We start from the raw sequence: 56,522 nt of genomic DNA, 5'->3' as shown, positions 1-56,522 counted from the left end.
TCTTGTCGTAAATGAGGCCGGAGCCTTAACCTATCGTTCCTCCGACTTTTAACTTTGTGTCTTAGTTTTCGAGTTGCTTAACGAAGTCGCCCTTTTTCCTTGGCTATATCTTGGCCTTCTTAAGTTCTGGTCATTCCAACCAAAGGGAACTCCGAGCTTAGGTTTCTAAAAAATTTCTCTAAGTCCTACAACTCGGATCTTAGAATTGCGGAAGTTGCCATGTTTGGCCTTTAGGTTCCCAAGGCATTGAGGTCGGGCCTTAGCCCTTCAAGTAAGATCGTGCTAGGTTTGTATGTGCCGCTATTTGAGGAGTCTAGTCGGGCTTCCGAACTTGACTCTCCGGATCGTAGGATCATAGAAAAAGTCGGTGCCGTCCCGCAAGGGAGAGCATGAGCCAATAATCGAGTTGTGGCTAGGGTTTCCTAATTTTCATCCTCGGATTTTGCCGAGGTCTCGGTGAGCGGGGTCGGAACCCTTAAAAGATACCTCGGCCCTTCCGGGCCCAATTGGTATGTCTGCGATCACGGTTGTCTTCGTAGCTCGACATTGGAGACTACGTATGGGGGCCGAGTTGGGCCCTAATTTATGAGGACTTGCATAAGTCGTGGAGACTTGACGGGCGGAGCATGCATAATGTTGATGGGAGATCGGTCTTAGGCCGACTCATAGGAGTGGTCCAACTTTGGGCGAAATAAGGCTCCGACTTCGACTGAGATTCCGCTAGCAGTGCGTAGATAAAATCTGACAAGGAGGGCGTCGAGTTAGATGTACCTTTTGCATTCCCAGAATTGTACTCCACATGGCGGAGTGGGTTGTTTCCCTTCCTCGTCAGCTTTCGGAGTCGTTTTTTGACTTGTTAGGGGACTCGGGCTTCTCACGGACCCGATGACGCCCGCCGAAGTCGAGAGGATCTGGGAAGGCTTCATTGATCCGTAGCTCTTTCCGAGGTCAAGGGAGTTTGAGATCCTACGGTCGGACCTCGGGGCGCCTCAACCTTGGTCGAGGGATCTTGCGTCAGGTCGGCGGGTCTGAGGACGCTTTGCTGACCTGCGGTGCATCCCGAGGTCGAGAGAGTTTGGGACTCTACGGTCGACCCTCGGGGCATTCCGACCTTAGCCGAGGGATCGTTCGTCAGGTCGATGGGTCTGGGCACGCTCTATCGACCTGCGACGCTTTCCGAGATCGAGGGAGTTTGGGACTCTACGGTCGACCCTCGGGGCATCCCGACCTTAGTCGAGGAATCGTTCGTCAGGTCGATGGGTCTAGGCATGCTCTATCGACCTGCGATGCTTCCCGAGGTCGAGGGAGTTTGGGACTCTACGGTCGACCCTCGGGGCATCCCGACCTTAGTCGAGGAATCGTTCGTCAGGTCGATGGGTCTGGACACGCTCTATCGACCTGCGACGCTTCCCGAGGTCGAGGGAGTTTGGGACTCTACGGTCGACCCTCGGGGCATCCCGACCTTAGTCGAGGAATCGTTCGTCAGGTCGATGGGTCTGGGCACGCTCTATCGACCTGCGACGCTTCCCGAGGTCGAGGGAGTTTGGGACTCTACGGTCGACCCTCGGGGCATCCCGACCTTAGTCGAGGAATCGTTCGTCAGGTCGATGGGTCTGGGCACGCTCGATCGACCCGCGACGCTTCCCCGAGGTCGAGGGAGTTTGGGACTCTACGGTCGACCCTCGGGGCATCCCGACCTTAGTCGAGGAATCTTGCGTCAAGTCGACGTTTCGTCGTCCTGCGATACTTCCCGAGGTCGAGGGAGTTTGGAGCTCTACGGTCGAGCCTCGAGGCATCCCGATTTTAGTCGAGGAATCTGAGGATCACAGACGACCCAACATTAGAGGAGAATTATAATTATTGAAATAGGCGAATCATTCGCGGAAAAGAGACTGAGTCCATAGTCCTGATTGTCTTGAACCCCTAGGGGTTTCATTGGTAGTACATTCGTAGATTCTCGGAGTTCCAGCTTCGCGGAATCAGAGTCCCCTCTAGGGACTTTAATTTGTATGCTCCGGGTCGCTGTACTCGGGCGATCTGGTACGGCCCTTCCCAATTTGAGGCGAGCTTTCCTTGCTCGGTTGGTTGAGAAGCCTCGGCTCTCCTGAGGACGAGGTCCCCTACTTTGAAGAGCTTGGGCTTGACTCTGGAGTTGTAGTATTGGGCCGTCCTCTGCTGGTATCTCGCCATACGAACCCGGGCGACCTCTCGTGTCTCTTCAACGAGGTCCAAGTTGCTCCTGAGCCGGGAGGAATTGGTGTCGGGGTCGTAATGCTCCACCCTTGAAGAAGGGAGGCCGATCTCGAGCGGGATGACGGTCTCAGTGCCGTATGCTAGGTTGAAGGAGGTCTCTCCCGTGGGTAGTCGGAACGTAGTCCGGTATGCCCAGAGGACGTTGTACAAGTCCTCGACCCACTGTCCTTTGGACCGATCAAGCCTAGCCTTGAGTCCCTGCAAAATAGTACGGTTAGTTACCTCAGTTTCCACGTTTGTCTGGGGATGGGCAACCGAGGTGAAGCGGTGGTCAATGCCGAGCTCAGAGCAAAATTCCCTGAAGTGGACATTGTCGAACTGCCGGCCATTGTCGGATATAAGGATACGGGGTAGTCCGAATCTGCAAATTATGGACTTCCACACGAAGTCCCGCATCTTTTGCTCGGTGATCCGGGCTACAGGTTCGGCTTCGACCCATTTGGTGAAGTAGTCGATGGAGACGACCAGGAACTTTCTTTGTCCGGTGGCCAGGGGAAAAGGCCCCAGAATGTCAATCCCCCATTGGGCGAACGGCCAGGGGGCGATAATGGAGGTCAGCAGGGCTGAAGGTCGGCGCTGGATATTAGCGTTCCGTTGACACCGGTCGCACTTCCGGACGAAATCCGTCGCATCTTTCTGGAGCATGGGCCAATAGTATCCTTGCCGCAGGATCTTATGGGCTAATGCCCGACCCCGCAGGTGATTTCCACAGATTCCTTCATGTACCTCTCGGAGGGCATAGTCCGCCTCAGAGAGGCGGAGGCATCTGAGAAGAGGAGAAGTAAATGATCGACGATAAAGTCTGTTTTCGTACAAGACATACCGGGGAGCTTGGCGCTTGATCCGACGAGCTTCTGCCTCGTCATGGGGTAGGGTTCCGTCCTGAAGGTAGCAGACGAACCCGTCGATCCAGCTCGGTTCAAAGTCGATACACATGGTAGGTTCTGGCTCCTCCGTGCTGGGAGCCTGTAGGTACTCGAGCGTTGTCCGCTTGGGAAGCTCGCTCATGCGGGAGGTTGCCAGCTTGGACAACTGGTCTGCCCTGAGATTCTCCGCTCTGAGAATGTGCTGAATGTCAAAAGAGTTCAGAGTAGACGTGAATTTCTGCACCTTTTGGAGGTACTTCTGTATGGATGGCTCTTTTGCTTCGAAGTCTCCCTGGATCTGGCTTACCACCAGCTGAGAATCACTGAAGGCTCTTAAGTCTTCCACTTTCAGTTCTTTCGCCAGCTTGAGCCCGGCGATGAGAGCCTCGTACTCAGCCTCGTTGTTCGAGGTCGGAAACTCGAGGCGCAAGGCTTGCTCGGCCACCACTCCGTCTGGACTGGTGAGGATGAGTCCGGCCCCGCTACCCCCGAAGTTGAAGACCCGTCCGAGTGCAGGACCCATGGTGGCCTTGGTGCTTCCTCCATGGATATGGACGGCAGCTCGGGGTCGTCCGGCAGGGTACACTTTACGATGAAATCAGCGAGTATTTGAGCTTTGACAGCCGGCCTGGGCCGATATTCAAGGTCAAATTCTCCGAGCTCGACCGCCCATTTGGCGATCCTCCCCGCACGATCCGACCTTTGCAATATTTGCTTCATGGGCTGGTCGGTCAATATAGCTATTGTGTGGGCTTGGAAGTAAGGCCTGAGTCTCCGAGCCGAAATGATAAGAGCGAAGATGGTCTTCTCGAGCTTGGAGTATCGGGTCTCAGCATCCCTGAGGACCCGACTGATGTAGTAAACCGGCTTTTGGAGCTTGTCCTCTTCCCGGACGAGGACTGAGCTCACTGCGACTGGGGAGACGGCCAGGTATAAGTAAAGGACTTCGCCCCTCTATGGCTTGGTGAGTAGCGGGGGAGAGGCCAGAAGGCTCCGGAGCTCCTCAAAGGCTCGTTGGCATTCTTCTGACCACCGGAAGTCCTTCGGCCGTTTAAGGCTCTTAAAGAATGGGAGGCAGCGTTCAGCTGATCGGGAGACAAACCTCCCCAAGGCGGCAACCCGCCCTGTGTGCCGCTGCACCTCCTTGACTGTCTTCGGAGGCACCATTTCTTGCAGTGCTCGGATTTTCTCAGGGTTGGCTTCAATTCCGCGCTGGGTCACTATGAAACCCAGGAACTTGCCCGAGGTGACTCCGAACGCGCAATCCACCGGGTTGAGCTTCATTCGGTATCTCCTGAGCTTGGAGAACGTCTCGTTGAGGTCAGCTACGTGGTGTTCCGCCGCTCGGCTCTTCACCAGCATGTCATCCACGTAAACTTCCATATTTCGGCCGATCTGGTCTTTAAAAATTTGGCTGACCAGTCTCTGATAGGTGGCTCCAGCATTCTTCAGGCCGAAGGACATTACCTTGTAGCAGTAGGTGCCCTTGTCAGTGATGAAGGCTGTCTTCTCCTCGTCCTCTGGCGCCATTCGGATTTGATTGTACCCTAAAAAGGCGTCCATAAAAGTTAGCAGTTGGTGTCCTGAGGTGGAATCGACGAGTTGGTCGATGCTTGGGAGGGGGAAGCTGTCTTTTGGGCAGGCCTTGTTCAGGTCGGTGTAGTCCACGCACATGCGCCACTTCCCGTTGGCCTTCTTTACGAGGACTACGTTGGCGAGCCAGTCCGGGTAGGAGACCTCCCGAATGAAGCCGGCTCCGAGGAGTTTGTCCACCTCCTCGGCTGCAGCTCGTTATCGTTCCGGGGCAGAGCCCCTTTTCTTCTGCTTTACAGGTCTGCTGGTTGGCTTCACCTGGAGTCGATGGACCATGACCTTAGGGTCAATTCCCGGCACATCCGCGGGCGACCAGGCGAAGACGTCAGCGTTGTCCCGCAAGAAGCTGATGAGGTGATCCCTCTCGCGGGCGCCAAGGTCGGAGCCGACCTGCACAGTTAGCTCGGAAAAATTTTCTTGTAGTGGAACTTGAACAAGAAGCTCACCGGGCTCTACTTGCTTCTTCCAAAGGGTGTCCCTCGCATCGAGGGTTTCTATAGGTAGTGAGGGATCCGTTGGCTGAACCGGCACCTCGGTTGGTTGCCTTACTTTGTGGGCCGCCACGTAGCATTGCTTGGCAACCAGCTGATCTCCGCGGGCCTCGCCTACCCCTTGGCCGGTGGGGAACCGCATGAGCAAATGGCGGGTGGAAACCACGGCTCGAAGGGCGTTTAGCCCCGGCCGCCCAAGGATGGCGTTGTAGACCGAGGGCAGACGGACCACAAAGAAGTCCGTCCTCACAGTGCTCTCTCAGGGAGCGAGGCCAACTGTGACAAAGAAGCTGGCCTCACCTTCAACCGGGACCGAATCTCCGGTGAACCCAACCAGGGGGTCATTAATTTTCCGGAGATGTCCTTCCGGCAACCCCATTTTTTGGTAGGCATGATAATACAAAATGTTGGCTGAACTTCCATTGTCAACTAGGACACGCTTTACATCAAACCTATTTACAATCATAGAGATGACCACAGCGTCATCATGAGGGGTCTCGACCCCTTCCAAGTCCTCGTCCGAGAACGAGATGACTTCATCAGCACGCGGGCGCTTTGGGGGTGCTTCCTGGGCGACTGCTCCTGCCGAGGCCCTTCCAATCATATTGATGGTGCCGGCAATAGGCCTGTTGTCGTCCGGATTTTCGGGCGGTACGGGGTTCTCCGCCGGCCTCCTTTCCTCACGTCGGTTCCTCACGAACCGGTTGAGTACTCTCCGACGGATGAGCGCTTCTATCTCGTCCCGGAGCTGGAAGCAATCCTCCGTGTCATGCCCATGGTCTCGATGGAAGCGACAGTATTTCTTGGGATTATGGGGGACTCCCGTGTCTCGCATGGGAGGCGGGGGTCGGAAGAAGTCTCGGCCCTCGATTTCCATCAGGATCTCGGCCCGGGGAGCATTGACAGGTGTGTAGTTCTCGTATCTCCCCGGGTACGTCCGAGGCCGTGGTGGAGACCTCGGTCGAGGAGGGGTCCTCTGCTGAGGTCGTCCCTGCTGCCGGGGCGGGCTCCTCAGTCGGGGGAGATTCTTCTCTCGACGGGGAGATCGGCTCCTTTGTCGGCCGCGTTCCTCGCGGCGTTTCTTCTGCTTCTTTGAGGCGGGCTCAATTGCTCCCCGCCTGGAGGCGACCGCCTCCTCGGCCTTGGCATACTTTCGGGCTCGGGCCAACATTTCAGTGAAGTCGGCCGGGAAGCTCTTCTCGATGGAGAAGAGGAATCGGTAGGAGCGAACCCCAGTCTTCAGAGCCGACATGGCTATCGACTGGTCTAGCTCGCGAACTTCCCACGTGGCGGCGGTAAAGTGGTTCAGATACTCCTTGAGGGATTCCCCCTCCTTCTGTTTGATGTCCAAGAGGGAATCTGACGTCCGTCGTTGATGTCGGCTGGCAGCAAAATTGGTGGCGAACTGCCTGCCGAGTTGCTCAAAGGAGGATACCGTGTTCGGCTTCAGTCCAGAAAACCAAAGCTGAGCGGTCCCTCGGAGGGTTGCTGGGAAGGCCTTGCAGAGTATGGCCTCCGAGGACCCTTGTAGAGCCATAAGGGCTCGATAACTCTCCAAATGGTCGAGGGGGTCGGTCATTCCGCTGTAGGGCTCTACTTGAGGCATTTTGAACCTCGCGGGGACCGGCTCATCCTCAATCTGGCAGGAAAAAGGGGACTTGGTAGTAAATTCGAAGTCTCCCTCCTGCCTCGCCTTCTTGCTGTGGAGCGCTGCAATTTGGCGCTCCAAATGCTCAACTTTCCTGTCGAGCTCCCCCACCCGTGGGATTGTCGCCGTAGTCTGCGCCGGCCCACGGTGGTCTGGGGCTGACTCAGCCTCAGAAGGTTGGGGTCTTCTGTTGAAATCTTCCCCCGGTAGCTCTCTTTGGGGGGAAGTCCGCTCTTCATTGTTGGCTCTGGAGGAGCCATACAAATTCTGGCCTGGGAGAACCGGGCAGTTGGGAAGAAATTCCGGCAGGACCTGGGCCTGCGGGGGAAGCGTTGGTAGGGCCTCCTCGCGCCGCAGGCCTTGAACGGCGGCGGCCAGGGCCTGGACTTGCTGTACCAGGGCATTAAACTGTTCCGGCTGGACCTGAGGAATCGGGTCAGCCGGAGTAAGCGAATTCTGGACGGAATGTCCAGGACTCTGTGGGAGACGCCGGGAGATGTTGGAGGCTCCCTTGCTTCTCAACTTCATGATCGCTACTCGGGCCCTTCCTCTAGCGCCAACTGTTGCTGGAAATTGGACCCGGGGGCAATCTTCGGTCGAGGAGAGGGAGCGGCAGGTCCTCACAGGGGAGCGGCGATCCGTCGGCGAGCGGCGTCCTCCGTCCGGGTGCCTGCAGACAAACCGGTGGCCGGGTTTTCCGGCGCCGGCCCTCCGACGCTCAAGTCAGATGGGGGGGCAAAATGTATAAAGAGAAGAAGAACAGTGTTTGTAGAGTGTGGAATTTTTTTCCCAACCCCCCTCTGAGGAGCAAAGGTCCCCTTTTATAGGAGGGTCGGTTTACCTGTGATGTGATGGGGCGAGGCCATTGTACGGCTCGGCATGTTGCTCAGATCGGCGCACGATCGAGTGAATTATTGCGTTGATGTCGGAGGTGAAGTCGTCGTACGACCCGAGCTGGCACGCAATCGGGCGAATTATTGCATTGGTATCGGGAGTAAGGCCGAGATCGGGAACTTATCATAGCTGATTGGACTCCGCCAGGCTGACTTGCCGTGGAGAGCTGTGAGTCCGTAGATAACAGGAGCCACGCGCATTAATTGTGGAGTAAGCCGGAGATCCGCATTAATTGTGGAGTAAGCCGGAGATCCGCATTAATTGTGGAGTGAACTAGAGGTTTGTAGGGGTCGTGCGCAATAAATGCCGGGGCAGTGGCAGGATATGGCCCTTGGCCGGACCTCGGAGGGGTATGGCCGTGGCAGGTGGCTGACAGGAGTAGACCTTGGGTGTCAGGAATTTTCCGGGTCGGGAGTTCTGAGGTCGGATATGTTGAGGTCGGACGCCGACTTCGGCTATCCAGGGTCGGCGATTGTGCGACTTCTTAGGGGTACTTGCGTCACTGGGGGGAAATCTTATTCCCCCAACACTACTTATTATAATTCAACGAATCCTTGGCTACCTTTGGATGTTGAACAATTGATGTAGATAGCCATGCGATAAACTATGAAATAATTAAAAAGAAGAAAATGAAGTAGACCGTGCCTTGCAGCATGAGAAAGGTTAGTTGACACGTTGAGGCATATGAAAAGATATGTCCATACTGACTACATAGAAGGTACCAATACCTAAATTATTTTTTAAGAAAAGCAGAAGATTGGATCTCTCTTGCAGTCATATGACTCATATCCAAAGCAAATGCGTACCCTGCTTCATTCGCAAGTAATACTGTTGGTTATCTAGAATCAAATCTCTAATTCACTTCATTTATAGCATTGAATCTAGAGCAAGGGAAGAGAAGAAGCATGATTCCATGTATTCTGGGGATGGTGTGCGGGACCTCGATGATCCCCCCATTCTGGAGGTAGGACGAGGTAGGTTTCAAGAACAGCACCGGCTCCTAAATGGAAATCAAACACAAAAACGATCAATCGAATGACGAAAAGGATATATTTTATAAAAAAAAAAGAAAAAGAAAAACGTTATGAAAGAATCCAGGATCTTGGTCCGCCGTGAACATTAGGAACCCCAAAATAGCTTGATTGATTTTAGCTTCAGCAGGTGCAATCAGTATGACGATTGACACTAGTAATCAACACTGAATTGGAACCAGAAATCTGCTTCATTGAAAAAAGAAATTCATCAGCTCTGCTTCAACTGATGATCCATCAGCATATAAATAGTTGACAAAAATTATTAATTTTTCATTGTTAAGAACGCAGGTGTGATTCCTATTGCCGATCTCTAGCAGTTTTTGAAACCCAAGTCACAGAACACATCCCATCAGCAACTTGACTACAAAACAAGCCATCAAAAATTTCTCATAAAACAACAATGTAAATGGTTCGAGCTTTGAATCAAATGAACAGAAAAGCTGCACGTCTGCTTCATTTCCCCATGTCCTGAAAACTGAAACATGCCAAGATATTCCAAACATAGAAGATCCTTGCTACTCAAACAGTAACATTTAAGTTTGCCCTTGGAATAACTAGGATGAGACCTAAACCCTAAATCCCCTGCTGTTCCTTCTTCCTCTGGCCTTCTCAAATTTCCTCCCCTTGGAACGGACATAAGGCTTTGTGTGGCTGTGAGGCACACCAGGAGCCGGACCAAAGTGTTTCACAGCTTCCCGGGCATTCTTCGGACCCCTCAAGAGAACCTGCAAGAACAAGAAGTTTATTTCGAATTAGAAAATACACCCATTTTTCGAAATCATAACAGATGGCCATAACAAACTCATGGTAAACGTTCAACTTCCATAGAACGCTACGCATATATCAATTTGATAGGACAACTGCTGAGAAGATATATGCTTCCATCAGAATTTCACGCCCTGTATTTTTCAGTAGTAGTGCCGATACATAAAATTAAAGAAGCATAACCTCTGTACCAAAAAAAAACATAACCTGCCAAGTATAACCCATTGGAGTACTACCTATCACTCCATATATAGAATTTTCTTCTTATCTTCATTGAAAATTACATAAAATATAATCAAATGTAAAATAAACCATGAAGACACTGCAAGAAGGGGAAACTGTGATATTCCTCTAAGAATATGAACAAAGACATTGTCAACCAACACTTCAACAAAGAAGAATTGGCAGACAAATTTAAATGGTACGTGAGAAGACTCATCAATTAAGATTGTTACAAATACAAATCTATGAAGACAACACACATGGTTTCCTCACATATAAATACACTAAGAGAAAAGGAAAACAATGATCTAAACATCAGCATACTGAGGCACTAGAGGATGTCAAAAAAAAATCAAAATATGACTGCACAAGATGATCTAAATACAAAAAATCAAATTATATATTTTTGCTCAGATACTGCCATGGTATTTATTCCTTGATTTCCATATTCTGGAAGGTTTCTTAATGACCTGGGATCAAGGAAGGCCGAACCAAACCAAACCGAACCGCCCGGTTCGACTCGAACCAAAACGACTCAGTGGGAAACCGGATCGGTTCGTCTATTGGAGTTGGTTTCAATCCTGAACCGGCCAAAACCAGTTTCGAACCGAACGGAACTAGTCAAAAAAGCCCGAACTAGACGAACTGACCAGAACCAGCCGAAACCAATAGGAACCAACTGGATCCATTCGCACAGAGTCGACCCGGTTCTGAACTGAGCCCCTCCCCTTTCATTTGTTTGCTGATTAAAAGATATCATTTCTAAGCCCTCCGACTTTCTCCTTCCCCCCACGGCGAAAATCATACCGATTCGACATGATTAAAAGATCCAAATCTAAATAAAGTGTGCTTCCTCTCCTCTATATCATTCTCTCAATTTTTTTTGCTAAAAAAAATAGCTCAAAATTTGCAAACTAAGAAAAGATTATGCCAAAATTTTCGATTTGGATGATCTATGATGACATAAAAATTTTTATTTTCTAAATTATTTATAATTTTTAAAAATTAAAAATATATTTTTGAATAAAAAAATAAATATATATATATAATAAAATTTAAAAAATTGTAAAATTAGAAGCATATTTAAGGGCATGCAAGCTACTCTCTACCAAAATTTGGTGTCCATTTATTCAAATTTTGATGTGATCATGCATACAGTAGCCTAAACCTAAATTGAAAAAATTTAAAAAATAAGTAGCCTTTGATTATGCCAATGGGCCTAAAAAATATATGTAGCATCCATTGTTGAGTTCTACATAGATCCGAGCTGAAAATAATTTTTCAAAATATTAATATTTAAAAATTATTTTTAAATTTGAAAAACAATTAAAAATATATCAATAATACCGAAAATTATAAAAAATAATTTCTAAAGTAGAAAACATATTTTTCTTAATTTATGATATTTAAAGGTAGTTTTAAATTTAAAAATTATTAAAAAATATATAAATAAATAAATATGAAAAATTAGTATTATATATTAGGTAAATCAGATGTATTTTTTGACATAAAAAAATTATCTTCATCGTTACAAAATTTTGCTATTTTTAAATAATTGATACAGCAACGTACTTGATAAATCTGCCGGAATGAAGCCATAAAGAAAAAAGAAGCAGAATGTGACATTAGTTGGAATCATGGACAAATACTCTCGAGTCGACACCATTGAAAATGCAACCGGTGCAATACAGAGTTAAAAAAGAAGGGTAAGCAGGTTGAAGCAGCGCTTAGCTGGTGGTTATCCCGATATATCTATGTACCGAAAATTTCCACAAAAGATTCGGCAGATGATGAAAAAGCACTTCGCTGATTTTAGAACAGCGAAGAAGAGAATTTTCACGAAGAATACAGAGGTGGACCATCGAACGGAGAGCCACCTTCCTATCACTTTAGGAAGTTAGAAGAGGCGTCCGCTCCAGATGACAAGACAGATTCAGATTACTATGCAAGCGAGCTTGAATGATCAGTGGCAACAAGATGAGATGGCCAGTCATAAAGCTCGATGTGGGCCCTCAGACTAGGAGTCGGGCTCTGATTCTGCGAGCAGCAAGACAGATCCAGAATTCAGAAGAACCTCCTCAGTAAGAGAGGCCGTCAGCAGAAACGATGGCCGTATAGCAGTTTACATCTATGCTGAGGGCTTTTTGCATCTATGCTGAAAAAGGATAAGCAAAATAATAAGAAGGATATATGATGAGCTATTGGATCCTAGTTCTACTTCAACCACATCCTAACGCATGTGGCAGATAATACTACTACGGGTCTACCATTTTCGCCATCCAGATTGTCGGTCCCAGTGTAGATCCTCCAGCCCCGAAGAACATCTACTGTAAGCTTCTTAACAATAATAAAAAATTAGAATAATGAATTGCCTCATACAAGAACAAGTGGCCCACATATGGACTGACGGTGATTGTGATGATTGGATTGATTCTACCAGACGAAGCATTATCAACTTTCTGACATATTATGATACGAAAACTTTCTTCCACAAGTCGATTGATGCTTCTGATCACGTGTACAATGAGATTTTAGATATTGGTATGTATGTTGTACTTTAAATATATATAATTAATTATATTACTTTATATTTTTTTATCTCACACTTGATTTGAGGATATTTTGTTGTTTTTTTGTAACATGCAATATCTCACTAATCATTTTATAATTTGTATAATTTTAAAACAATAAGATGCATCATTTAGGTTAAACCGAGATCATAGAAACATAAAAAAATAACAAATTAGACTTAAAATCATTAAAAAAGTTCAAAATAATTGATTACCGATTAAATCAACTTGAAAAACTCGACAAAAAAAATTGAGCATGCCGGCATAGAACTGGCATGCCAAGCATACCGTGTTCGATACCGTACAGACCTATCTACTGACCGGTACGAATTCTGGTACTGGTTTGTACTGGCACACCCAAGCGTACCGTGTGTTGGTACGGATTCCAATACCGATTCGGCAAACCTTGCCTAGGATTAAGACAATATCATCATGGCTTAAAGCATCATGATAAAATAAAATCATGAACAAATGGCAAGAGTACAAGCCTGAAACTTGAGGTGGCAAATATTGAATATAAAGAACTATTAACATATTATAAGTAGTTTAAGAAATGAGGCAAGCAAATGCTATGTCTACATAACAGTGCAAGACCTTATTCACATCTAAACAAACATTCCAAAATTCAACCTCTGAACAATAGTGATAATTCCAGCTTATAAAGCAAGCATCAAATCTCCAATCTGGATAAATTTAGAAGGTATTATATCATCAAACCTAAGGAAATAAAATTTCAATGAGTGAAAAAGTTGCCTCAGAAAAGAACATAGTCAGATAATCATCAAATAATAACAGCATTAGCATGGTTTATATGAGCATCACTGGGACCAAAAATTGGATCAATCTTTGTATACGAAAAGAAAAAAGAACAAGAAGAAGTTAACATATAAGTTTTGTTGAAACTTGACTAAACAGGACAGAGTTGCTAATCACTCCAAGATCTTAAGATTAATGGAAACTCTTATAATAAAGATATTATATTGTGTGTGTATGTGTCAAAAATAGAGAGTTAAACTAGAACCCTTCTAGTAAAATAGAAGACTCAATCTTATCAGTGCAACATGAATGTTGGAACATAGACACTAAATATCTACATCGAAGCTTGAACCTCAATGTCCAAAACACCTAGAAACCAAAAATAATATATTTTTAAGATTTCCTACTTAGTGCAGTGAACAATACCAATAGCACGACATACTAATTATCAAATCAGTTTGAACTGTTCCAAAAAATTTGAAGCGTGATCAATGATATGGATTATGAACTATATTCCAAAACACTTTTTTTGTTGCAATACATTTTAAATCTACTTGATGTATCAGCAAGAGTTAAATACTTGATGTATCAGCAGGAGACATTCGCAGTTTTTTTAATTTCCCAAGTACTAAAAATAGTCGAGAGCATGATAGACAACATGAACCATCACTTGACAAGGCTTACTATTTATTCTTCAGAACTATAGATCCTTTAATTGGACTTATCAGATAAAAGCTCATCTTTCTCTCTCACCCTCTCTCCCTCCCTCGCTCTCTCCACCTCCTCTCCCAAAAAATAGAAAAAATTCTTCTCATTTAACACTTTGGTTGCATACAAATTATATTAAAAGCAACGATGGGGTTTTGCATAAGTTAAATTTGCCCTTACATGGAACATCACTCAATTCTCATACAAACTTTACAAAATAGCAATGCAAGCATGAGGAACATTGAGATAGGATATTGAGATAATGCAAGTGTGAGGAACATGGAGAGGGATATGGGGATTGTATGGCACAAGGGAGGTGGGAAAAAGTCACTTTATCTTTTCCTTACAGAATAACCTTAATGATAATTATCAAAAACTGAAATTTGACACAGGGTAACATTGATAAACCCAATTTCCCCCTAACTCGTTCCTTCCAATACAGTATAGGTCCAACAAAATGAACAAATAATTAGGACAAAGACTTACCGAGTGGTTGACAGGTCCTGGTTTAATTTCTAAAACTTTCAGACATGCATGCATGCTCATTTGCCTTCTAAAACCGAGATAGTTAAATCATCAATATACCATAACGTTTACACCCAAAATTAAATAGTCATCGGCCAACTATAATAAGCAGATGATAACACTGCATCAACAAAGATCTAATTGCTTGTTTACGTATGACACTCAGAGCGGCAATGTTTAGCCACTTGTTACTCGTACAAGAGACCATATATGGGTAATTTATTTTTGTTATCTGGCCAAGGAGTTTATCAAGGGGGGGAACTACCGGAAACCAACACCCAAAGGAAGTACTGCTGGAAATAACTTCCTCTTTATTGAGAAATGATAGAGGCAGCAAGAAGACTTTATCTATTGACTCTCAACTTCAACCACAATGATTTTTGAACCAGTTTCTGTATTGAATGGGCTCTTTTACCCTTCATCTTAGGTTTAGGTTCAATTTCTACACCAGTTTCTACCCTGAATGAGCTCTCTTAACCCCCTTTATCTTAAGTTTAGGTTCTTCTCTAGAGTAGAGGTCCGACCTACTCTAAAGGATATCTCAGAGGCTTCCCTTTTGTTCTCTTTATTTTGATCTCTCAGCAAAATTTTAAGTCCTCGCATCAGAGGCAAACTAAGAAATGTCCTGTCTTCTTTGATCTCTATATCAATCCACGGTTGACCATAAGAGAATGAGACGTACAGACTTATGAATCATCACTAACAGCTTATGTTCTGAATGATGCAGTAATTGTAAAATTACCCATATACATTGTGATGATTGCTGACAGTTCCAAACTATCCTAGTATCTACAGAACCCCATATGACAAAACATAAAGCGAATGTTGTGATTGCCAACATTATCAAACTAAGAATAAGAACACCGAGTCTATAACATTCGCCACTACCATTTTCATACGCACCATATGACAAAGAAGGCCAAATGAAATCAGCTTAGGGTGATGCTTAGATCGACACATACCGTGTTCTGTCCAAGGGGTGCACGGAGAGCGAGCTGGTCAAATGTCAAGCACTCTCCACCAGCCTTAAGAATCCTAGCCCTCGCCGTCTCCGTGAACCTAAGAGCCGTCACCGTCATTGCTGGGACCTCATACACCCTCTTATCATCTGTCACAGTCCCCACTATGACCGCAATCTTATCCTCCTGATCCAAAAACCAAGAAAATCGATACACAAACACAAAACAAAAAGAATTACAGAAACAAATGCTGGAAAAGATCTAACCTTTCCTTCCATGAACGTTATGAGCTTCTTGAGGGAGATTGGGGGCCTGTTGATCTTACTCATAAACAGCCGTTTAAGGATCACGGCGTTGAACTTGCTCCCGGTCCTCCGCACCAAAAACCGGTAGAGCTGATCACCAACACCGTCCAATAGAATCCATCAGATAAAGAAATAGATCGAAATCCTCACCCCATGCATCGATTACAAGAAGGAGTAACATAAGAAAGATCAAATCAGCTTGGATCCAAATTGGATCCCACCTTGACGAGGAGCTTGAGGTAGACATCATCGGATTTGGGCGCGGTGCGCTTGGCCTTCTTGCTCCGGCCGCCGGCGACGAGATCAATACCCTGCCAAGAAAGAGAGATTAGGGCTCGGCTAGCGTTCGAGAGAGAAGAGGAAGAGAGGCGGAGGAAAGGAGAGATTAAGGTTACCATTCTGGCAAGGGTTTTGCTCCTACCGCTTCGTTCTGCGGCTGGCTTCGGTCATGTAAATGGGGAAGGGGATTCTAGGGTTTTAAGTCGCCTTCCTTTTTACTGGGTGTTTAGATATCGTGGTAGGGTACTCAGAAGATACAATCTGAACCGTCCAATAAATGGACCCAGTTCATCCGTGGATTCGTAGACTTATTGGACCTCACTATTTAGGATGGGAGGTGTCAGGTGTCTAGTCCAATTTTTAATACAAGTGCAAAAATAAATAAAGAAAAGATGTGAAACAGATAATTTGATTTAATTTTCATAGAGGATGATTGCTTACAATTTATGGAAAGAAAATTCTTTCAAGGGATTACATATAATTTTTTAAAATTTGTTAAAAAAAATTAGAATTTTCAAAGAAGCTTTTCTAGCAATTTTCATGAAGCCAAACATATCCTGAGTTTGGAAAGGTAAATCATATAATACGAGGTACAAGAGAAGTAGCCAAAAAAAATCGAATGAAAATTTTTTATATTCATGCTTACGCTTTATCAAAATAAAATATTTTCCTAATAAATTTCATTTTTTCATAAATATGCTTTAAGTCCACCAACCCGAGATTCTCTATGGTGTGTTGTTTATATCATAGGGTCTGGTATAGTGCTCAATGGCTACCATAAAAAAAAGTTACGGCCATCAAACAATGTGCACTATGTATGACATATAATAATATTTTATTTGATGGACATCCATCTCTTAATGGTAGCCATTAAATATTGTACCACACTCTGATACAAACTATACACTATAAAGGATTCATATCAACTTTTGTCCAATTATATAGATGCTCGCATAAACCCAAGCCTGGCCCAACTTGTGATCCTCATGTTTAAGCTATGACCCCAAACATGACCAAGAGTATAGGCGTTTGAAGCTTGAAATTGACATTATGGGTGTAGCTCATGCTGTAAATGCTCATGTTCTCAATGATGCAAGCTAGGTTATACTTATCAGGAGGTCTAAGTTGGGTGTATGACTGTACATGATATATGTACTTACTTGGACAAGAAAAAAAATGCATCATCAACAAATGAAATAATAAAAGAGAGACAATAAGCACCATGTACATGTATTATACCAAAAAACCAATTAAAGTCCCAAATTAGTCAAAAAAAAACCATCTCTAAGAAACGATGACAAGGGAATTATTAATATTCAGTAATCGTGGAATTCATGTCTTAACGTTGCCCGTTATAAAAGTCATTTACTTTTTGCCATTAAAAGAGAAGCCATTATCTGTCTAGGTTTGACTCACCAAGACATATCAGATTTCTGAGTATGGGAAAGCATATCGGTCTTGGTTTTGGGTGGCATGGGCATGGTGGCCTTCCCTAGTTTTGCAATTGTAGATTTTGGTCGTATTAGATCGTAGAAAAAAATAAAAAGATTATTTAATTAAAAAATTGAGTAAATTATAAAAAAATTGAGATTAAGAGTAAATTATACTTACATCCAATAGTATGAAAAACTTATGCTTACCTCTTAAGGTTTAGTTTATTCAACACTTTATTCCATAATTTAACAGCAGTCAAAACATTAACCTTAAATAGGACACAAATACTACATCAGAAAAAAAAAAATTCAAAAATGACCAAAATAATCTTTAAGTGTGACATAGCAGCCGTCCAAGAATATAAGAAAGCGCGTGCATCCTCTCCACCCAAAGGCAATTTTAACTTTTTACATAAGAGAAACGGTTTCACCAACGCCGTTAATTTAACTGGATATAGGTGTAGTTAGATGTAGGTATAATAAATATAAATCTCAAGAAAGTTTTTGTACTTTACTCTAAAAAAATTAAGAACAACTGCAGCAAATACCTGGGCTACAAGCCGAACTTGACTTGCTACATTCTAATCCACTATCCTTCGGTGGGCTCAATATTGGGGTCACTAAAAGACTTAATGGGAATAGCATTTATGTCATTTTATGGCCCATAATGTGGATTCGCAGGCCAGGCCTTTAAATGTTTTTAAAAAGTCGGTTTTAAACCGTCCAAGCCATGGCCCAACCCAACCCAACATTATGTTAACACCCATTCAAGGACTACATATCTGAGCCTGGTATTACCCTGACCTAATCAACCCAGGGTGCAACTCCCCTTTAGATTAAGATCAAGGCATGAAGCTTATATTCATCATCCCTTATCTCTTTCACTAGCTCTGATTCGATGCCTGGGAAAATTTTGTCTGTCATAGTCTTAGACTTAATCGTCGCTTCAATTCTAATAATGCTAAATCTAGTCACGAATGTGATTAGATATATATAACTTTCCTCCAAATATGCATAAAAACTTATGCACGGTGTCGGACTTATCATTTGCTTTGGTACTTGGAGACCATGGAACCCAGGGCATAAAGCTTTGGAGGAAAAAATGTGATGGTAGGTATAACACCATACATGAGAAAGTATTAAAGATTCTAATAATTTTTTAATGCACGGAAAGAATTCATGCAAATTCTAAAAACTCAAGGAGAAAATAATGGCAATAAGAAAGAATCATATGTATGGCGGGCTGGAGCAATAAATGTTATTTCATCATTCATTCAAGATTTGTTTCAGAGATGTGCATAGTATGTGCATCCCTGAAAATATTAAATACATACCAAATAACAAAACTTGATGAAAATATTAGAAATGAACTATGTCTTTGATGATGCAAATCATCATATTTTTCAATAACTTGGAGTTATTGCAGGTTTGCTAAATATCTGTATGTTATGAAACAAGTTCCTCAATGCCTAACACTTCGAACTGCATCACATGAACACCAACATTCCAAACCAGATAAAATCATGAAAACCCACAACCCTTTGCACCCAACACTTGTTCAACTGATGTCCACTGCATCTCAAAGACTAAAACTACACCAAGCCACGAAAAATCATAGCAATATTGGTCGCTTAATCAATGGATCTCCCTAATGAACAGCTCGATGCTAGGGTGGCCGACCACGATGCGTCCACATAAGGGACGACAAATGGTGGGCCGATGCAAAGTTACACTATTAATTAAAGCTAACAATCGACATCTTTTCCTCATTTCGATCACTATTGATCTATGGTACATCATAGTTCCTTCATGCACAACATCAAGCCTTTGTCCTTTCAAGAGTCAATAGCTTCCTTCTCAATGTTTAAAAAGCTACAAAATGATATTCCACAAGGAAAGAGTTCTTCCTCACAACCCTATTTAATTTCCTTCCTTTAGGATCAAAAATATCTTATACACTTAGCCAAAAGCAAGCGGATGGATGGATAACTCTATAATTGGTGGACATAACTTGTGGCCTTTTGATGTCTCAAGATGCCTACCCTCACATGGTAGCATTGATGCCCCCTCCATTCACCATTCCAATTCTCACCACAAAGTATATATGGAAATATAAGCTCAGCTCTCACCCTCCATTCCATTTCTCTTCTCTACCCCATCCTCATGTGTTAGTTACTAGTCCACTCTCTGGAAAGATGAGTCTCCACTCTGTCATCAATTGATCACACATGCCATGCTGGTGTCCTTTCACATAGTTGGCATCTTACACTCAAAGAAGCCCAAGCACTAAAGTTTCCTAAAGAGAGCTCATTCGATCGAGCTACGGAGTACTTCATTGGTTCTCACTATCCATTGCAAGTTACTCCTTTCCAAAAAAAATTTGGGTCATGGATTGATCTTCCTTTCTTTCTCATATGCCTATATGGTGACGAGTTTCTGAAGCAACTTACTTCATCCTGTAAAAATAAATCAAGAGACCGGCCAGTCTCATTCAAGTTTATGAAGGATTACATGTTCAGTTTACTCTAACTTGAAATTGTTCTTGAAAGTTTGTGTTTAAAAAGGAGAGGCATCACATTCTCTAATGCAATTTGCTTGCTTCTGTACAAAAGAATTGACAAGGTGCAGCTTTAAATAACTCTTTCTTTCTGGATGAGTTTTCTGAAAAAAAAAAAAAAAACTGAAAGTCATGAGGGATTTTGGCATGTCAAATTTGCAACAGCAATTGCTAACTTCACCAAATTGTATGGCGCAAGACTCCTGTATTCCTAGAAGTGAAATCATTGCCAATTTTGTTGATAGTTTGATCAAAAAGAGTTCATGTCAACCATGTCAATAGGCTGGACTTAGGACACAAACCTAATATAAATTCATGATCAAATAGAAAATAAACTTGGGCTGCTCTAACCCTCAATTACCACTGCATCAGTCCTACGAACTTCTCCAGATAAGTTTTTCCAGGCAGGAGAACATTGCCTACACGCACCCATTTTGCATCAACCATTCCCAGCCACATGTGCCATAAATCACACAAAAAAAGAGGAAAAATTCTCAGTTTATGTGATCAGAATAGGAGTTAAGGTTATTAGATTGCAAATTTAACTAGCCTACTGTAACTCTTAGAGTACCAACTTGTCCTTTCTTTGTTCATCATAAATTTACCTTTATTTTTTTTTTAAGAAGAAGATAGCTAAAATTATTCATGAAGACTTGGAGAATGGAGATATTCTTTTTGGGGGTAGAAAATAGAGCTATATTATGACAAAGCACAACTTCAATTAACACCAATTTCAACAGGATACTGCTCAAGTTTATATGGACCAAATAGACAAATCTTATAGAGGCACCTAATTTCATGGCTATCGATATTTGGTCCTCAAACAGATCACTTTAGACCTTGTACAAGCTTTCACTCTTCAAATTATGTTAAGATATAGATGTCGAACACATCAATATCGCACGTGCGAAGTTCTATTCAGGACATCCAAAGCCAAGTCAAATCCCAAGCATGTAAAGTTTCAGCTCATACATGAACAATTGTGAGGATGTAAGTCTGGCTAGTGAAGTTCTACTTTATCATGGGAAAATAAAGAAGCCACGAGAGAGAGGGAAGAGGTTCTTCTAGGCCCCCAAAGATGTCATTCTTCATGAAATTGATGCTCCTTTTGATTGTTAACTATTTCCATTGACCAGATTCTCCTAAAAATTCTACACCTAGGGAATCAACTTGACAATGAATTCTCTGTGTTCGAATCCAAATCCATATCCAAACACTTTTTCCTCGAGGAATTCATACCTAAACACTTGCATGATTGCGTGTGAAATCCTTTCTTTCTGGGTGGGCATGGTTGGATCCCACCATTTTCATATCTAGACTCCAATTCCTTCACAATTTAAGGAATATATAACAAGCTCAACCGAACCAGATCCATATATTATATGCTAAGTAGCCAGAAAGCAAACATGTCTCCTGTGATGAAATGCTTTGTTAAGAAAGGGTAATGGAAGACAAGATGGAATAGGATTGGATTGAGATCAGTCAAAAGGTTTGAAAACTCTGGTGTGGCTCCCTCTCATGCCCATGCGTGTTGACTCAAAGGGGGTCAGAGGGAGAGTCCCGCCTTAGGCTTTGCCAACTTTTGACGAGGAGAGAGCGCACCAAACGAATTGGAGTTTGCGTTGGAAGATGATTTCCTCCACTAGCACCTCTCCACTAAAGGAGGAAAATAGTATCTGAGGCCACTAGGATCTTGCTGATTGCACGCTTATCTTGTGTGAATTAGGTCACTTGTGCATGCAAATGTTTGCCTCTAAATTGACACCATCTATTATTGCAGGCTTTTAGCCATTTCTGAGAGGGTGGTAGTGGCAAATATATGGTGCCATTTTGGTTTGACAATGTAAGCTCCCAGGGCAAACTAATTAGCATTTTGACACCTAGTGGAATTCATTACTCTCTAGATGGATAACCTTATTCATTTGTGAGACGGTGTGGGATATCCAATTCTCTAGTATTGCTCGGAAGTGTTTTGCCCTGTGTGAGATGGATCAGGCATGATTATGAGATATCCATCTCTCCTTATGTAAATGCTGTTAAAGCAGATTAATAAATTCGGGTGGATCCAGGGCCAGTACAAGGCGGGCAATGGGCATTTGCAGACTGACGAGAAGTTATACTATCTTCTGGATCACTCATGTGTACCGAGCAGCGAACAGGACAATTGACTGTGTCGCTTTTTTTATTACTTAGCATTTTGGTAGCATTTTTTGGGATATCCATGGGATTATTTTCTCTTCCTTACTTCATCTTTTATGTTCTGATTTTCTTAGATATATTCATATTAGAACTGTTTAATCTATGCGATCAAGAATTATTTCGTGCTTAGAATTTGGATTACATTTCTCCCCCCTTTTCTGACCAGAATGGAGGACCGAGGTCCAAGGCCCACCGGCACTTTGTTTGGATTATCTTTTTTTCGATAAACTTAGACTGGGGTATCAACCTAAAGAATGATGAATTTAGCGACCTAACTAGTTCAAATGCTCAACTCCAACCAGAAGCTAAACTTGCTCCACCCAAGACCAAACCGAACCCAATCCAAATCCATGCCAAATTCGGTCTCTCGCTTACGATCACAATTCGAATAGGTCAAGTCCAAGTCATGTTGGATTCGGTGCGACCAGTGACACGTCCAATGGTGACAGATTCCAATTAGGATCCTCATCATTTGCAAGATAGAATATAAAATATTCGACATCAGAGGATGCGAAGATTCCGGGATTATGTCTGATCAGAAGATTATCATCTCCAAGATACTGAAATCCCCCTTTATGGTGTTGGTTTGGACCAGATACGCTAAGGCCTGCTGGTTTCTAATGGTGCCGAGCTTTGGTTAGTGACAACCCTTGCTTTTCGGTGCAACAAGACAGTTAATCAAACAATTTAAGTCTTATGTGGGGTATCAGAGAGGCACATCAGATGTCCATCCTCGCCCCAAGTTGTAGTTGTTGGGTGGACTTTAGACAGGCTAATTAGCACCCTAGTGGCATCGGTGGTTGGCCATTTAGATTCTCTTCTCCTGCAACATGAAAGGCTATCGACCGCTATCTAGAATCTCTGGATAACTTAAACAAAACCATTAGCCCTCTTGTTTATTATTAAACTTGGAGATACTGTTGGTTGCTTGGGGTTTCCCCTACAATGCAACCGACCATCTTATTAATCACTAGATGTGACCATGGATGTGCTATCATTCCAATAGGCATGTGAAATGGAGGTAATTGTCGGCCTGGGATTGGCTATTGGGCATATGCTATCCTTGCTTGGCCTTTGGTAATATGATCGAAGCATGATGTCGCAATCCAAGCATCGCCTAAGTGGGATTAGGTTATAATTGGAGTTTCTTTTTCTAGGGATGACATTTGGATCGGACCGGATCAAAAATTATTTATTAAACATGTCAAGTTAGGTTAAATATATTTTTAATTAAATAAATAGATTTAAACAGGTTAAGCGGATCTAATTAAGTAGATCAAAAATAGATTAAGCAAGTTTTGTAAATAGGTTAAATGGGCCACATTATGATCTGACTCAATTATTAAACAAATCAAAGCGGGTTAAACAGATCAAATGTCTAAACCTATATCTAATCCTTTTAATACATAGATCTGGATTGAACCTATTTATGTCAAATCCAAATCTACTTAAGATGGGCTGTTCGTGGATTGGTTTGATAAATTGGGTCATAAATTGTCATCCCTACTCTTTTTTTTTTCCCCCTTTAATCATGAGATTCCAACATGCATGGTTCCGTATTAATTTTCAAGCATTGCAGTAGGGCCATGATATGCTAGAGCCACCCAGTTAGGCTGAACCCACGCTGGAATATATCGACTAAGATAAGGTTGTGGGGGACGAAGTCATGGATTCTAGTCTAAGCTAAAATCATAAACATCTAGTGACATGATGAGAAAGGTACAAATTGCCAAGCTAACCACCACCTTTTGTGTGTCGATATCCTTGCAGCATTGGGTCAATGCTAGTTGCCAAAGTGGAAGCTTTTTTTATCACTTAATCCAACTGCCCATAGTTGGGATTCTCTCTCTCCATCTCTCTATCTCTATCTCTATCTCTATCTCTCTTTGATGAAAAGGAAGGAGGGCGAAACATGCTACCACCATCAAATTTATTAAGACCATAAAATCATGTAAATATAGAGATCTGAAAATATTAAATGAAAGGGAGAACACACGCACACATATTGACTATTGTGTTGAAATCAAAATTGTTTGGACAAAGCTATACTTTAGATTTTATTTGTTCATTTACATTGCAGTTACCTTGATTTTTCTTCTGGCAGGACACCATAAGTAGGTTTATAATGCGGTTTGACGAAAAAATATGTTATTCTAAAATGCAATATATTGTCGAAGACGGGAAAACTTAGCGATAATGCAATATGTAACTCTCATCCTGATTTGCTTTTTAGGTAAATGTTGATGCAAGGGTTGTTTAATACTGTCTAATGTAATGTGGGCTCAGCCCGCCAAACTATCAAACAAAGCGGCTCAAGTTGTAGCGAGAAAGGTTCGATCTTTCAATATCGATATGGCTTCTTAGCTGATATTATATAGCAGTTGAACCCATTCAGCATCAAGAAGTTACAGTGGGCTAGGCGGGCCTTCCCCAGATCATGGGGTTTCTATGCTGTAGAGTTTTGTGGTTTGTCGGGTGGCATAATTACTGCCTGGAGACTGGGGTTTGGTGATCTGGATATCTTCAATGTTTGTGAGCAACAAATAATGATAGTGATCTTTGAAGGTAATGAGAGGCTGTGGATCCTAGCCATTGTATATGTTAGCACAAATTTCAGGGAAAGAAGGATCTTATGGGAAGAGGTAGCCAAACTGTCTCAGCTGGGACATCCATTGCTAGTGGCTGGAGACTTTAATTGTATTGATAGCCCATAAGAGAAGCTAGGGGCGGAGGCCTTCTCCAACAAGAGGGAGGTTAGAGAGCTCCAAGAATTCATCACTAGCAATGGGCGATTGATCTTGGCTTTGATGGTCTGAGATTCACTTGGTGCAACAACCGTCTCGGGCAAGCTAGGGTCTGGGAGCGGATTGACAAAGTCTTCAACATGGCTATATGGGTGCAGAGCTATCCGGACTATCGGGTGAGTCTTCTACCTCAGATCGCCTCTATGAGGCTTGGAGGGTGCCAGTCCAGGGTAATCTCATGTACAGAGTCTCCCATAAGCTGGAGATAACTAAACGACGTCTGGTGGAATAGGAAGGAGGTGGGCAACATCTTCAGGATGGTAGAGGAGGCCGAGGAGGCGATCTCCAGACTACAATCCTAGGAGGTATAGGAGGGGTCTATCGGAGGTGGATCTGGAGGAGCTCAAATTTCACTTATCCGCTCATGACTCACTTCTTCGCCAGCATGAGATGTTTTGGAGATAGAAGTCCATGATCCAATGGATCAGAGATGAGGACTGAAACACCAGATTCTTCCATCAGTTGACCATCATCAAAAGTTAGAGAAACAGAATCAGAAGAATTAGGGGTTCAGATAGCCAGTTGACAGAGAATCTGGATGCTATCAGACAGGTGTGGGAGCAGCTTTTCAGGTCCAAGTGAACAGATCAAACGAGCAGAAGGAGTTCGCCTTTCATGACGCCACCTGTAACTAGTGTCACAGAGGAAGAGAATGCAGCTTTGATCAGACCTGTGTCGGCCGAGGAGATTCGGGAGGCTCTATGGTCATTGGGGGAGGATAGGGCCTCGGGGCCAAAAGGGTTTTCCCCGATTTTCTTCAGAAGGTATTGATTGATTGTCAGACAGGATGTGGTGGAGGCGATGCAATAGTTCTTCAGCTCGACAGGCGACAGCCCTACCAACTGACTGGAAGAAAATTTGTTATCCTGATCCCAAAAAAATAGGATGCTACAGAGCCATGTCACTACCAGTCGATCAGTTGGTGCACTACATTGCACAAGGCTATAATGAATGTTTTTGTCGCTAGGCTGCAAGGCATCCTACCTAGACTGATCAATCTGAAGAAGGAGTCCTTTGTGGGAGGGTTGAGCATCATAGATGATGTCCTTATTGCCCATGAGTTCATGTTCGACTTACAGAGAACCCCAAGACGAAGGAGTTTGATAAGCATCAAGCTAGACATGGAGAGGGCTTATGATAGGATGTGCTGGGAGTTCCTACGGAGTTCGCTTGTGAGTATTGGCTTCCATGAGCAGTGTATTGGTTGGGTTCTAGGTTGTGTGAGCGCTCCATCTTTTGCCATTCTTGTGAATGGCTCTCTCACACACTTCTTCGAGTCTGTGGTTGGCCTCCGTTAGGGCTGCTCGCTGTCTCCCCTACTCTTCGTCCTGTGTTCGGACGCCTTATCCAGGGCCTTGCGGCATGTGGCGGAGACTCAGGCCTTAGACGTTTACAGGCCAAGGGCAGAGTCAGTTCAAATCTCACACCTCTTCTTTGTTGACGACTATCTATTACTGGTTCGAGCGACTAGGCGGGCGATGAGGGTGATTCGGGACATCTTGACAGGTTACTATTCCGCCTCTGGTCTGCAGGTGAAAAAGGTCAAGTCCGCCATATGCTTCAGCCCAAAGACCAAGCCGCATATAAAGGCCTCTATCAAAGAGATCCTAGGGGTGGGCGAGCAGGAGGGTGCGATGAGGTATCCGGAGGTTCTTATCACTGGTCGGCGTCTTCGCTATAGCGACTGTTCTTATGTCGAGCTGAGTATTAGGCATAGATTGGAGGGATGACAGATGGATGCTCTTTCCATGATAGGCAGAGTCACCCTGGTGTGGATGGTGTTGAGCTCGATTCTAGTGTATATGTTGGCGAACACCCTTGTTCCATTGTCACTACCGAGGTCTCTAGAGCAGATATTCAGAAACTTTATTTGGGGCAGGCAGGATGGTAGGGGAGGCACTGACCTGGTGGCTTGGGAGGTGGTCTGTCAGCCGCTCAGATGGGGTAGTTTGGGGATTCATTCACTGGTGGCGAGGCGGGAAGTACCAGCTGCAAGACACACTGCTGGGTTTGTCTTGGTGTCGGACAACCTGTGGAGTGCTTTATTGAGGGTCAAATATGGTGCGCTCATAGCGAGGGTGGAGTTTCGGGCCAGGCATCACTGCTCTTTCATCTGAAGGAAGATCTGCTCTCATGCCCCATCAGTGCTATTAGAGATCAGGGGAGCAATCGGGGATGGACAGTCCATTGATGTCCTGGGGGATAGGTGGGTGACAGAGCAACCGCTAGGTCGGATGCCGACGATGGTCGACTCGACGAGGGTGGCCGGGCTAAGAGTCAATGAACTTTTCATTTCTGAAGAGGGCTGGTGGGACGAGGTGCTGATTTGAGAGGCTTTCGGGATGCAGCTTGCCGAGATGATCCTAGCTATCCCGCGACCTCAGGGTGCTTCGAAGGACAAGCAGATTTGGGTGGGCATAGGGAGGTCCAGGATGCGCTTTGTTGACCTACATGTAGTGATGGGTGGCGAGGCCTCCAGGCGATTTGATGGTGGATGGATCTGGAGGATGCAGGTCCACCCCCACGTGACCTTGTTCACTTGAAAGGTGGCCTGGGATTGTCTACTGACTAGAAGTATGCTGGCTAAGAGGGGGGGTCAGAGTCTCTCTAATGTGTGTGGACTGCTCGGATTCGATGGAATCTGTCAGTCATGCTCTGATTGAGTGCCCATGTGCGCACGGATCTGGATGAGGGCCTTATTCTCTTTTTTGGGGCCCGCCGTGTAAGCTAGAGATCTTATTCAGCTCGTGAGGTTTGCCACGCGGTCTCCAGGCACCGCGGGGTACGGCATTGTTGCCGTCTACTTGGCTTATCACATTTGACTGGACAAAAACAACAGTCTTCGAGGACAGGAGGGCACTCTTGAGGTCCGTCGTAGAGAAGGCTTTCCATTGGCTGCAGAGGTTACTGAGGCTACCATGGCGGTTTTATTTGGAATGGCTAGGGACATCTAGGACCCTTTCTTCTCTATTATAGCACCCTGGTATGTCCTTGTTTCTTGGGAGCCATCACCTCCTGGTCATCTTAAGGTAAATTTTGACAGCAGCGTGCCTACTAGTGGAGATAGAGCTAGAGTGGCGTTTGTGATCAGGGACTAGATTTCAGGTTGATCACTGTGCGGAGGCATCAATCCTTTGAGGCATCAGTTTTTAGGGTGGGCTCAGAGCAGCATGAGAGGGACTCTCCTACGCGAGGTAAGTTCTAGAGGCGGGGAGCATCATTCTCGAGGGGGACTCAGCCAAGGTAATTGAGCGCATCCTGGAGGCAGGGTAGGGGCTGACACCCGCTACTACGCGACATCTGGCGTCTGTTGAGAAGTGTTGTGCCTTCCAAGCCATGTACGTGTTTCGTGAGGCGAATAGACTTGCTGATTGAGTCGTCTCTTTTACTGACCACCATTCTGGAGAGATCCTCTGAACTGGGCATGCTTCCGTTCCTCCGCCGTTGTATAGTCTTCTTTCATTGATTCAGCTGGCTGTGCTCATGCGAGATTAGTGTAAACAACCGATGTACCAAAAAAAAAAAAAAAGAGGTAGAAACTAGTTGCTAAGATAACAGCAAACAACTACTTGTGTTGCTTAGAGTAGTGCCCATGGAAAATTCTCTACGAACTCAATTTATTTTACCACAACTGAACAGGAGTGACTTGTACCACCATACCTTTTTTTGATGTAAACTTGTGCCATACCTGCATCCCTCCATTGCTGCTGGCTTCTGTGTCATGTTTCTGCTCTCCAGTCTCCTTTCTTTTCAAGAGACTAGGACATAGCTATTAGATGCTGGCCAGCTCTGGATATTTTCCATGCATTCAAGCCATCGCGTGCATGGGTCTTGCACATTCATCTCGGGAGTAGTCGCATCTCAAGACAACCAATCCGTTTCTTTCATCTCCACAACCATCAAAACATCCCCCAAACCTTTATATATCTCCTTGCAAACTTTGTTCCTTGTGAAGGGGGACGTGACTCATGCCATCATGAGATACATGGATATGTTTGTCCCTTTCTGACATGGGCATACTGCTCACAACATACTGTTACAAGGGCATTTTAGAACCCTAGTAGAGTGACCCACATAGCTAGAAGGTCCCATCCATGTCATGGAACATAACATAGAAATGCTAGGGCCGGACCACAAACTCATGATGCACATAAAAGCATGCCTTCCTAACCATCTCCCTATGATGCACATAAAAGCATGCCCTCCTACCCAAAGTTTATAATAACAAAACATGAAAAGGCAACCATGCATGCAATGCAGCCAGTTTTTCTTTTTCTTTTTCTTTTCTTTTTAAGAAATCCATTTGGATTTGTGTAAGCCCGACAACATGTAGTCTTTGAGACTATTGGATTTTGCTCAACTAGCGATCCTCTAATTTCCACACATGAGAAAGGGTTTTATTCTACATTGGTGATACTTCTACGGCCTTCTTGCGTGATTTACCCCGAATCCGCATATAATCGGACAAAGCACCGCAACGTGATCCCCCCAACCCTGTAGAAGAGGCTGCTCCAACTTTCTTGGACATGGCGCGTGCACTGATAAACCTAACATTGGCACATGGATGTAAGGGCTAGGATTAATTAGGGTTAGATCCTTTGAGGTACTACAAATACCTAATTGGTCCCTATAGTTTGTATTCTATGTTAACATGAGTAGCTCCATAATCCATGCCATATATGTCAATAAATTTGCAGGCAAATGTGAACTATCTATTAGACCAAGTACAATTGTGGACTCTTAAAACATGAGTGCCAAACTAATGGGCATTATTTATCTTAAAACACAAATAAAAGTGCATTAGGAGTAGGGATTTCTCTTCTATTTCTTGTTGTACCATTGTCATGTCCAATCAAATGGATAGTAGTCTTCTCTACCATGTTGCTCAAAGAAGAGGAAGAAGGAGAAGAAGAGGAGAGAGAAGAAAAGAAAGAAAGAAAGAAAGAAAGAAAAGGACTACTAGACTCGCTTCCTCTTCCTTTGCTACTAATTATCTTGAGAATATAAATATCCGGCGACATTATTTTTCTAATCCAAAATATTTGTGGAAAGGAGAATTATAAAATGTTGATGAGCATGTAAGCTGCCATATTGCATTGCATATACTTCAGTCTAAGTCTATATATATTTTAAGGAGAGGATATTTAAAGAAATAAAAAAATATTTGGTGTTGTGCTATAACAATTATACCTATATACATATATATGCGCGCGCGCACCCACACACACACACACACACACACACACACACATATATATATATATATGTATGTATGTATGTGTTATGTGTTGTTGTTTTTGTTGTTGTTACCGTCAATAAATTAAAATGAGAGATTTGTAGGCAAAAACCTATACACATTGGCATTATCCTCCTCTAATACAAAACCCTCCCAAGCTCGAATAAGGTGGTGCCTACTACACTAGTAAAATCTCTTGGTGGTTACACCAATACACTAGAAATGTTTAAGATATCTTAGAGGATCCATCAATTCTTTCAAGAACTCATAATTTTAAGTACATGTTATTTTTAATATTTTTGCGAGCAGAGAACAATCTACAAGTTATTGAGTTCATGGGAAGTTATATATGTGCCATCATTACAAAAAAAAAGAAGCAAAACCGACTCTTGAATGCCGATTCTAGGGAGATGCGTCGGTAAATTTGGCTTCCGTGCCAAATTTTACCGACGCGTCTAATGAGCGTCGGCAACTTGAAAGAACAGACGACGCTTAAAAGCGTTATCGTAGTCCTCAAGCGAAGACGACACTGAGAAGCGTAGGGAGTGGATCTAGGACAATGCTTTTAAGCGTTATTGTTGTCCCCGACCTAAGAAAACGCTTATAATTGTCGAGCTAAGACGACGCTTATAAGCATCATCGAAGGCGAGGAGCCCTTTAAACCCAGCGCCCGATCTCGAGCCCTCATTCTGCCCTAGCTACTCCCTTTTTTCTCCTCTCTGGTGTTTCCCTAGCCCCCGTCTTCCTCCTCTCCACTGTTGTCCTAGCCCCCGTCTTCCTTCTCTCCGATGCTGATCTTCCGACTCCAACCTCCTCTCCTCCTTCCTCCTTTCCCATGTCGACCGACTGACCTTAACCCCCTATGCTCGAGGTATTTTTCTTCTCCCTCCTCTCCCTCCTTCTTGCTTGTTCTCCTCCTTCTTCGCCTCCTCTTGTTCGTGTGTTTGTGGGTGTTTTTTTTTTAATTTATTCTCTAGCTTCTCCTCCTCCCTCCTCTCCGGCGCCGACCGAGCAACCCTCAAGCCTCGATCGAGCTTCGCGACTGCCCTCCTCTCCGAAGACTGGCGTCGACCGACTGACCCGAGGTAATGCACTATCTTTCCTTTATTCTTCTGTGCTTAGTCATGTACTCTAGATTTTAATTATCAATTTGATTTTTTTTTTTGGGATATAAGAATTAGAATAGAGCTATGCAATCATTAAATTATCTGATGAAATTCTAAAACTGAGATGCAATCATTAAATTAAGTCAGTTTCCCCCTCCCCAATTTAGCCACAATGAAACCTTTATCTTGATGTCATGACATGAATATTCAAATAATCAAGCAAAGATATTTGTTAATGAATTGCAGAACATTAATGCTTGATCCCACCACTTTTGCAATTGTTGGAGTCCCTTGGAAGAGAAAGAGAAATGGAAACCTCTTAGTTTGAAATATATATGTTTAATTAGAAAAATAATTTTGAAGAAGGTGATGACACTCGGTATGATGTGCGAAGCAGATGGTCCTTGCAGATTTTGTTCTACGCCATCTTTTATTGTTGCTTTAGTTTTGTGTTATTTTTTGCTTGCCTGGTTAAGTACATCAGATTCGAATTAGCCATACTTAAGACCTAGGTTCAACATTTCACAACTCTTAAAGCTTCAAACTAAGAGCAGGCTACTTCAAGAATGACTGAAGAGCGTTTAGAATTTGAAGAATGCACTGAATTGATCTTAATCTTACAAATATAAAAGGTGACGAGGCTCTTTATTTTAGAGACATTATTCTATCTGTTCTAAAAGACTATGTTTCCTGGTCAATATTGTTCAAGCCCTTGACAATATATTTAATGTAAATTTATTTAGCTTAAGGGAGGAGATAGGGATGAAGAGGGACAAGCCTGCCTTTAATTTGATGTTGTCCACAGTACTGGCCTTTCTTTCATGTCTTCTTTTATTGTTAGAGAAACAAAAGAATTAGAGACCTAATTTTGTTTATGTTTTTTAAATAAATTGCAATTCAATCGGTATTCTAATAGAATGGACAAAAGTTAGATAAATAAGTTGAGATCCAGTGCCGAGATTTGGATGGAGTTCAGAATTTCATTAAATTTGCTTTTGAAAAATCTAATATGAATGAAAAGATTTTATGTCCATGTCAAAAATGTATAAACAGTTCTGCTCTTGATCCAAAAATTATTGGAGAACACTTGATATGGAATGATTTTCTAAAGGGTTACATTGAATGCATACTTCATGGAGAGTCCATATTGCCGTCTCCATATAACCAACCCTCCTATCTAGAACACAACTTCAATTTTAGATCTAGTAACACAGAACAAAATTCTGTAGGAGAAGATGATATAAGTGGCTTACTCAGAGATGCTCTTGGATATAGTATTAGAAATTTAACAGATTTTAGTGGAGGATAAAAAGCAGCCATAATAGGTGATGAGCATACAATTATTTATCAATCCATGTATGTGGAAGAATCTATACATTCTGATGACACAGCTTGGTATGATAATTTGGTGAAAGATTGTGATCAGAAACTATATCCGAATTGTAAAAATTTTATGAAAATTTATTTTCTTCTGCATTTATTATATTTGAAATATTTGAATGGATGGTCCAGCAAGTCTTTTACTATGCTTCTTTAATCACTAAAGGATATATTTTCGGAAGGTGTTACTTTGCCATCATCCTCATATGAAGCCAAAAAACTAGCAAAAGAGTTGGATCTTAATATGAGAAGATACACAGTTGTCCGAATGACTGCATGTTATATCATGGTAGAAATATCAACCAAGAATCGTGCCGAATATGTGGAACTTCACGATGAAGACAACATAAAGAAGACGAGAATAATTCATTGATAGAAGTGGATGCTGCACTGATTAAAAAAAAATCAGCTAAAATTTTGAAGTATTTTTCTCTTATACCTAGATTGAAAATAATGTTTGCATCATCGAAGATGACTTTCTCAATGAGATGGTATGACAAAGGTTGTACAAAGGATGGAATGTTAAGACATCCAGTAGATAGTCTCGCATAAAAAGCATTTGATGATTGGCATCCCGAATTGCTTCTGATGTTTGCAGTGTTAGGCTAGGTTTAACTAATAATGGGTTTAATTCATTCCAAACGATGAGTTCAACATACAACACTTGGCTAGTTGTTTTGATTCCATATAATTTTCCACATTGATGTGTATGAAACAGTCTTCAGTAATTTTGTCAATGGTTATTCTAGGTGACAAGAGCTAAGGTAATGATATTAATATTTTTCTACAGCCTTTAATAGAGAAATTGAAACAATTATGGAAGGGTATTGATACATTTGATGCTTTTGTTGGCCAAAAATTCAAATTGCGTGTAGCTCTTATTTGGACCATTAATGATTTTTCTGTATATGCTAATTTATCTGGTTGGAGCACTAAGGGGCGTATTGCATGTCCTTCGTGTGGAGATTCAACCCATTCGTATTGGTTAAAACATGAAGGAAAGTTCTATTATTATGGGTCATCGTCGGTGGTTAGAAGCAAACCATTTATTTCGATTTTAGAATGACTTGTTTGATAGTACTGTAGAGTTGCGATCTGTCCCTATTCCACCAACTAGAACTGAAGTCTTTAGACAAATGCATGGCACTAATTATACACCAGGTAAGGTCTCTAAATGTGCAAAGAAGAGAGGAAGGGAGCATGTTGGCAGCACAATGAATGAAGGATTAATAGCAGAGGTTGCTGACTTTTTTGAGAATGAAGACAACATAAATAGTCAGAAAAATGATGATAACTCAATGGTAGCATCTCCATAGAAACAACTATAAAAAAAAGGAGCATTTTTTTATTTACTTTATTGGGAATATAATCTTCTTCGATATAACCTTGATGTGATGCATATAGAGAAGAATGACTGTGATAACTTGATTGGAACATTGTTAAATCTTGATGGAAAGATAAAAAATAACTTGAAAGCGCGCATTGATTTGAAAGATATGGGCATAAGACAAGAGCTTAATCCGAAAGAACTTGCCAGTGATAAAATTTATATACCTCCTGCATGTTATACAATATCTACTCAAGAGAAATATTTTTTTCTAACAGTTCTAAAAAATATGAAGGTTCCTGATGGGTACTCATCGAATATTTCACGATGCGTAAATCTCAAAGAGCAAAAACTTTCAAATCTTAAAAATCACGATTGTCACATTTTGATGCAAGATATCTTTCCATTGGCTTTAAGATCATCAACACTGAAACATTTTGATGCAAGATATCTTTTCTTCAGAGAGCCATGATTGGGTGCTAAAGTTCCTCAACTGCAAATAGAAAGAATATAAAGTGAAATTGAAGACGGACTTCAAGCATGAGGGTATGACAGAGAAGGAGGTTGCTCGTGTTTGTCCTCCTGATGTATAGCCTCAGCAGTGGAGGGAGCTTGTTTACTACTAGTTTTCTAAAAGAGGACATGTCACGTATATTGTTTCAATATCTCATATTATCTTTATTATTAATATGGATTGCAAATATATACATTGAATATATTATATTGTGTACTTTTATTTTGGCAGATATATTCTAATATTGGTAGAGCTGCATGAGCATCTCAAGCAGTTCCTCACACTTCAAAGTCAAAAAGTTATGCGAGACGTAGAGATGAATTCTTAAGATTTTTTGAAACTATTTGAAACTCTATTAATATATTGCACGTATCATATTGTATTAGTTTGCCAATATACTCTTCGAGTGTAGATAGAAGAGCATGGAAGGGAGCCTAATGAGGTAGAATTTTATAGGATGACTCACACCCATCGAGATGGCAGCTTTGTTCGAAAGAAATCGAGAGAAATAGTTATATAATTTATCTTTGATTTGTTCCAAAAAAAAATTATTAGTTTTACTTTTTTTTAAAATATTAATGTGACTGTTTGTTTTGAGAGATATAGGATAGAACTTCACTTCTTATTGCAGAGCGCGTCGGGGAGTCATCATCATCTGGCGCAGCCAGACATGTCGAAGCTTAGGTCTTTGCTGAATTGATGGGCCCAGAACGTTATGGTCGAGTGAGGGGTTATGGCGTTGGACCCTACTCAGTTGTCTGCAGTGAGCCGATATACCCAAAATGCCAGACAAGATAGTCGCACTGCAGATGTTTATAATTTGAAGATAGAGATAGCACAGATAAAGTAGACATATGAAAAAAGATAAAGGAGATAATACAGAGTCATAAAACCGATATTGCGGAGTTGAAGCAGACCCATGAGTTAAAGATACAATCTTTGCAGAATCAACTTGACCAGATTTTATCTTTATTGCAAAGATTTATCCCTCTAGTAAATAACTAAATCAATTTAAATATTTTACGTAATTATAATATATTTTTGTATGAGCGTAATGACTTTTGTATTCTTACTTTCTAAAGTGTATTTTTTTTCTTATAGGTTGCTGATGCTTCATTTACTCGCAGAGATGATGATGCCATCGACCTCTAATATATCGTAGACTATTTATATTTAGGAATTTGATATGTATGTTTTTAATATTTTTCAAGTACAATGTAATTAAATATGATATTATGAACATTTTGAATGAAAAGTTCTTGTTTTGTAATGTGATTTTTGTTATCTATGTGATTTAGATTGTATATCTATTGTGTTGAAAAAGTAATGTATATTGGTTTAAAAATTACTTTTATAATTTTTTTTAAAAATAATCACTATTGCTGATGCTTTTAAGCATCGGCAATAAGCAAAGTGGCACGCCTTTGCCGACGTATTAAAACATCGGCAATAGAAAATTGGCACGGCACAGCACAGTGGCGTCGACGCTTTAAAGCGTCGACAAAGGACCAACCTGAGCCAATGTGACTAATTAGCGTCGGTCTAGTAGAAAACAAGCCGACCTAAGGAAGCATCGGAAAATTAGAAATAAAATGGCAGTTAAAAGTGTCGGTATATATCACTTTATGCTAACGCTTTCTAAATGCGTCGAAGAAAAAAATCCCACCCCCATCTGCCCCACACTTCACCAACACTTTTGGAAGCGTCGGCACGAAACTTACCGACGCTTAAATGCGTCAGCAAGTATTCTAAAAAGCGCCAAAATATTTAGATTCTTTTGTAGTGCATGCATATTGAGATAAACATTTTTTTACTTGAACTTTAAAAAAATGGTCCTAATGAACGACATACCAAATTTCCTCAAGAAAGAAGATCACCATTCCAAAATCATTACAAGCATATTAAGACCTGTCTTGGCTAACTCAGATAACTCTATTGAATTCTCTTAGGGCTCGTTTGGTTCGCGGAAATCATTTTTTCTCCTAGGAATATGATTCCTAGAAAATAAATTTCTAGAAAGAGGATACCTGAAAAAGTACTTTTGGCATGTTTGGTTGATAATAGAAAAGTGACAGATTTTCAGAGTGCTTATGATTGGTTGACCATCCATTTTTCTAAAAAAGTTATGTGTAATTCCTATTATACCCTTAATAAAAATTAGATATTTAATGCCTCGTTAATGCAGAAGGACTTTTTTGGAAAAAATGAAAATGGAGTGATTTCCAGCTCACGAAAAAGTAACATTCTCATGTTTCTCATAGGAAAAACTTTTCCATGAAACGTAGAAATTATATTTCCATGTGAATACAACTTTTTTGTCTCTCTTCTTTGAAAACTCCAACCAAATAAGAGGCATCTCATTACTTTTCCGTTGACCACACTTTTCCCCCTTCTTTTCCTGCGAACCAAACGAGCCCTCAGAGTAGTGCAACCTATATGACTTGTGTGCATCAACAAAGGACGGTCAGGATCTTCTTGGCAATATTATCTGCATGAACAAGGTTTCTCATGATCATTAACAACGAGTAACACCTCTTAGGGATTCAGGAATGTTTGAGCCTGCACTTTGTATGCCAAACTCTTCTATCCATAGGCATGTTTGGTGTTGCAAAACATTGGACCAATCATTTTGCAATGGTGGAGTGCTCAAAGAACGGGGTTCTTCTCTCTACCACCCAAAGCAAGTCACTGATACAGCATGATATTGATCCCTGAATCATCATTTTGTTGTGCAATTAAAGCTAGTTGACTGAACCTTCACATTTCCTCCCATGAATCTCTTGTTACCTCTCTATCCCAAAATGCCTAGTCCTCTAGTCCATGGTGTACTATATAGGATCGGTAAACAAGCGAGCTAGCTCAAGTTCAGCTTAAAATTTGGCTCAATAAGTTAAGAAACAAACTGAAGTAAAAAAATTAAGCTTAGCCCACTCATGCTCGTCTTTAATTAGCATGGATGCTAATATATAAATAATTTATATATTATATATTATATATAATTTTAACTATTATTATTTTTATAAATTTATTATAAATTAATATAAAGTAGAATAGAATGTACATCAATTATAATATTAAAATATAATTGGGTTTATTATTTCAAGCTGCACAGATGAAAGCCTCGGATGATATTAAACTTTTAGTAGATCTTTCAAATAGGCTATCCATAAATAACTCAAGCTCAACTCGATTACTAAAAATGGTGAGCGAGTGCTAGGTGTGACTAAGCTTGTGTTTGGCTTGTTTATAACTTAGTATTGTGTATATATATATATATATGTGTGTGTGTGTGTGTGTATGTATATATACATATGTTCCCCTTTTGTCACCATGACTAGATGAGATCAGTTCAAGTAAAACAAAAACCTAGTTCCTTAACAACACTCCTAACCTCTAATTGGATATTAGCATGCCATCTTGGGTAGCGAGGATGGATGCCCCCAAAGCAAACATTGACTGTGTGTATTTTTGTGTAGAATTTTTTTAAGCATGTAAGCAAAACCTAAAAAAGAGTAGCAAATTTGTATAACCTTCTCAATAGCAAGAACAGAGTTGCTATCATGGAGGCGCACTACAACGATCCATTCTGTATTTTTGATACCTGGAAGGCTTTAACAACAACAGCAGGGCTAGGTTGTGAGTGATGATGGTTACATTTAGTGGTTAGTAGCTATAAGTTCGCTTAGGTTTCATTTGAATATCAAATAGTTTATCTGGAGCTAAATAGATTAAATCATCAGTAACCACTCCTCATCAAATTAAATGGGTTACAATTACTCACTATTCGGTTGACATCCCAAAAATTAATAAGATAAGTAGTGGAAAAAAGTTAAAAAAAAATGGAGAGAGAGAGATGAGAGAGAGTTCCCGTGGTCAACATTATTTAACCTTCGCCTATGACATAAAGTTAAGCAGGTTAGGTTGAGATCTTATCTGTTTGATTTAATTGTTAATCCAACATTAATTAACCATCATATAACCTACATCCAAGTAAGGCCTTAAAAGATTGAATTGCACTACTTTTTTTTTTTTGAACAGAATTACACTGATTGCTATCTTCACTAAAATTTTGACATGAGGATAGCTTAAAGATTTTAATGATTGAGTTTTATAATGAATTTGGTTAGGGGATAAAAAGGCAAACTCATGGACGAGAACACATTTGAAATTTACAAGTTACACAAAGCTAATTACGTGCCATACCAACATTGTCCTATTATGATGGGAAGTGGGTGGCCAGCCCGATCCTTTCCCCTTCCACATACCACACATTTGTACTTCGCAGCCTTGTGGGTCTTCGGGCACATGACCCATCAAATCAAGCTCACACTCTCACGACCAAATCCAGATTGGTCGTTATGTGATCTCGATCAACCCACCCACCTGTTGGGAGCCACATACAACTATCATTAGTCCGAATTTATGACAAGCGCCTCTTTTAGGAGACTTGGTTAGGTGCGATCTCGTTAGCAACACTCGTGCTGCTATCCTAACTGGCTGTGGGGCTGCTGCTTTTTTTTTCTTGATGGATCTCATGCTTATTAGTTAGATGTAGAGCTTATAGTTGAGCAAACAAACAAAAAAGTAATGAACTATGTTTAGTTTTTTTTTTTTCGAGGTCGATACATTAAGTTAGCTCAACATACACTGCTTTCGTTTTTCAAGGATAAAATAAACTAAATTTGACCTAGAAAAGCTTAGACTAATTTAATTCTGACTTTGTGAGGTAGCTTTCTTAAGTTTATTGTGTTAGAAATAAGTAATGTGACGTCCGACAGTATCTTTTTTGCCCAGGGGGAAAAGTGCACCGTAAAAGTTCATCTAATAGAATAGCTTCTATCGGATAGATTCAGTGAGGGAGCACCACTTGTTCCAAGATAACCTGGAACCAAACAGGGCCCTGCAATACTTGCATCCCCACCATTAAGGACCTTCGGGCCGGGCGTTGGAAAGAGAGTAGTGATGAGTGAAGGTGCCATGGAAAAAGGTTTCACCCCATTGACATTTTTGAGAACAAGAGACATGTCTGACCTCCTGAAAACAAGAGACAAGGAGACCATATTTACTTTACTTATTGTGCTGTTAATCTCACTTCTCTCCCCCCTCCTAAACCGGGCTTTTCCTCCAGCTTTAGATTAATCCACTCCACGTTCAAGCTGCTATAAATTCCCTCTCCCCTCCCCTTCTTTTTCACATGCAACCACCCCCACCCTCTCTCTCTTTCTCACTCGCGCGCGCGCGCGCACACACTCGGCCCGAGAACAAAAGGGGTTGCTGCTCCCCTGCCATGAGCAAGGAGAGAAAGAAAAGAATGGTCGCTGAAAACCAAATCCAAGAGTACCTGACAATGGCAGAGGTACAAATAATATCTTTTTCTCATTATATTAAATCATGTTTTCATTCGATGCTTTCGTTTTGAAGGTGTTGGAGGAGCTGAAGAGAATGAAGGCCATAGGCCTCCCCATAATTGCCATCAACCTTGTGGGCTACCTCAAAGGAATGGTCTCGGTGGTGTTCATGGGACGTCTGGGTCGCCTCGAGCTCGCGGGCGGCGCCCTCGCCGTCGGCTTCACCAACATCACTGGCTACTCTGTCCTCGCCGGCCTCGCCATGGGCATGGAGCCCATCTGCAGCCAGGCCTTCGGCTCCCGCAACCTCCCTCTCGCGGCGCGCACCCTCCGCCGCACCATCCTCATGCTCCTCGCCGCTTCCGTCCCGATCGCCATGCTCTGGATCAACCTCCAGGCCGTAATGCTCGCCCTCCACCAGGACCCCGACGTCGCCCGCGTCGCCGCCCGCTACTGCCGCTTCGCCCTGCCGGACCTCGCGGCCAACAGCCTCCTCCACCCGGTCCGCATCTACTTACGCAGCAAGGGCATGCCGCGCCCTCTCATGTGGTGCCTCTCGCTCGCCTTCGCCCTCCACGTACCCCTCACTGCCGTCCTCAGCTCCGCCCTGGGAGTGGCCGGCGTCGCGATCGCCACCTTCATCACCAACTTCGACACCATCATTTTCCTCCTAGCCTACGTCACGTACGCCGGCATCCCCGACGATCCCATTTACGCACCGCCGCCGCCCTTGCCGACGTCGGCCCCGAGCAAGCCGACGGCCGAGTGGGCATCCCTGCTCCGGCTAGCCCTGCCCAGCTGCTTAGGTGTCTGTCTGGAATGGTGGTGGTACGAGCTCATGACCATGGCCTCCGGTTACCTTAGCAAGCCTCACGTCACCCTCGCGACGTCGGCTATCGTCATACAGACGACGTCGTTGATGTACACGCTGCCGGTAACGTTGAGCGCGTCCGTGTCGGCCCGTGTCGGAAATGAGCTCGGTGCAGGCCGGCCGCGGAGGGCGCGGGCGGCGGCGGCGGCCGCCATGGGCCTTGCCGTCTTCGGCTCGTGCCTTGCCTTGCTTTGGACCATCTTGGGGAGGGAGGCTTGGGGGAGGGTGTTCACCGAGGACGTCGAGGTGCTCGAGCTCACGAAGACTGTTCTTCCGGTGATCGGGCTCTGCGAGCTAGCCAACTGCCCGCAGACCACCGGGTGCGGCGTCCTACGCGGCAGCGCCCGGCCGGCCGTCGGCGCGGTCATCAACCTCTACTCCTTCTATCTGGTGGGGGCGCCGGTGGCCATAGTCCTGGCCTTTGGACTCGATTGGGGCTTTGTGGGCTTATGCCTTGGGCTTCTGGCGGCCCAAGTTGTCTGTGCCATCTCTGTGACTTCTGTCGCTTTTCATACGGATTGGGACAGCGAGGCCTCCAAGGCTCTGCATTTGGTGGGTACGGGAGAGGTTCTACTTGAAGGCCCAAAAGACATGGCCCAAGAAGAGAGTGGGATTCTCACACAAGTGTTCTGCTAGACATGGAGCAAAGTGAAATAGCATGCTCAGATAAGGATGGTAGCGATGCATGTACATTTATGTAACCTTATTTTGTCTACTATATACCATGTCCTTACAAGCCTTTGATGTGATAAAGGCCATCATATATATAAGCATTATGGATTACAAATTAATACGAGTACGAGTCTCTACGGTGTCTTTTCATTTCCTTCCTACCAACTTCCACTATAACTGACATGAATCACTAAGGATCCCTCCCTCAAGTTGGTTTTCAAGCACTGCTAGTGTTAAGTCGGATATCTCACTTGAAAAAGCTAGCCACTCACAAACGTAGCAGTATCTTATTCTTGATTCACTGGCATCGTACAAGCAGCTGAGATATAGATGGCCAAGTGAAAACTGGAAACATGTTATTTGATTCCTCTTGTTTACAATAAAAATATTAATGTAACCGAGGATGCAAGGCTATATCTGCTACTCTCGATCGACACTTGCATTGACGTGTTGAGCTAGCATTAGAGGCCAACGCATTCAGATGTGATGCAAGTACTGAATCCGTTTATGGGAAGTGCTTAACTTCCTGTTCTTACCCAACCCATCATGCAGTTTAGATGACGACCATTGCAACGTTACCATGCCCCATTGCCCCCGTGGCTATCACTGGCACTTGCTATGAATACATGCAGATTTAGTATATCGTGCTAGCTCGAATAGTAACCCGATATAGTTCACCCTAGTTCCACATTTCATCTTTTTTTTATGGAGATTTAGTATATCGTGCTAGCTCGAATAGTAACCTGATATAGTTCACCCTAGTTCCACATTTCATCCTTTTTTTTTTATGGTACATGGTAATGTTGATCTACCTCTTACCATCCATCATGGCCAACTAATTTCGAAGGTTTTGGACAGTTAGGGTAGGCTCCTATGTTACTTGCAATAACATGCAAAATACAAATCGAAGTTGGAATCAGATGGGATCACATTGTTGAAGTTTTTTTAATTTGAAAAAAATAATAAATTTTAAATAAAAATAAAATCAACCTTGTTCCTTAATTTTATTTGGTTCGAATACTTTAAAATACTTTCTTTTTTCGTTCCACATTAGATATGTGAGAGCAGATCTTCAGCCGCCTGTGTCATACGTATGGCAAACCCGCCCCATAATCTTCGTACTCATTTCTAGGTGTCATTCAGCACCAACAAACATAATTTTTGCATATCCTGCATAGAAATTTTAATGATGCAGGTGAGCATTTATCCTCAATTGTGAAGTTAGTACGGTTACTATATATGAAGAACAAGTGATATCTAGTATGATGCCACTCATGGGTTGATGAGATGTGTATGGGAGTTACAAGTGGATCCCACAAAAAACTTGGAAAGTCATGAGCCTAGAAGAGGATAGCAATGTATGGAAGGATGGTGGATTGGCACGAGGCAGTCCACCCCCCGAATCTTCCACAAATAGGTTTGCTCTCACCTGCTCTAAGATAGATTGTAAAGTAGCTAGGATCTGTGGATCTTAAGGGAACAAGAAGGCAAGCAGATTCTTTTGAGAAAAGGCAGTGGAAAATCTTCCACAAATTTCATTCAGCAAATGAAATAGGCACGAGCTGGAAAAGGGGAAGAGGAAACAAGAAAGGAAACTGAGGCAAACCATATCTCATTTCATATGAGCATGTTGTTGACATGGAAAACGCCATGCATGTCATAACCTCAAGATCCGATATTGCATTCAAGTATTCAACATCAAGCCAACAAGGAATGCCAAACTGTGGCTCTAAGTAGACCAGTCTTTGACGGCATTTCTTGGAGACGCCACTTTTTATTGAAAGCCTGGGAGGTGAGACTTACAGAATCTTGGATTGAAATGATGCGTTTATGCTTATATTTGTTTTATATAGTCTATTGCTGCATGCCTTCGTACGTGATAAACAAGCAACACATGCATTAGAAATTACAAGAGAATCAAGAATCATGTTCCTCTTCGTTTCTACTTTCAGTTTACTCACACAAAAACTGGCAAGTACAATTCATGTAACATATGTAGTAGATATAAAGGATGTAATTAATCTTCTATATGATCATTTTTTTTTCTAAATCAATTCTTGTAATCTTGATAAATCCATTTCCAATGTGAGAAGGGTGCACTTCTCTCACTTCTCACCATCCAAATAAAAGCTGCACTTAACAGGATACATTTATCCAGGATTTTTGTTATGTAAGTGGGTACTTCTTGGCTATTCGGACTATGACTATTGTTGCACCTTTTCTTTTACTTCCATCTATATAACCCTACTAAATTGTCGAATTCGACGACACCACACATGCATGCATCCTTATGCATGCGAGCACTCATTCAATACTCTCTTCACCTGAAAAGAATTTGAGACGTGTGCCCAGAGACTACTGTATGGGGATACGCTGCATTGTTAGTTTGGAAGTAATAAAAGTGGTGCTGGTGCAATTCCATACATAGTGACTAAGACATTTCCAAGAGTCAGGAGTGAACAAATTTGATAGCCACATGGCTGAAAGCCTGGTGAGCTTCCATTTACAAGTCGACCGATGGAGGCGATCTTTCAGATCTCCCATAGGCTAAGAGTCACTTCTATTTCCCTTTAATGTAGACCTCAGATAGGTATAGTCTCGATGTCGATCGGAAACTAGGGATGTTAGCACACAAGATCAGAGTGAAAGCAAACAAAACCATATCTCATTGCGTATCAGCATGCTAGTGACCCACAAATATGCTACATGTTATAGGCATGAGATAAATATTCAGATTCAGCAACAGATCAATGAGGAATACCCAACTTTGATGCTTGCAGAATACCATGTGTCTTTTCCTCTTATTCATCTCTTCTATTATACCTTTCTTTGATTTGAAACTATTATACCTTTCCATATGATAGATTGGCCACATAATTTTTCTTTTCCTTCTCATCTGTCATTATACCTCTCAGCATCATATATGGATTGGTCATGTGACTCTTCTTTGCATCCATTGCTATCACTATAAGGCAAATTATCTTGAATCTTCATCTGTGGGTCATGAGTACTCTCTATCACGCGCATGAAAAATAAAGCGTTCATCGTGTAATCTAACTGATTTTGCTTAAGAAAGAGAATATAGAGGGATGGATTGACTTGAAAAAAATGGATTTGTTTTTACTATAGGGGTATCACAATCATCAATACCAATACTTTGGAGGAGTCTTGATTTCCGATCTCGAGTTTCTTGATAGAATGGATAGGTTTTATTTGCCGATCGCAGCAATCCATGTATGGCGCGATGGCGCAGGCCCCATGCAGCACGAGAAAAGCAAATCTAAGATGGGGCCTGCCCAATCATGGCTATCATGCAATACATGGATGGATGTGATTTGCAAACAGGCCTCTTGATCCAATGATGGGTGGGAGAGGTTCTGAATTCTACTTCAAAGATCTCAATTATCCATGTGCTTGACACTAATCCATATAATTAACTCTTCCTTTCATAGTCCAATACAACTACGGTTCGCGTCGTCTTAAATTTCACTTCCCTTACATTTAGATATTACTCTAGATCACTTTGCCACACAGGGAATGATGCTCCTTGATGATCTCCATCATAGCAAAAGATGAATCTCTTTGTGACTTGGAGGCCCACAAGCTTGATTCTGTTGATTGGGCTAATCACAAATGCCACGATGGATGCGAATCAATTGCAGGAGATCATGAAACCATGAGAGGTAACGCACTCCTAGAGTTCAGAAGCAAATTAATCCTCTAATTACAACTCAAGTTGTAGAAAATTTCTAAACTTCGATACATGGCAAATTTCAGTAGAATCAATTGTGCCATGACATCAATATTTATTATAATTACATACCATAATGTCTATTATTAGCGAAATTTACAAAGTCGATGTTTTTTACTTCCTTCTGCAATTAAATCAATCAAATTATTTGTATTTTTATGTCATCTAATCTTAATAGTTTAATATTTTCTTTGGCTAATGACATCAATATTTTGTGGGGATGGAGTTAACTGATTGACCACTAGAAATTTTGAGTCAACTGACCTACCAATACTTTTAGATAGTATTATATTACTTTCATTATCAGATGCTGATACAGCTGTTCTAGTCATAAATTTTATGCAGAAGCTGGATCAGGTGAAAATAGAGAAGAATCAATATGATTGATGGTAAATAGACAAAAATTTCAAGCTTACATTAAAATTGCACATATAACTCTAATCTAGAATCAAAATTAGCACTCTTAGCCTGACATTCATGCCATTTTTCGTGCCATTTTTCATGCCGTTTTGTAAATCTTTTATTAATTTTCTAAGCCAAATAATCCTTATGATTCATAGTCCTATTCGACATTGTACGTAGTTTCTAGGTTAGAGATTGGGAGTAGGTTTCAGTTATTATTTTTAGTATTTTTTTTAAAAAAAATCTATTATTTCCAGTAATTTGTAAAGCTTATTTCTATAAAAGGCGGCCTAGGATTTAGTTTGAGGCATATTTCTGATGGATTAATATAACTTTCATGAAGTTTTCTTCCTTTCCCCACCTTCTTGCTTCTTGTACTTCTGTCGATTTAAACTTCTTTTGTATGTATAATGCATGATAGTCATTAAAATTAAAAATATATTAAAAAGTTATAATAGTAATATATTTCATAAATAAATTGACGCAGGTTGTAGCTATGTCAAGTGGCAGAATAAGCTTTTCCTTAGCATCTGCATAATAGCCTCCAAATAAAGCTTTACCAACGCGATGTAGCACTGAGTTAGCTTTCAGGATGAGGAAGTTATGCTCGAAAGACCATCAACTATCAGTAGCATCTAAAGATAATCTGATTAATTTCTAGTAGCAGATAGTCAAAGAAATCTGATCCTAATTGGATGCAGTCATCCAAGGATATCAAAATAGTCATTAGGTTAAGTTTATAAATATTTTTTAATGACAAATATTCATTATGTAGGATGTAATACATTATTATCTATAGGGTTCGTTTAGCCGGGGTTATGTCAGACTACTCGAAAATCTAACAATTTTTAAAAATTATTTATCTGAAAACAATAAATTTTATCATATTTGGTTGGTGAAAAAATTACTTTAAAAAATAGTATTGGAAAAAAATTACTATATATAATTGGAGGTAATCTTATATGTGAATGGTGCCAAATTTCCAACAATACTCTTGAATAAGCAATTCAAGTAATAACACTTTTTTTCTCAGTTGGCAATTTATGGCCACTTACATTATTGTTGTCAATATTAGCTATTTCAAATATTGAAATATATTTACATGAGTTAATAAATATTTTTAAATTATTTATACACATATTAGAAAATATATATTTTATAAATAAATTTTAGCATGTTTTGATATATAAATAAAATATATTAATTATTAATAAATCCAGTGTTATATTTATTGATAATTAATAAATATTTGTAATTATTTATTAAATATTAGTATTTATTAATTAATATATTAATACATTTATAATATAATAATATTAATATTAATATTACTAGTTATGTAATATAATTAATAAATATTAATATAATATAAATGATGGTATTTTTTGTCAGGAAATCGTAATGTCAGATTATCTCTATTTGGTAATCAAGTATAGGAAAACAAATACTATTTCTTTAATAGTATTTATTTTACCTTCTCTTTCAGAAAAATAGATATGAAATTTGCATTTATTTTACTATTTTTTTATCTATTTTTCTAACCAAATATGTTAATCTAATATGAAATTTATTTTTTTATGCTAAATTATCTCCAATCTAATAGACTATTTTTTAAAAAAAATGTACAGCAATTACATCTATAGTAGCAACCTCTACTGGGCCTTTCTTCCATCAAAAAATATCCGATGCAGGTGGAAAATACACTTATACCCTTCTCGACCCTGGGAAGCCCTACCAACGTGGCAGCTCCTTCCACGTGTAAGTACGTCACCTCAGCACCATCTCAATACCGGCGGACCAGATGGCGACTTCACTGGGCAAACAAGGCAAAGGACATCCGGTCTCCGCATTTTAACGATGCCCGTGCGTTTCAAATCTACGCCACTTCGATAAAATCTTATCTCCGTTCTACCATTTTGGTGGTTGACTTGTAGTTCTTCCGGTAACAACTATTTTCTACACAACTTGCCTATTTGGACTTGGACCCAGACGAAGCAGATGCAGGTCGTATGGAGCTTGGTCAATTTTAGATGAGGGGATCAGGCATGTGGTCAAACGATGGGTTGCCTTGGGAATTGGGCTTTGTTAATTAAATCACATAGGATCCAAGTCCTGGCCCGACAACTCCAGTTGTCACAAGCCTAAAGAATAAGAAATTAGCTTCTGGGTTACGGATCCAAGATTGCATGGCAGCAAATTGCATCCTGTTAACCGCGCTATCTGAGATCTGAAGTACAAGTGCCATGCCCAGATTAACAAATAAAATAAAATGATATGATAGGAATAATGGAACCCAAATCCACATCAAGATCCTTTGGAGTACTAGTAGACCATCTGGATCCAAATGTTATCATAGTTTTGACTTTATGCATTGGTACCACATTATTAAAACATTATGCAATATCTAAGTTTTCCGTATTCTATTATCTAAACCCCGTTCAGTTAGATCATCGATCTATTTCTAGTCCTGCAATAACTAGGACTGAAATCAGATTGAATACGAATCAAATACTAACATATCCATATCCATATTTATTTTATTTAACAAATATAAATACAAATATCGATGTTAGTCGAATGCAAAAATTTATATTTATATTATTTTAAACGAATATAGGATACCAATTGAATACTAAAAGTACGGATGTAAATATGGATACAAATCGGATAATCAAACTTTATAACTATAGAAACAAAAATATTACTAACTAAATGATAAATCAAGTTCATAACACATTAATATGATCATTTATTTTTCTTAAAAGCTCATGAGTGCTATATAAAATTAAGTAGGATTACAAATAAATTCAGATATTCGGATATGGATTGGATAGTTATCTATCCATATCTATGTCCATTTTTCTTTGATAGATATAAATGTGGGTATAGATATTAGTCGGCTGGTCAAGTTTCTATCCATATCCGAATAGATTTGAATATGAAAATGAATTCGAAAGAATATTATCCAATCCTCTTTCATCCCTAGCAATAACCCAACCTTAAACGGGTCTACCGGGTTATTGGACCTTCGTTACCGACCCTAGTCCTGTGGCCACCATAAAGATTGTGCGTCCACTTGAATTGCATTAGTGATAACACGACCACTGATTCCTCCTAGTGTGGTAAGATTGCAAGGGACCACTTTGTGCAGTTCTACTCAAGCTTCTTGTTGGTAGGTAGGGGTGCACCATAATGATACCTTTCTTTAATGATGTTTAGCCATTTAAAACCATTCTTTCTGAAAATATGGCTGAACCTAGGGTTTATGCTCTCTTGAAATGCTCAACTATACTGAAGAAAATAGAGAATGAAAGTAAAGGAAGAGGACTCCATTGTTTTGCCTCTTTGAAGGAATTGATGCTTCATATGTATTCACTTACTGCAGCACTTTGATGCTTAAAAATATCCCAAGGAATGAACTCATCTTGGCAATAGTGATTGTCGAAAGCTTTGGTGAGAATATATAATGTTTCAGGTCCGTAACTTAGGTTATGATCACATGGAACTGGCTAGCTTCACTTGATGCATGAGGAGAGGACTCCATGATCAGGTACCTTTCAAAAGACATTTAGCTTTGGTGCAATTAGGTTGCAGCATACATGATGCTACACCCGAAAAAAAAAGTGCAGCATATTTGTAGAATAAAGATTAGATCGCGGTCTAATCACTCTCGTTAAGAGAATGTAAAAGATAAAATATATATTGTATTTATTTTTGAAAAATAGATATGCAATATATATGTATAAATATAGTATCAATAAGAATGAAAAAGATAAAATACATATTATTTATTCTTGAAAAATAGATATGCAACATATACAGTAACGAATGTATAAATATAGTCTGATTGTGATAAATGAATTTCAGCTAAACATAATTTCAAAGTGAAATCTAATAGAGATTAATAACTAGTGGTCATGAGGTAGGTGTGGCACATCAAAATAGACATGATTATTTATACATGTTGGACATTTACATGGCAGCCTAGAAAGTAGGTGAAAAAACCTTTACCCCACAAATGAAATGGTCTGATCCAACATGTAGGCCATTAATAGAACCACAAATCAATGGGAAGATCAAGCCATACAGTATAATAGCCAAAGTCGCCCTTGGTTTAGGAAGAAAATACTTAGTAATGTCCAATCAAAATTGGAGATGTAGACATACCCCATTAGCTTGAAAAGCACAAGCATGGACCTTGATTTTTGGGATTTGCTACTTGCTACGAGGGGAGACAATTTACCTTTAGAAAAATGTGATACACCTAATGCTTTGCTCATCCAAAAAGATTAGTTGGAAGATGTTATTTAGGTTCCTTGGCCCTTTATAAGTACTCAAGATCTACCCAGTGCATACCGATGTGGGACCAAACATATGCCTGCATGGATCCTCACAATTTTACTATTACAAGATTTCATAGGAAAAAAAAGAAAAATATATAAGATCTGCTACAATAACATTTGAGTAGAATTAAATATTAACTTCATGTTCTAGAATTTGTATGCCCATATGATCTAAGCCTATCCTCGATGGAAAGTGGGTCAGGTCTAATGCTTATGGGACCATTTGATGGTCCGATAACAACATGGTCTCTTGATCGTACTCGAGATACATCAAAGTGCAGGCTCACACATGATACACTTGAGCACGACATCGAAAGCCCATGCTTTCATGTATTTTGTTGCATGATCCACGGGCTCATACTACATCAGACCATCAAATAAACCACCAATCTTGGTATGACATTTACATCAGTTGGTAAGACTTGGATTCCAAATGTAGGCTTCCAAATTTAAAATCTTAGGTCTTGCCAGATTCCACCAAACCTAAGCTAGGTTAGAAAATCAATATTATGAAGTTATATAAGTTGGAATTTGACTACTTACCATACACATAATCTGCACTTGTGACAGGGGAATAGGCGATAACAAAAATCATCTTGAAGAAAAAAATTGGGAAAAATTATTAAGAGGATTGAATAATTTTCCCAGCTCTCTCCAACTCTTTTCTTTCCATTTCTAAATCAGAGATCTCCCTCATCAAATTTTATGTTCTGTATTGTCACTCCTGACATCCACATGGTGCTCGTTTAGATTATACATGAATAGCCTATGCATATGGTGAGATGAAGTGCATGCAGTGAGAAGTCCTACTATGGAAGAAGAAAACTTTGAGAAAAGCCAAAGAATTTGCAATCTCCTAATTTGGCGATAAATGTAAACTCTTTTTTTTTTTAATACAACGGTGAATCATACTGATCTAGCATGAGTATAACTACAAAAAATCAGAAAAAAGAAGTCTCAGAGGACTCCACCTGAATGCTGAGCAAGGAAGATTTATTATATAATCTAAAATTAAGGATAATATGATCCATGATTCTCTCAAGCTTGCAAACTTACTTCTGTTTTTATTTTTGTCGCATCATCGGACATGCGTATTTTTGATTTTATGATGGATTTACATGGTTTCATTAATGGAAATTGTTTGATGTAGTGAGTAATAGGCTCTGGTTGTTCGCCGTTCAAGAATTCTTGTTTAGGCAGTTCATATCATCCATACATAGTGTTTTGATCTAAGATTTCAATTCTTCCATGTTTCAGCAGTAGCATATTGTTCCATGGAGCTAAGGTCCAAAATATGGAATAAACAAGTGTTTCCACGACTCTACCACCCGGCCAATCCTGTTTGTTCCACTTAATCCCTTTTTCATGGCCACATATCTTTACGGCTAAGGAATGGGAAATCTTTCTCCTGTTACATGAATCAAATGTTTCATTTCATCCGGGAAAAGCCATCTCTTTCTCAACAATGTCTTGCTCTGGCACTGGTTGACCAGCTTCATCATCAACATTCTCATTCCCATAGCTTCTCGGATGACGACTGCTGACTTTGTCCTACTTTAGCGGAGTTCTCCTATAGTGATGGCTGCTCTCCCCCAAGAGAAGAGATTTTTGGGAAAGAAAAGGCCCTCAAGAAGCATCGGTAAGCCTATCAATTAGAAGTAGAGCTGGGCAGGCAAACTCATAGCCGAGGAGGTCCCTAGAACAAAATGAGAGGTCGCTAACCAGCTTCCACTGATCGTCCAACCAGGTATACAACCTCTCGCTTGAGCGAACGTCGACGTACTGACGGTTACATAAAAATGCCCGCCTCCCCCTTGCTGTCCGTTCACCTCCTTCAATTAATAAGTCACTGCATCGGAAGGAAATAGTGAATTGTTTGTATCGGAAACATCTCTGGAATCAAAGCAGGGCACTCGCTTAGATGGAGGAAACGAAATAGGAGTTTTCCGCGGACGATTACTGAGGAGCCAACCATGGGATCTAGCCTTCGCCGACTGAGAATACTTGCTGTGGGATTTAGCGGCTCCAGCCGCATTGACGATAGTCCTTCATTGCGACTTAGATTGCACGATCAAGATCAAAGTGTCCGTCCGTTCAGTGGTTAGTCAGTGTATGTAGTCCGTTCGGTAAGTCAGCCAGTCGTGATCACGCCGAGCCTGCCGAAGAACTTTCCCCCAAGTCTGTTAAACCGAATGGCCGAGCTCAAACTCTTTTCAAAAAGCTTGGAACTCATTCGCGAAGTCAGTAAACCCTGCTATACTCTAGTCTTAGGAGTACTTGTCTTGATTCACTCAAACGGCATCTTACTTATGAAGGCACCCATGAAAAAATTCCTATTTATGGGGAACTTATGCATCAAAGGAGAGTACATTGAGGAGTTCGATTAAAAAAACATATGAATAAATTCATAATGCCTATAGTTTGTGGATGATATAAACCATGCTTTTTATTGGATTCTATTATCCCTTAAAATCAGGGACACTGATCCATGGCCCTCAACATTGTCCCCTCACGCTTTTCTTCCAATATGCAAGGTGATTTGTGGATAAGCTATGCTTGCATAAAAACTGAGACTTAAAGGATCATCTTAGATAGGATATTTATTGAGTGAATTGGACTCATTTTTACTGATTTACACCACAACAACAGTTCCTATTGGTTCATTTATTTTTTTGCTTGTTTATTTATTTATTTATTTTTTGCTTGTTTAATGTATAGACAAGAAACCTCCAAAACAAAAAAATTATATAGTTTTTAAGTTATATTTATATACTATCAACTATACACATCCAATATATGTTACAGAAAAGTTTAAGAGACTGGAGGATAATGGTGGTAAAACAAGTGGATCATAAAAAAAGTATTTATGTCTTGTCTTTCTTTTTGAACTTCAGAAAGACTCTAATTAGATAGGAATGCAGATAAGAGATGAGCAGAATAGTTTTTTTTTTTTTAAAAAAAATCTATTTGGTTCTTTGAAGCTGTATATATGATGGAGGCATATTAACAAATAAAGTCCATGTAGATTATATATTTAACTTTTTAATCATATTAACGTTTAATAAATATTCATGCAATATGAGTTAAGAATATTTTTTGTCACAAAATTTGGCGGACGGAATCTAAACTAGAACATTTTTTCTTATCTAATAATATAGTACAAATATATGTGTTAGCAACCGTACATATGCCCTCCATATATGAATAAGAATAAAAATATTCAAAAATTTCAGAATAATAGATATAAAATTCATGAATTAGAAAAAGAGTATTATTTATTTTTAAATTTTAAAAAAGTTCAATTTGTTGGGACGTAGATAAACGATGAATGGAGGTTTTTTTTTACAATAAGTCCAATATGAATAAGAGTTGAAGAACAACGTAAATAAAAGATAGAAGTGAAAATAAATAAAGATATACTTGGATATTATTTTTTATAGATATTCGTGAAGAGAGGAGGTACGAATATTCTAGTTATAAAATTTGATAGGTGGAATCTAAAATAACATATTTCGCTCCCAAAACATACTATGTATATTTTTATAATATTTTTGTGTTTATAAAAAAATTCAAGATATTTAAATTAGATTATTCAAATCAGAATAGTATGCTTTGTGTAAAATTGAATTGTGCCTCCAAGAACATCTCCTTCTTTTCTTTTTTTTTCTTTTTTTTTTTTCTTAGGGATAGGGGGGGGGGGAGGGGGGGATGAAACCCCGCCTGCGTAGCAGCCCCCATTGGACCCCCCTTCTATCAGGAAATATTCGATGCGAGTAGACGAGATGACCATCCTTTACTCATACCCTCTCTGACCCATGCCTTACGTGTGAGTACGTCATTCCAACACCACCTCAGTATCGGCGGACCAAATAGCAACTCCATGGGGCAAACCAGGCGGGAGGCATCTGGTCCTCATATTTAATCGACGCCCACTCGTTTTGAAACTGAACCACTCCGATGGAATCTTAGCTCTGTTCTAACCGTGCTACCACCTTAGTGGCTACAAGAACATCTCTTCCCGAGGGCAAATTATACTTCTTGCACCATGCCAACCAGTTTATTTCTTTCGTGCAGGCCAATCATCGAGACGAGCGTACAATGAATCGGGTCTATAAAAAAAAAAAAAATGGTGACCGGTATGATGCATGGCTGCATGATGTAGATATAATTTCTTTGTTAGGGGATAACGCCAACCAAAGCTAAATCATATTTTTGTATCCAAAACATATAAAAGAAAATTCCAAGTCATATCTGTTAACGAGTTAAGGAGTCAAGCAAGCTCCGGAGATGATGTTGACGGGAGTACAAGTGAACACTGGACAAGCTAAAAAAGCTTCCATCAGAAGGCCCACCATGATATTGTTAACATTGGCCCATAATTTGGACCCCACCATACCAAGGAATCTAGTACCCTCCATTCCCCACAAACGGAAACAATGCACCGGGAAATAATAGAAGACCCAAACGCAACTCTTGTTCCAACCCAACTATTAATCCACTGAATATTTTTGAGCAGCCTATTTCCTCCATAGTTAGTTTGGCTTCTCCCAATTATCACTATTAGGTAACTATTAGAATTGGCCGGAAAAAAAATCTAATTTCAAAAAAAATTATTAGATGATTAAAATTATGAATGTATGCAATTATTAAATTATTTATAAAACTTTCATGTAAAACAAGCTAGAAAAAAGAAACAGCAAATGCAACTTTAGTTTATGGCAAACGACGCTGGTATATAAGAAGCTTTTGAATTTCTGTAAATGATTTGTGCACGAATTATTATTTATTATTATATTGTTTTCAAGTGCAATAGAAGGAAACTTAAGTTACAAAATTTCAAGAAAATTAATAATTTTGAATAATTTATATTAAACATAAGAATATTCATTTTTTAAAAATATTAGTGATTAAAATTTAATAAAAATATTAAATTTGAAATATTAAATTTTACACTAAAATAATAATAGAAGAAATAAATATAATATTATCAAAGAAAGAACTGAATGACATCAAACTAGCTTTAGCATGTTGCCAACAAAAGTGCATAGTGCCAAAAGCATATGATTTAATAATAATTTTCTCTATAGGTAATCAATTTTTTAGAATTAATAATATAAGATTTATAAGTAGACCATGAGATTAAATAGATATTTCAACTTTATATAGATTGATTTAACTAATCATCCATCCTTGATCAAATGCAGAAAAATTCAAGAACTTTAGAATAATTTGGAGAACAAGTGCCTGCTGTAGTCCTTTTTATTTTTTTGAAAAGAAAAAGAAATCCCAACAAAATTTAATTTTTTAAATTAGTTTGAAACAATTAGTGGGGGGGGGGGGGGGGGGTGGGGAGATCGCTATGGTACAAATTAAGCAGCTTTTTTATTTTTCATTACCTGTTGGGCCCCACGTTAAAGTTGGAATCTTAAATGGCTCTGTGGGGTCCAGCGTCCACCTTGAGAAAGAGGCACCACGTGGAGGCAGGAGACGAAGCGCGTCGATGAATCCCACTACTGCAAGCGTCCTTCGGTTCCGTTCAGCCCCATCGGGCAGTGGGCCCCGGCGGAACTCCTTTCTGATGCTTCTCGTCCTTTTTTTTTGGCCTTAACCTATACCTCGGTCCCACCGTTAGGCATTGGATATGATATGAGTTCTTGGTGGTGAGGCTACCACACTATTCCTTACATTGAACCATATTCCTTGTCTAGGAATTATATACATCATTGGCAAAACAAGAAGGGAAAATCATGTCTAGGGTTAGGGTTATAGATATTCTCACAAGTCCTAAACTAAGAAATAATTAGACAAGAAAAAAATGATCGACCATTGGGGAAGAATAACAAAATTGATTGAGAAAGTTTAAAGACAAGAAAGCTATGAATTTTCACTGTTCAAAAAATTGTTATTCATGCCATGCGAAAGATTTCATATTTTGGATATTGTTCGTAGGATTGGGTATTGAATCCTTGTATCATCTCATGTAAATAAGGAGTTACGAGAAGGTGCAATGAAGAAGCTAAAAAGGATGGGAAGGACTATAAATCTAGAAGTTCAAAATTCCTATGGCACTAGAGTTGTTTTAGATATGTTTTGCAAGTATGTGTATCTTAATAACCAAGAGATTTGTGGCCTTTCTTGTATTTCAAATCAACACTTGTTGTCAAGGAAATATAGTGCAAAGATCTTAGTCTCAAATAATATATCAGTGAGGGATTTAAAAAGAGGTTAGGAGTTTTAAGAGGACAATTGTAGTTGTTCATAGTCAAGTTTCTAGGTATTTACCTTTGTTAGACTATTGTTCTCAATAGTAAATATGACTTACATATGATATGGAGGAGATATTTATTGATGATTTTAATTAAGTGCCACCACTGCCAACCATTTTATGGATTAAATGAATTCCTTCAATTTATATCTATATTTTTCCCGTGGTTTATCTTATGGCTCCTAATGAAGATGATTTAATACTCACATTTTTTGTTCTATCCATACCTTTCAAGTAAATAGTTGGAATTTTTTAAATTGGCCACCACTTTATGACATGAAAGTACCAGTGCAAGGTATCAATTAGACCGTAATTATATCTAGTCTTCATGAAATTAGTCGATTTAGATTCTCGAAGCCCTTCACCATTATCAACAAGCTCTGCTCCTTGATCGGTTTACCATACCATTTCATTCGAAAAATATTATACCAACAATTGCTCTTTTG

At 40.8% G+C, this 56,522-nt stretch overlaps 2 protein-coding genes and 1 non-coding gene across 3 annotated transcripts; 1 reads left to right on the top strand and 2 right to left on the bottom strand.

Moving 5' to 3' along the window:
* Positions 1-9,128: 9,128 nt before the first annotated feature.
* On the bottom strand, positions 9,129-16,136 carry LOC120107273 (60S ribosomal protein L18-2). Its single transcript, XM_039120483.1, has 5 exons — positions 15,985-16,136; positions 15,811-15,900; positions 15,551-15,679; positions 15,288-15,470; positions 9,129-9,504 (listed from the first exon to the last, which is right to left on the bottom strand). The coding sequence occupies exons 1-5, from the start codon at positions 15,985-15,987 to the stop codon at positions 9,346-9,348; spliced, it is 564 nt and encodes a 187-aa protein (XP_038976411.1). The 5' UTR covers positions 15,988-16,136; the 3' UTR covers positions 9,129-9,345.
* On the bottom strand, positions 13,084-13,165 carry LOC120107276. Its single transcript, XR_005509154.1, has one exon. It is a non-coding gene; the product is annotated as a small nucleolar RNA snoR53Y (small nucleolar RNA).
* A 23,477-nt stretch (positions 16,137-39,613) lies between the features above and the next one.
* LOC103696226 (protein DETOXIFICATION 55) lies at positions 39,614-41,452 on the top strand. Its single transcript, XM_039120486.1, has 2 exons — positions 39,614-39,780; positions 39,846-41,452. Exons 1-2 carry the CDS (start codon positions 39,619-39,621, stop codon positions 41,277-41,279), a joined length of 1,596 nt encoding a protein of 531 aa, XP_038976414.1. The 5' UTR covers positions 39,614-39,618; the 3' UTR covers positions 41,280-41,452.
* Positions 41,453-56,522: the final 15,070 nt, after the last annotated feature.

Source organism: Phoenix dactylifera, unplaced genomic scaffold (genome assembly GCF_009389715.1).
Source record: "Phoenix dactylifera cultivar Barhee BC4 unplaced genomic scaffold, palm_55x_up_171113_PBpolish2nd_filt_p 000812F, whole genome shotgun sequence".
Lineage (NCBI taxonomy): Eukaryota > Viridiplantae > Streptophyta > Magnoliopsida > Arecales > Arecaceae > Phoenix > Phoenix dactylifera.
The sequence above is the reverse complement of the archived record's forward strand: the minus strand, read 5'-3'. Positions and strand labels throughout refer to the sequence as shown.

What these genes read in the sequence shown, in the direction of transcription:
- LOC103696226 (XM_039120486.1), top strand. Translation starts at nt 39,619, where the DNA reads ATGCAACCACCCCCACCCTCTCTCTCTTTCTCACTCGCGCGCGCGCGC. An exon ending in AGTACCTGACAATGGCAGAG is followed by an intron (nt 39,781 to 39,845) that starts GTACAAATAATA and finishes TTCGTTTTGAAG; the next exon opens with GTGTTGGAGGAGCTGAAGAG.
- LOC120107273 (XM_039120483.1), bottom strand. An exon ending in ACCTCAAGCTCCTCGTCAAG is followed by an intron (nt 15,680 to 15,810) that starts GTGGGATCCAAT and finishes GTTGGTGATCAG; the next exon opens with CTCTACCGGTTTTTGGTGCG. An exon ending in CACCCCTTGGACAGAACACG is followed by an intron (nt 9,505 to 15,287) that starts GTATGTGTCGAT and finishes TTGTTCTTGCAG; the next exon opens with GTTCTCTTGAGGGGTCCGAA.